A 72,089-nucleotide genomic window follows, 5' to 3' on the forward strand; every position below is an offset into this window, starting at 1 on the left:
GTTGAGTTTGAAACATTGTTCCGAAGCAATGGTGGTGATGCTGACACGGCGGTTGTGATGAGTTTTGGTGTTTGGAGTTGGATTGAGTAGTGGTCAGCCATGGTTGTTTGATTTTTTGAAATTAGGTGAAAATATTGAAGTTGAGTTCAAGATAGGAACAGAACACAAGAGCTGAATCTAGGAGAATCATAATTTAAGGGACAAGTGTGACATGCAGCGTACACGTGGAGATGGAATGGTGTTTTGGTCATCATCAACTTAAGGAAAAAATTCATCCACGTTTTATTTTGTTTATTTTTTTTACAAAATTTCAATTTAGAATTAAGTCTCACTCAACTAAGAAATTGGGCTAAATTATTCAGAAAAGTTTGAGTTTGATTTTTAGCATGACACCCGTGCTCAAACGGGAGTCGCGGCGTTGCCGCTCCTCACTTAGTAACATGAAATAATAATTTATTGGAAAGAAAATCAAAAGATAAAAAAAAAACAGAAAGGATATAATATTTTGTAAAAAAAAAATAGAAAAAAAATGGTAAAACCATCACCAAAAAACCTTAGGTATCTGTATTAATATAATATAAATTTTGTTCAAAAAAAAATATAAATATAGATAATGTAGAAATTATGATAAAATAGGCTACCTTATTAATATATTAGTAAAAACATAGGTCTTGTAAAAATCACCAAAAACATATGTCCATGTATTCAATATATGAGTATAAATTTAGTCCCGTAAAAATTATTAGAAAATAGGCAACCTTATTAATATGTTAGTGAAAATATAGTTCTCACAAAAATCATCAAAATAATTAGGTAATCGTATTAAATATTAAATATGAGTATAACTTGTAAAATTATTAAAAAAATAGACAACATAAAAAATAGGTTTCCATGTTAATATATGAGTATAAATATAGGTTCCGCATATATTATAAAAGAACGTGCAAGCTTATTAATATGAGTAAAAAACATAGGTCCCACAGAAATTACACAAAACATTAGGTCATTATATTAACATATGAGTATAAATATAGGTCTCACAAAAAATAGTAAAAAATTGGAAACTTTATTAATAAGAGTAAAAGCATATAGCCCTGCAGAAATCATACAAAAGATTAGATCATTGTATTAATATATGAGTATAAATATATGTCATGTAGAAATTATGAATGAATTGTCAACCTTACTAATATATTTTATAAAAAACACAGGTCTCGTAAAAATCAACAAAATAATTAGGTCCATGTATTAATATATGATCTACTATAACCCGTAAAATTATAAATAAAAAAAATTAAACAACTTTATTAAAATATGATTAAAAATATAAATCTTGTAGAAATTAAAAATAAAAAGGTTCTCGTATTAATATATGAGTATAAATATAGGTCCTACATAAATTATTAAAGAATAGGAAACCTTATTAATAAGAAGAAAAACATACGCCTCTCAGAATTCACACAAAAGATTATGCCACGTATTAATATATGAGTATAACTCGTAAAATTAATAAAAATATATACAACTTTATTAATATATGTGTAAAAATATAAGACCCGTAGATATAACCAAAAAAATTAGGTTCTCATATTAATATGAATATAACCCGTAAATTATTAAAAAAAAATAGACAACATAATATATTAGTAAAACATAAGTTTTGTGAGACTAAATATAGATTCTGCATAATGTATTGATGATCTATTCCAAAAGAATGACCAATGTATTGATGACAACTGAATTTTTTATTCCGGTAAAATAAAAGGGAATTTATTTCTCAAAAAATTAATTAGTCCTTATATCAACAACAAAACATCTTCCAAAAAAAATCTTCTAAAAAAATATCATTTATTTTTCAACTTTGTATTTAATTCTTTTTTTTTTAAACTAAAAGTATCATCCGCGCAACCCTACAAAGACCAATCCCCTCGAGATGACTGAGAATTCTTATTGTTTTAGTCTCATCATTTTTTCGGGAGTTTTTTAGTTTTTCTCTCACCATATTCTCATATTAAATTAATTAAATATATGACAAAACTTAGAAACAGTTTCGTTTTTCTCCCACCATATTCTCATATTAAATTAATTAAATATAGGACAAAACTTAGAAACAATTTCATAGGTACTGTTGATACTGTTCACCAATTAATATGTGACACCTGAATTAATTTATTCGTCATTAATAATTTATTAAACTCTGTCAGTTCACCGTTATCTAAAAATCTGAAAGTGAAACTGAGTTTTAAATTTCCACCGTTGTTATCAACATTTATTGTATCATTGATGAGGCTATGATGAAAGGCCAACGAACTGAAATCGTTTGAGTCCTCCCCTTGATGAAAAGATATACTACCTTCGTCCCTAATTAACACCAACATGTTTTTAGTTGGTTTTAAATTACACTATATTCTTCTCTTATATATATTAAAATATATACACTTTTTTTTTGTACAAAATTAAAATATATACATTCTCACCCCTCTTATACAAAATAAAAATCGAACATTTTTATATGAAAATAAATTAGTCTCTGTATGTCCCGTGAGTTTGGCTCAGTTGGCAGAGACATTGCATTATATATGCGGGGGCCGAGATTCGAATCTCGGTAATCAATTATCTACATTAAGAATGAAATTTCTAGCAACTAAACTACTTGACAAAAAAAAAATAATCTCTGTATTAACTTCATAAAAGGATTAACATGTCTCATATATGAAAAATATTGCGGAATTAATTGGGTCGTAGGTAAAATGTGAGAGAAATTGAGTTATAGTCTTTAATTTAAGTGTATGTTTAATACTAGTTAAAAAAATCAAAAGAGGTAAATTTTATTCTTGGACCACTAATTTTATATTAGTCTCCTTAATTAGTATTCTTGGACCACTAATTAACATTTTCCTTAATTTAATTATAGATAAATGTTTTTGTCAAAAACAAATTACAGATAAATGTCTTGTAACTACACTTAACTTTTTTTTGGAAAAAACAAATTCATCTCATCATTTCATGATTAATCAAAGATGCAATACAAGGAGGAACAATCTCAATTAATAGGTGACTAGCTCAAGAAATGGTCGTCCTCGCAAGAGTGTGAGCAACCATATTCACTTATCATCTTACAAATTTAACCTCAAAGTTGAACAAACTAGATAAACTACCTCTAATACCAGAAATAAGAGAACAAAATTCAGAATTTCCAACATTATTAGAAACAATAGAACTAATTAGTGTTTGGGAATCACTATAAAAAAATTGCTCCGAATGGGCAGAATGAATAATTCCAATGGTAGAAACGGAGGTTGATATGATGGTCTTAACTTGTATATGAGGGAAAACTATAAAAAAAATTACTCTGAATGGGCAGAACGAATAACTCCAATGATAGAAACAGATGATTGATATGGTGATCTTAGCTTGTATATGAGGGAAAATGTACCTGCAAAAATGTTCATATGTTCATCATCATTTTCACATGTTCATCATCTTCAACCTTAATCCAAAATCAATTTCTTCTAAAATACACCTCTAAATAGTATTAATCTCTATGTTATATTCTCCTCAAACTTCTTTTAAACTCAAATATTAACACCCCAAATTCACATTGAGATTTCTAGAGGAAAAGATTTGTGACATATAACCACAACAAAGGAATGCTCTTAGAACCCACAACAACAACTATGCTACAAAATGTTCTCCATAAGAGAGCACTTCTCCACCAACTTGGCACCTCTTCAAGAGAAAACAGCGAACGCCACCGAAGAAGTTATTTATTTAGATAAAATTGTAGTTATTTATTTACTTGGTTTTTTTTGGACTAAAATTAGAGTGAAATGTATCACGTGATGGATATGACATCCCAATTATGTTGACACCTCATAACCACCACATATCATTTACATCAAACTAATAAATATTATTAATTAAATCTGTTCAATTACTAATTTTGCAGAAATCTGTCCAATTACTAATTTTGCAGAAATCTACTTATGACCTTCAAATTCAACATCGTCTACCAAACACATCGTAACTCCAAATTTGACGAAGTTTAAATGACAACAAAGGTAATTTCGTTAGCTTTCCGGACATGTAAATATTATTGAAAAATGAGCTACAAGGTGAGAGACATGACAAAAATATCAGTAGTAGTTTCATACGATAATTGATTTAGACAGACTTTCACTAAAATGATAATTAATCTCTCTCTGTAACTCCAAATTTAGTAGAATTTGATTCTGTGGAAAAATAACTCGATTACGGTCACTTCGATACCAGTTTGGTGAATTATGGATCCAAATAGAATTCTGTGCGAAGCTTTGAAGTGGTGACTCGAAAACAGATTTTGTGCAGAATTTTGGGGGACATACCTTCACTAAAACGGTAATTAATCTCTTTTTGTAACTCCAAATTTAGTGAGGTTTGATTCTGTGAAAAGATAACTCGATTACGGTCATTTCGGTATACGTTTGGTGAATTATTGATCCAAATTGAGTTGTGTGCGACGCTTTGAAGTTGTGACTCGAAAGCAAAATTTTAGGGAGGGCAAAATCCAAAAAATTATAAAACAGAGGGAGTAAAAGTCCGCGTTTTAAAATAGGGGGGTAAAATTCCGATTTTATCAAAACATGGGGCAAAACTGCATTTAAGCCAATGTAAACAGCTACTCAATAAGCATTAATCATGTAAAAAAATTGATGTACAAGTTATTTCTACAATTGATGATAGAGCGGAGGTTAAAAAAAATTCTTAATGGCTATCATTGTTTAAATGAAGTACATGTTAATAAATATCCCAGTACAGTCAACTAATATTCATTTAGAACCTAAAAATGATAAATTCTACTATTAACTATCTTTGTAGACTATAGTGTATAGGACAACTTCATCTTACTACCTTGACATGATCTAATTGAATATTGTCATTTTCTTTGTTTGTGATAACTTCCTAACTAGTAGTATTAGAATCAATGACATGCCTTAAGGTATCGTTTCCTTGCTTTGCTTCATCGACTCCAAATAGTTGAGCTTTACACAGATTGCACCATATGGACTCTTCTGTATCATTTGGATTTTGAGCAACATCTAACAGAAACTGGTCAGCTCCTTCCATGTTGCATGTTTTGGTCTAGCAACATCTAAGAAATGTGTACATAATATTCAAAATTCAAAATCAAACCTTTGCACATAAGAAGACTTGCAAGTTGATCAATGGTTTTGTATTTACTATCAGTCATCCCAACAAGGCAGAGACAAAAAGATATTCAAATGCAAATCCAAATCCACATACATAAAAGTAAAACCAAGGTGACATGCTACAACCATAAGCATCCAACAAGTAGACATGCTCTTTTGCTTACTCTATCGTCTATATGTAACTCTCCAAATAAGCATGATGCAATTCTCTAATAGTTCAATAATCAAGGTGCATATTGCATAATTATAACGGTACATGGTTTTTTTAAATGCTACAACCATTTAAGGAATGCTATAAAATCAGAACAGTAGAGAGTAGAGACTCATAAAACAAGCATCAGACAGTGCAAACCAAATCAACGATTAATTGAATATTGAGCACACCTTTTTCAGGATCTCCACCATCATTAAACATGTTATATGCTCCCCTCTGTGTTGCCCGGGTGCGGGTATGGTAGAGCTGTCAAAACGGGCGGCCCGGTCGGGCTTCATCGGGCCGGGCTAAAAAGCTCGGATAAAAAACGGACTACCAAAAATAGGGCCCGAGTCCGGCCCGGTATGGCTAGTCGGGCTTTCAGGTCGGCCCGGTTTTTTTAAAAAAAAAATTATTTTTTTTACTTCTAGTGCTCAAACTCAACCATGTAAATAGCATTAATAATTCTCGGAGTCCTATTTTTTACTCATCCGCTATATATATATATATATATATATATATATATATATAATAATTCTCGCGCGCCGTATTTTTACTCATCCCCTATCAACGAGTTTCTCGCGCGCCCTATTTTTACTCATCCACTCCCTACAAGTTTCTCGCGCGTCATATTTTTACTCATCCGCTACCTACGACTTTCTCGCGCGCCCTATTTTTACTCATCCGCTACGTACGAGTTTCTCGCGCGCCCTATTTTTATTCATCTACTACCTACGAGTTTCTCGCGCCCTATTTTTACGCATCCGCTACTTACAAGTTTCTCGTGCGTCATATTTTTACTCATCCGCTACCTGCGACTTTCTTGCGCGTCCTATTTTTACTCATCCGCTACGTACGAGTTTCTCGCGCGCCCTATTTTTATTCATCCACTACATATGAGTTTCTCGCGCATCCTAGTTTTACTCATCCGCTACCTACGAGTTTCTTGGGTGTCCTGTTTTTACTCATCTGCTACTTAAGTAGCGGACGGTGTTTTATAATTTATATTACAAACTAATTTCAAATCATCCAAAACAAATTATTTATATTTATATTTTATTTTATCTTTTTAATTTTCATTTTTTCGGGCCCGCGGCCCATTCGGGCTAGCCCATATTTTAATCAGCCTTTGTCGGACCGGGCTAAAAAGCCCGGAAATAATTCGGGCTTGGATTTTCAAAGCCGAGTCCGGGAAAAAATCGGGCTTGACGGGCCGGCCCATTTGGGCTAGCCCATTTTGACAGCTCTAGGGTATGGTACCCGGTAACAGTACGGGGTACGTCTTTTTTAGAAAAACTATGGTACGGGTACGTCCCTATAATTTTTTTTTTTTTAAATATAATTATATATATCAAATAATAGAGTTATATTGTTAAAACAAATAATTAAACATAAAAAATATCACACCACACTTTAAATGTAATTTAAATTGTTCAGAACATCAAAATATGAAATTAAAAACATATTAGCTTAAAAAGAGTCAATTATTTCCCTCTTCATCATCACTAAAAAGAGTGACCTCTAGTTAGGTTCACCGCGAGAAAGACTAGCAATTTCAAGAATATCAACTATATATTAAATAAATCTCATTCATCTCTACGAATATCCCACATTTTTGTTGAACTTTCATTATAAGTATTAATATTTCTCTTTCTTGAGAGAAGACAAAGATTGGTATGAATAAAAACTAGATTTTCATCTCTTTGAATTGAGTCTATTCCTTTTCAATGAATGAGTGAATAATTCAGACGACTACTTTGTTATTGTTTTTTAGCAATAGTTGCTACTTTATATTATAAACAAATAAAAAACGTAAATCTTCCTATAAAAAAAACTAATAATAAAAAATAAAAATAAAAAACGTGTTTTTTTGGATTGGTGTACCACGCGTGATGGATAATTTTCGCAAGTGAACGAATTACCACGTAGTAATAAAAATATCGATCCACAGGGATTGTGTGATTAAACGAGTCTAATAGTGTTCATAAACATTATGCAAGAAATACACATAAATTGGGGGTTTGTTGAGTGATGAATTGTTAGAAAACGTGCTTTGATATAATGGACAAGTGAGGTAGAATCATCGGAATCACCTAGTCTATAGCTAAACCACATGCAATCTACTAAATCATAGGAAGTTACTCAAGTGTTCACAACTAGATCAACAAATTAGTGAATCGCAATCTCTTGTCAAAATCCACTCTATTCGTTGTCGATACTCCCCCGATCTCTCGGGCGGAAGCTACCTACAACGAATGATATGAACGCGCGTCGATCGTTCGCTACACTCTATGCCTCAATCTCTCGACCGGAGACACTCGAGTGTTCAATGCAATTCAGTTCAGAAATTAAATCAATACTCTCGCACGTGACTTAACTCAAAATCATTACAACACTAATGAAGGATCATAAAGCATTAAGAGACGAATTGCATTAAGTAAACACTATTAACAGAGTAAATTCTTACAATCAAGCAGATTACATGAGATTCATCTACATCCTAAGCTATCCTAGATCCTACCTCCAAAGAAGCTTAGCTCCTCATCTCCATTCGTTCGTATCCTAGCTTCAACGTCATGGCTTGTGAATCCATGCTATCGATGTGCTTGGAGCTATCCTCTGGAGTCTTGAATCCCAATCTTGAAGTTTCCAAACCCAGAATGTAGATCAAAATTGCAGAATTTTCCAACCACCAAACAGAATTATGCAAAAACCTTATATACTGAACGCAACCACGCCGCGCGCCAGATCTATCACGCCGCGCGTGGTTGCAGATCCATCAGCTACGCCGCGCGTGATAACGGTATCACGCGGCGCGTGATCAAGTTAGAGAGCAATCTTCTTCTTGAACAAGGCTTCACGCCGCGCGTGGTCAGGTATCACGCCGCGCGTGATCAGAGTGAAAATCTTGGCTCCCTGTGAGCTCCATCACGCGGCGCGTGATGGGCTACGCCCCCAGCGTAGTGAAAATCATCCATTTCCTGCAATTTTTCCTGTTTTCTTGCAAAACAAGTAATCAAGCTTATGATTAGATTTCTCTTATATTTATTGCTAAAAACCTACTAAAATGCATCCAATGTTGCTAAAATAGGCCTGGATTAGAGAGTGTGACGATTCGTCATCACAACCCCAAACTTAAACCTTTCCTTGTCCTCAAGCTTTTGTGTCAAGACCTTGGCATTTTCCTTAAATTCACTCGAATCATACATACGTGAGAATCACCTGATGATCAATGATCCACCTGTAAACAATGCTCAATTGCACAATCGTTCCCGCAAGACATTTTCAAGTAGTTCACACTTTTCGACCAAGGCTCTATGATTTCATCACACTACTCACATGCACTCTTCAGTTTTTGGTAATTCACTCAAATCAACACATCAATGCAAGTCAACAATAATTTTGCAAGTAATCTAAGAATTCATTCGGTTCACTTTGTGCACACACATTAGAGGTCTTTTAGGGTTATAACGTGGCTTGGCTAGGGTGGATGGTGACATTTTGGATAAGTAGTAGAAAAACTTGGAGTTAGATCCCCCTATTAGTCAAAGAACATTTCCATAAACCAAACCCTTTTGAAATATAGTGGACTAGAGAAATTTTTCAAATCATCGAACAAAGTTTTGCAATTCTTTTGAATTCAAGGCTATCACTTCTTTTCCATTTTTTTTTTTCACATTCATTCATCTTGTTTTTTTTTTTTTTTTTTTTTTTTCATTTTCTTCTTTGCCTTGCAATTTTTGAAATTTTTCAATCAAAACTTTTATAAGTTCTCTAGTACCCTCACCCCAAACTTTATTTGTTGCTAATCCCAAAGAGCAACCCCAAACTTAGCGGTGAGCAATGCGCATCAACCACTAATTAGGTGCCTAACCTCCAAGAAAGTCATTCTTTTTTTTTTTTATTCAAAATGTTCTTAAGGTTGTGCAAAATAACATTTTCTTTTTCAGCTCAAATTGGTTAAGCAAAGGATAATTATATGTAAGGGTGGATAGAAAGGCTCAAAGGTACCAAGGAACATGCCTCGTGTGTGCTACAAAAGTACCAATCAAATAAAAAGACGACAAGCAAAATCGAGAGACAATACATGAGTGGATATCACACATAGAAGAAAAAGGAGTGTTTGGCTCAATACCTCTCGGTGGGGTCGAATCAAAGAACCGGTCAAAAAGTGTGCGTTCCCTTCCTTTGCCTCTTGATCACATGAGTGCAACAAGCTATTGCACTGCAGGTTTCACAAATCACACACGGAGAAAATCATGCAATTAATACTCAAGTAACTAGAAGGAACATGCCAAAGTATTGAAACAAACTCTAAAAGTAAACGCCCTTCCACAATAAAACAAGACAAAATTCAAATTCAAAGGCTAAAATAATACAATCCAGCCAAATCCAAGCAACATCAAATATTATTACAAACTAACGAAAGTAAAATAGACGAAAGTAAAAAGTAGAGATAGAGTAGTAGTGTAGTAGCAGCAGAAGATCATAACCAAAGACGTCAAACGGTGTCATCCGGCTGGCCAGTGAAGTAGTTTGTGAACGGGCTATTCAAGTTCAGATTCAGCCCATCCACATCCAGCATCTCCCTCTCCATAGCAGCTGCCTCATCCTGCTCAACCCGGCGTCGCCTTTCGATCTCCGCCAACTCAGAAGCTCTCAAACCAGAATTGTAAGCTTGTCTGGCCTGGAATGATGTCAGCTCCCTCGCCTGATGTGCCTCCCAATCAGTATCAACGGGATACAAAGTCCCAAAAGTATGAGGAGGGAAAGTAGACCGGTATGTCATCGCCTCGGTGTACATGGAAGAGGCGGTATCAAAGTAGTGATTCGGCAGCCCGGAATATTGAGAAATCTCCATCTGATGCAACATAGAAGCAAGCTGATTCATATCATGAGAGTAACGAGGAGGGTCCTGAGCTGGTATATCGTGATACTCATGTACCGGATCCCCTTGTTGATCCGGATGATTACCTTCTTCAAACCGATTAATCTCTTCTTCTTCCCTCAAAGCTTCCTCCCTTGCAGCATTCCCCTCACCTCGGGGCACAATAGGTCCTCTCTCAAACTTTTTGATGAAGTAAGATAATGACAAAGGACGAACAGGATGAAGATCACCTTCTTGCACATTCATTGGAACATTATTCGCCCTACACAAGGCAGCGACGAGATTACAATGTCCCAAAGTAAAAGTAGGATTCGGATGATTGGCTATTTCATGAAGATCTTTTTGTAACCAATACCCCAGATTAATATACTTCCCTTCAACCAACAACCGAACCGCGTAAGCATTATCAAGCTGAATCTCTGAATTGTTACCAACAACCCTCACATTCTTCAACCAAAATTCACCCCAAGCTCGGTGAACGGGGTTAAAACTTGTTAAGCTCAACCTTCTAGGGAGAGAAGCTGGTGAGTGGGCTAGCCACATTGCTCCCGGTCGACACACTATACTCTTCAGTTCCTCCCTAACTTCGATCCCACTCTTGTCGATCCTCTCTCTATCACGCAAGAGTTCACACACGCCTCCCGCAGCACAACCAAGCAGATTGTTTATAGTTTCAAAAGAATAACTCACCTTAACACCCCTAACCACAGAAGTATATTCCGGAAACATTGGTTGATCCGGTAAATAGGCATTTGCAAAGAACTCCCTAGCCCACATCTGATTGCCAGGATTAACTTCATCTTTAATCATCAACTTATTAAATTTCTCCCATCCCCTAGACTTGATCTCATTTCCTATCTCAGCTACACCATTCAGCAAATCCTCACCAAAACCCTTCTCTTGATTAATAGTAAAGGTTCGAATTTGTGTGTACCTTTTCTCATGAACTTCACTGATGAAGTGAGGATGAACTTGTGGCCGGGTAACACTGCTCCGGCGAGGAGGAGATGCTTGAGCGGACCGCGAAGATTGGCCTTTGCTTGCACTCATCTTAGTTCTTGCTTTCTTTGGTGGCTCTTGTGTTGGATTAGCATCACTCTTCTTCTTTCCCTTTCCGGTTAGCCGTGTCAACATGGTGATAGTAGGGAGGTTGAAATGGGTCAATTTGGGAAAGTGGTGAAATGAGGAATTTGGAGTGAATTTGAAATGATTGAAATCGGTTGTATGTGAATGTGAAGGAATGAGATGATTAGAAGTGATTAAAGATGAAATTGGAGAGGTTTGGAGAATGAAAATGGGTTAACAATGGAGTTTACCGTGTGAGAGGGCGTGTGGATTGATGATGGGATTGATGGATTGGTTGGGAAGATGAAGAAATTCAAATTTTACACGCTTTCCTGTGTAACCACGCCGCGCGTGATCCCTGCTACGCCGCGCGTAGTACCAATTGTAACGGTCAAGAACTTCTTTCAAACAGGCCACGCCGCGCGTAATAACCATCACGCGGCGCGTATTCACTAGTCAGAGACTCCATATTTCTCCAGGCTTCACGCAGCGCGTGATGCATCCCCACGCCGCGCGTGATACATTCTGAAAACTCCTTCCTCTGTGTTGAAGGATCACGCCGCGCGTGATTGTATTGCGCCCCCGGCGTAGTAGAGCTGTGTTTTGCCCTGTTTTGCTTCCTGTCCTTGCTTCTGCTGCACACCTACCTACATACTTCAAAAACAAACACACTAAAACATTAGAAACCGTTGGGTTGCCTCCCAACCAGCGCTTGTTTAACATCCCGACGCTTGACGTTCCATGCCCCTAAGGGTCATGGAAAAGTAGTGCCACCATGTGGCAAGTAGTGTGCATTCCAAGGTAACTTAAGAGCATCTTTAATAATATGATCATAAACCTGGATTTTAAAACATTGTGGGTCTCCATCATCACACTCCATCTTGTCAAAGACATTGAATGTGACCTGCTGATCATCGGTCCTTAGCATGAGCTCACCCATTTCCACATCAATTAGGGCACGACTAGTTGCTAAGAAGGGTCTACCAAGGAGCAAGGGCTCCCAATCCCGAGTTTCTTCTATGTCTAAAACCACAAAATCTGCGGGAAAAACAAACCCAGCAACCTTAACCAATACATCATGGAGAATCCCTTCTGGATGCACAATCGATCTATCCGCCAAAGAGAGACTCATCTTTGTCGGCTTTGCTACCGCTCCCGGTATTTTCTTCATCATTGATAACGGCATCAAATTTATGCTAGCACCCAAATCACATAAAGCCTTTTCAATAGTGAGATTTCCAATAGAGCATGGAATTGTAAAGCTCCCCGGATCTTTCTTTTTCTGAGGTAGCTTCCGTTGAATGAGGGCGCTGCACTCCTCCGTCATACTTACCATTTCATCATCTAATGGTTTTCTTTTCTTTGTAAGCAGCTCCTTCAAAAACTTTGCATAACTCGGCATTTGCTCCAATGCCTCAACCAATGGTATAGCCATCTCAAGCTTGTTCAACACCTTCATGAACTTCTTGAACTCCTTCTCCCGCTCAAGATTCCTGACTTTCTTTCTCCTAGGAAAAGGCATCCTAGCATATGGCGATTCGCCAAAAACTTGATGGATAATTTTCGCAAGTGAACGAATTACCACGTAGTAATAAAAATATCGATCCACAGGGATTGTGTGATTAAACGAGTCTAATAGTGTTCATAAACATTATGCAAGAAATACACATAAATTGGGGGTTTGTTGAGTGATGAATTGTTAGAAAACGTGCTTTGATATAATGGACAAGTGAGGTAGAATCATCGGAATCACCTAGTCTATAGCTAAACCACATGCAATCTACTAAATCATAGGAAGTTACTCAAGTGTTCACAACTAGATCAACAAATTAGTGAATCGCAATCTCTTGTCAAAATCCACTCTATTCGTTGTCGATACTCCCCCGATCTCTCGGGCGGAAGCTACCTACAACGAATGATATGAACGCGCGTCGATCGTTCGCTACACTCTATGCCTCAATCTCTCGACCGGAGACACTCGAGTGTTCAATGCAATTCAGTTCAGAAATTAAATCAATACTCTCGCACGTGACTTAACTCAAAATCATTACAACACTAATGAAGGATCATAAAGCATTAAGAGACGAATTGCATTAAGTAAACACTATTAACAGAGTAAATTCTTACAATCAAGCAGATTACATGAGATTCATCTACATCCTAAGCTATCCTAGATCCTACCTCCAAAGAAGCTTAGCTCCTCATCTCCATTCGTTCGCATCCTAGCTTCAACGTCATGGCTTGTGAATCCATGCTATCGATGTGCTTGGAGCTATCCTCTGGAGTCTTGAATCCCAATCTTGAAGTTTCCAAACCCAGAATGTAGATCAAAATTGCAGAATTTTCCAACCACCAAACAGAATTATGCAGAAACCATATATACTGAACGCAACCACGCCGCGCGCCAGATCTATCACGCCGCGCGTGGTTGCAGATCCATCAGCTACGCCGCGCGTGATAACGGTATCACGCGGCGCGTGATCAAGTCAGAGAGCAATCTTCTTCTTGAACAAGGCTTCACGCCGCGCGTGATCAGAGTGAAAATCTTGGCTCCCTGTGAGCTCCATCACGCGGCGCGTGATGGGCTACGCCCCCAGCGTAGTGAAAATCATCCATTTCCTGCAATTTTTCCTGTTTTCTTGCAAAACAAGTAATCAAGCTTATGATTAGATTTCTCTTATATTTATTGCTAAAAACCTACTAAAATGCATCCAATGTTGCTAAAATAGGCCTGGATTAGAGAGTGTGACGATTCGTCATCAACGCGCGTACCACAGGTGTACCACGCGTGTACCCATTGCAAAAAAAAAAAAAAAAAGTACGGCGTCGGTGTGTACCGGGAGAGTACCATACGCGTACCGGGACCCGGTACCGGTACTCGGTCTAAAATGGAGTACCCATGCAAAAGGGTACGTATTAGAATCAATTAATTGAGGAAAAAGGGTACGTGTTAGTTATAAAAATCATTCATACACATTGTGTTGGCTAGTTCCAATTCAGTTTCTTTTAGCTATAATATATTCATATGTGGAACATTGTAATTTCCCTATAATATATTCAATTGACAGTTGGTAAGGGTTGGCTTTGGTTGAAAAAAATAATTGATGGGACTATGCACAATATCATTGATTAACTATACCAAATTGTCATCACAATTTTCTGCATAAAATTCAAGGGCATATATTATCGTGTCTAAGCTTACTAGAACAATAAAGATTAAGCAACTAAATTATTAATTCAACAATTTCTTACCCAACTACCAAAATATCCATAAGATCCATATTTTTATCCAGGTAATTAGATTGGATCAACTTAAGACTGGACCAATAGCCTTTGTAAATTTGCAACAGCTTGAGTGGCATCTTTACAACTCTCAATATGTGACAACTCATGATTAACTACACGTTTCTTTTTTATTAAAACAAAACGAGAACATACAAAAAGTTAATCATGTGAACTGAATGGTGATAATACTAAGACGCGGTACGAAAAATTAAAGAACGGAGAATACACATGAGAATGAGAGTGGCGAACAACTTGAGGAAGAGAGGGGGAGTGAAAGACTTACCAACTGTTTGTGTTGCGAACCACTTGAGAAAGAGAGGGTGGCCGAATGAGAATTTGGTTCTACTTGATTGCAAATGGCCAAACTGTGCAATAAAGTTTCAAATGCACCCTAACAACCATACAAAATCAGAAGGCTTTAAACAAAAGATTCCAGAAAATAGAAACATGAATAGAAGTCAAAAAGTTGTTCCATAAATATGATAACATATCTGCATTTTACATTGACAACAATTGCAAATGATTCACATACCTTCTTGAACATAACTGTATAATTGATCCAAACGCATCCAACTGCATCCTCCATGCATCTCCTACACAGGTTGCAAATGAGATGCATAGTCATTATATCTCTACAACTACACAAGTGTAAATCAACTATTAGCAAAAAAAAACAGGTGTCAACCTCTAAGGTTGTCCACATAGGATCTGAGCTTTCATGTTTAGACAAAAATTTATCCTAATTTAGGCAATGTTTTCAAAATTGTTGATGGAGGGAAAAAAGTGTGAAGAAATGATCAAAGGGCCACAAAATTGGGTCGAAAATGCAAGGCCCGTTGCATTTAGGCCCAAAACGAATGAAAAAAACAAAATGAACTAGCAAGTAGTGTCACTTTCATTTCTCTTCCCACTTTGCTTTCTCTGTCTCTTTTCTTTTTCCTTCTTCACTAACCCATTTTGGTGAAAAAACCAAAAGCATGTTTTCAAATTTCAAATTCAAAAACCTCAATACAATCTTTATCTTTGTGACTCCTCCTTTCTTTCTTCCATTGCATATACAAGATTCTCTCTCTTTTTTTTTTTCATCCCCCATCTCTCTCATAACAACAACTCACGCACAACAACAAAGCTGGTAATCTTCCTCCGTATCAAATCGGCACACCACCATCTCATCCTTTAATATGAAACCAAAAAAGCCGACAACGATTGTTTTTCCGGTAACACTCTTAATCTCAGGTTCTTTCATTTTTTAAATCCCTAATTTTCTTCAATTGTATTTCTAACCCTCTTTATCGTTTTTTTCAATTCTGAATTAGAGGCAAAAAAATTGGTCTGAAACCCTAATAAATTAATCACGTCAATCAGGTGAGAGATATCTAAATGTTTTTTTTTTGTTTCTCTAATTGTTGTTTCAAATGAATTTTGATTCTATTTTTCTGTTTTCACTTAGATACATGGAGTAACTTTGATTTTGATTTCAAGCAAAATATCAATTGAAGCGGCGATGTATTGAAGTAACTTTGGTGATCTTTGGATTTTCATGAAGGAATGTTCAAAGGGCTTCTCAAAAAACAAGGTAGGTCTTTTGATTTTCTAAATCTAATGTTTAAATATTTTACTATAATAATGATTGTTTTTCTAACTCTATTGATTTCAATATTTGCTTTAATTGGTGTTCCTAATTTGTTTTCTAATTTCATTCAATATTTGCTTTATTGTTTTCTAATTTCCTAATTTGGATTTTTGTGTCAAAAAAAAAAAAAAATTTCCTTGGATTTCATGAGTTTTGATTATTTGTTTTTTTGTTGAAATTATTATTATTATTATTATTATTATTATTATTATTATTATTATTATTATTATTATTATTATTATTATTATTATTATTATTATTATTATTATTTTGGCTTTGGATTTCATGACTAATTAAATGCATGTTCAAATTGAGATTTCTTCCTTTCATGTATCTAAAGACACAGATTTATGCAATTTTCACTTTGACCTTGCAGCAAAGTTTGTAGTTACTGGGTTTTTTTTTTTTTTGTAAATAAGTTTTGATTGTTGGATAACCTCAGTTCCTAATTTTTCTCAATTGATAACAACCTCTTTTTAATTTGATTTCAAATTAACAACTAATATAAAATATCCTATCAATTAGTTGTTACTTATTTTACTTAAGTGACAACCACTTTAATTAGTTGTTCCTGATGGCAACCACTTTATTATATATCAATGCATACAAAATAAAATCAATTAGCCATTTACCAATCCCTAATTTTATTCCATTCTCTTTTTTCGGCAAAAGACAAGTAACAGTGATTTTGAATACAAGGAAAATCAATTGAAGCTGCAATGGAAGGAACCGCCATCAAGAAGGAAACACCGTCGGATATGCTATTAGCAAGGACACATAGCAGGAATCAGTTCAAGTGATATTATTATTGTTAATGATTTTTTTTTATGGTGTTTTGGTTTGATGGTGTGCTTTGTGACAGTTTTAGTTGATGTTAGTTTTATTGTTCTGATATTTATAAGCCTAAGAAAAATTAAGAACTCTCAATCTCTCATATTTACATGAAAAAAAAAACTGGTATAAAAAAATGTCAACCAGCTTTGGATTATGAAAAAAGATGTTTCTCATTATTGTGTTTCATTCATTTTCGTATTTCATATCATTATATTTTATTCCTTCAATTTGTAATGATGTTGCTTCCTGATGACGAATCGTCACACTCTCTAATCCAGGCCTATTTTAGCAACATTGGATGCATTTTAGTAGGCTTTTAGCAATAAATATAAGAGAAATCTAACCATAAGCTTGATTACTTGTTTTGCAAGAAAACAGGAAAAATTGCAGGAAATGGATGTTTTTCACTACGCTGGGGGCGTAGCCCATCACGCGCCGCGTGATGGAGCTCACAGGGAGCCAAGATTTTCACACTGATCACGCGCGGCGGGATACTTGACCACGCGCGGCGTGAAGCCTTGTTCAAGAAGAAGATTGCTCTCTGACTTGACCACGCGCCGCGTGATACCGTTATCACGCGCGGCGTAGCTGATGGATATGCAACCACGCGCGGCGTGATAGATCTGACGCGCGGCGTGGTTGCGTTCAGTATATATGGTTTCTGCATAATTCTGTTTTGGGGTTGGAAAATTCTGCAAATTTGATCTACATTCTGGGTTTGGAACTTCAAGATTGGGATTCAAGACTCCAGAGGATAGCTCCAAGCACATCGATAGCATGGATTCACAAGCCATGACGTTGAAGCTAGGACGCGAACGAAGGGAGATGAGGAGCTGAGCTTCTTTGGAGGTAGGATCTAGGATAGTCTAGGATGTAGATGGATCAGTTGTAATCTGCTATATGTGTAAGAATCTACTCTGTTCATAGTGTTGATTTAATGCAATTCGATGCGTAATGCTTTATAATCCTTCATTAGTGTTGTAATGATTTCGAGTTAAGTCACGTGCGAGAGTATTGATTTAATTTCTGAACTGAATTGCATTGAGCACTCGAGTGTCTCTGGTCGAGAGATTGAGGCATAGAGTGTAGCGAACGATCGACGCGCGTTAATATCATTCGTTGTAGGTAGCTTCCGCCCGAGAGATCGGGGGCGTATCGACAACGAATAGAGTGGATTTTGACAAGAGATTGCGATTCACTAATTTGTCGATCTAGTTGTGAACACTTGAGTAGATTCCTATGTGGTTTAGCTATAGCCTAGGCGATTCCGATGATTCTACCTCGCCTTTCCATTATATCAAAGCACATTTTCTAACAATTCATCACTCAACATACCCCCAATTTATGTGTATTTCTTGCATAATGTCTATGAGCACTATTCGACTAGTTTAATCACACAATCCCTGTGGATCGATATTTTTATTACTACGTGGTAATTCGTTCACTTGTGAAAATTATCCATCAAGTTTTTGGCGCCGTTGCCGGGGATTGTGATTGATTCGACAAGGCAATAGTGTTCATATTTTCTGTGTTTTCTTTATTTTTCTGTTTGATATTTTTTCTACCGGAGCGTTCTACTTGTGTGTTTCCTTGTGCATGCGGAGGACAGGTCCCGTTAAGCTACAGTTCGATCCCGAAATTGAAAAGATAGCTCGCGCAATTCGGAAGGCAACAAGGGAAGCTCAAGCTTCAAGGGGAACAGCTTTGCTAAGGGATACACCGGACTGTCAAGGACAGATTTCAGCCACAATGGAAGAAGAGCAGGTTCCACCAGTTCCGCAACCGCAAAGGCGTACCCTTGGTGATTATGGGAGGAGAGACAATGACACGTTGGCAAATCAAGGGTTTCAGCCGGCGAATCCTGTCTCATTCGACATCAAGAACACGGTCCTCTCCGCCCTAAAAGAGAACCCTTATTCAGGATCGGAAGCTCAATGCCCGAACTTACACTTGTCTCACTTCTATGAAGCCTGCGATTATACCGATCCACCGGGGGTGAGCGAATCGGACAAAAGACTGAGGTTATTCAAGCATTCTCTCACCGGCCGTGCTAAAGATTGGTTGGACACGATACCCGCCGGAACGATTGAGACTTGGAGACAGCTGGAGCGGAAGTTCTTAGATCGTTACTTTCCCATTCACAAGTTTCTAGAAAGAAGGGCTGAAATTAGCAACTTCGAGCAAGCGGATGGGGAAACGTTGTATGATGCTTGGGAGAGGTTCAAAGTTTGTCTTAAAAGGTGTCCGAATCACGGTTTCGATGGCCACAATCAGATGCAAATGTTTACCCAAGGTTTGAGGGCTCAAACGCGAATGATACTTGACGCATCAGCTGGTGGTTCGTTGAAGAATCGTGACGAAACTGAAGCAAGAGAATTGGTGGAAAGCATGGCTCAAAACGAGTATAGAGCTACTAATGATAGAGGAGCCAAGAAGAAAGGCGGAGTGTTGGAATTGGATACTCAAACAGCACTATTGGCACAGCAAAAGCTAATGACTAGCCAAATGGAAGCAATGATGAAGCTGCTGTCCAATCCACAAGTTCAATCTTCTCCAATAGGTAAAATTGACAATGTACGCTGTGATTTTTGTTTGCAGGACCACCCAAATGGCGGATGCTTCCCGGAGGGTTCAGAGGAGGCTCGCTACTTAGCCAATTTCCGGAAGCCGTACAACAACAATAACAACGGTTCCGGGTGGGGGAACGGTATGCAAGGTCAAGGTGCACCGCAACAGCAGCAAAGGCCTCCATCAAGGATGGAAGAGACTCTAAATCAGTTCATGCTCATGACCCAAAGCAACTTTGAAGCGATGAAATCAAGTCAAGCAACCTCTAACAAGAATCATGAAGCTTCTATAAAGAATCTTGAGGTGCAAATGGGTCAGCTGTCAAGACAGTTTTCTATGTTGCAAAATCAAGGAGGTTTCGGTGGAAACACTCATGATAATCCTAAAAATGAAACTTGCAATGGAATCACTTTGAGGAGTAGAGAGATACCGGAACGGCCAGCTGTGGAGAAGCCCTTGAAAAAGAAGGTCAATGAGGGAGAGGTTGAAAATAAGCAAGAGGTTGTAGTTGAAAATGAGAGACATGAGGGAGAAGTAGAAAATGAAAATATGTCTAAGGAAGTGGAGATTAGTGAGGATGAGGAAGAAGAAGTTGAAAAACAGAGGGAGATAAAAGAAAAAGAGAGTAAGAAGGTTGAGAAAGGTAAAGGAGTTGATGAATCGCCATATGCTAGGATGCCTTTTCCTAGAAGAAAGAAAGTTAAGAATCTTGAGCGAGAGAAGGAGTTCAAGAAGTTCATGAAGGTGTTGAACAAGCTTGAGATGGCTATACCATTGGTTGAGGCATTGGAGCAAATGCCGAGTTATGCAAAGTTTTTGAAGGAGCTGCTTACAAAGAAAAGAAAACCATTAGATGATGAAATGGTTAGTATGACGGAAGAGTGCAGCGCCCTCATTCAACGGAAGCTACCTCAGAAAAAGAAAGATCCGGGGAGCTTTACAATTCCTTGTTCCATTGGGGATCTTACTATTGGAAAGGCTTTGTGTGACTTGGGTGCAAGTGTAAATTTGATGCCGTTATCAATGATGAAGAAGATACCGGGAGCCGTAGCAAAGCCGACAAAGATGAGTCTCTCTTTGGCGGATAGATCCATCGTGTATCCGGAAGGCATCTTACATGATGTGCTGGTTCGAGTCGGCGGATTTGTGTTCCCAGCTGACTTTGTTGTCTTAGACATGGAAGAAGATAAGAATTGGGAACCCCTGCTGCTAGGAAGACCATTCTTAGCTACCGGACGCGCCCTTATCGATGTGGAGTTGGGAGAACTAATGCTCCGAACTGATGGCGAACAAATCCTCTTTAATGTGTTTGAAGCTATGAAACAACATGACGATGACACTCAATGTTTCAGAATTGAATTGGTTGACGAGGTCATTGAAGATATTTTTAAGGTTCAACATTCCTCTTCTACTCTGGAAAAAGTGTTAGTTAACTCCATGGATAATTTGGAAGACGAATGGGAGCGAGAAATTGAGTTATGTCTTAGCAATTTGAATGCTAATCGGATAGATGAAAATCCTAAGTTTGAAAACCTCCTTGAAGTGAATGATAAGGATCAAATGGAAGACGAAAGGAAAGCTCCCGAACTGAAGCAACTCCCTTCACACCTAAAGTATGTGTTCTTAAGTGATGATGCTTCGTTTCCAGCCATCATTAGCAGCAAACTCACTCATTTGGAAGAGGAAAAACTGTTGAGGGTCTTGAAGTCCAACAAAGCCGCAATGGGGTGGACTATCTCCGATCTAAAAGGAATAAGTCCCACTTTTTGCATGCATAAAATCAAGTTGGAAGCTGAGTTTAAACCAGTTGTGCAACCTCAACGAAGACTCAATCCTACCATGAAGGAAGTTGTGAAGAAAGAGGTGCTGAAACTCTTGGAGGCCGGCATGATATACCCTATTTCCGATAGTGCTTGGGTATCCCCGGTCCATGTGGTGCCAAAAAAGGGGGGGATGACTGTGGTGAAAAACGATAAGAATGAGTTTATTCCATCTAGGACTGTTACGGGATGGCGTATGTGCATCGACTATCGCCGACTCAACACCGCTACTAGGAAGGATCACTTTCCCTTGCCATTCATGGATCAGATGTTGGAACGGTTAGCGGGGCAGGAGTTTTACTGTTTCCTTGATGGTTACTCAGGTTACAATCAGATCACCGTCGATCCGGAAGATCAAGAAAAAACTACATTTACTTGTCCCTTTGGGGTGTTCGCATATCGAAGAATGCCTTTTGGATTATGTAATGCCCCAGCAACATTTCAAAGATGTATGCTTGCCATCTTCTCCGATATGATGGAGGACACTATGGAGGTATTTATGGATGACTTTTCGGTTTTCGGTAAGTCCTTCGATTTTTGTCTTTCTAATTTGAATGATGTGCTGAAAAGATGTATAAGTACCAATTTGGTTTTAAATTGGGAAAAATGTCACTTCATGGTAAGAGAAGGAATTGTTCTCGGCCACAAAATCTCCTCAAAGGGGATTGAAGTAGACCAAGCCAAAATTGAGGTAATCAAAGAGCTACCTCCACCGTTAAATGTAAAGGGGGTAAGGAGTTTTCTCGGACATGCCGGGTTCTACCGGCGGTTCATTAAGGATTTTTCAAAAATTGCAAAACCCTTATCATCTTTACTAGTCAAGGACACGGTGTTTCTTTTTGATGAGGCTTGTGTGACTGCGTTTAATTGTCTTAAAGCTAAGTTGGTCACTGCTCCCGTGATCGTTGCGCCACAATGGGATCTCCCTTTTGAATTGATGTGCGATGCAAGTGATTACGCGGTTGGAGCGGTCCTAGGCCAACACCATAACAAACTTTTCCATGTGATATACTACTCTAGCAAGGTCCTTAATGAGAATCAAATTAACTACACCACAACGGAGAAGGAATTGCTAGCAGTGGTATTCGCTTTGGAAAAGTTTCGTTCCTATCTAATTGGGTCAAAAGTGATTGTTTTTATAGATCATTCAGCTTTGAAGTATTTGTTGACAAAGGGCGATTCCAAGCCGCGATTGTTGCGATGGATGTTGCTCTTACAGGAGTTTGATTTGGAAATTCGAGACAAGAAGGGGGTAGAGAATGTGGTGGCTGATCACCTCTCAAGGCTAAGCAACCCGGATGTTACTAATAAGGAAGAAGCTATTAAGTGTGAATTCCCGGATGAAAAATTACTTGCAATATCTGAGTTTCCATGGTTCGGTGACATTGCCAACCTCAAAGCTAGTGGATTTATTCCGGAAGAAATGACGGCACAACAGAAGAAGAAGCTCTTCGCGGACTCGCGACATTATTTCTGGGATGACCCATTTTTGTTCAAGATGAGCAATGATGGCATGATTCGTCGATGTGTGGCTGACAGTGAGATCCGAGGTATTATGTGGCATTGCCATAACTCACCTTGTGGAGGGCATCATAGTGGCTCAAGAACAGCCGCGAAGGTTTTACAATGTGGATTCTTTTGGCCAACGATCTTTCAAGATTGTATGGAGTTTGTAAAAGCTTGTGATGCGTGTCAAAGATCGGGGAGTGTTTCTAAAAGAGATGAGATGCCTCAGCATGACCTAACTGAAGTCGAACCATTTGATGTATAGGGGATCGATTTCATGGGACCATTTCCTTCGTCCCAATCTAATGTGCACATTTTGGTTTGTGTGGATTATGTTACAAAGTGGGTCGAAGCTACAGCCTGCCAAGCCAATGATTCAGCCACTGTGGTGCGGTTTCTCAAAAAGAACGTATTTACAAGGTTCGGGGTGCCAAGGATCTTAATCAGCGATGGGGGAAAGCACTTCATAAATCAGCATCTTGAAAACTTGTTGAGGAAGTATAATGTTAAGCACAAGGTTGCTACTCCTTATCATCCTCAAACTTCCGGACAAGTTGAAGTGTCCAATCGCCAGTTGAAACAGATTCTTGAGAAGACGGTTTCCTCATCAAGGAAGGATTGGTCACTCAAACTCGATGATGCGTTATGGGCATACCGTACTGCATTTAAAACCCACCTCGGGTTTTCCCCGTATCAGTTGGTTTATGGAAAAGCATGTCATTTACCCGTAGAGCTTGAGCATAAAGCATACTGGGCTGTTAAGCAACTGAACATGGATGCCACACTCGCCGGTAGAGCTCGGTTGTTGAAGCTCAATGAGTTAGAGGAATGGCGCGAAAGGGCATATGAGAATGCAGTACTGTACAAGGCAAGGACTAAACGCTATCATGATGCGAAATTAGTTCCAAAAGAGTTTCACGAAGGACAGTTGGTGTTACTGTTTAACTCCCGATTCAAGTTATTCCCCGGTAAACTCAAGTCCAAGTGGTCTGGTCCTTTTATAGTTAAGGAAGTGTTTCCACATGGGGCTGTGGAAATCTTCAAATCAGGGGAGGAGAATCAGAGTTTTAAGGTGAATGGTCAAAGGTTGAAAGTTTATCGTGGTGGAGAGCTCGTTCGGCATAATGTGGCTCTTTTCTTCCAAGACCCTTAGGGGCATGGAACGTCAAGCATCGGGACGTTAAACAAGCGCTGGTTGGGAGGCAACCCAACGGTTTCTAATGATTGTTGTTTTGTTTTGCAATATGTAGGTAGGTGCGCAGCATTCAGCAGCAAACAGAGCAAAAATAGAGGACTGTTGAAGTGAACTACGCTGGGGGCGTAGTGCAATCACGCGCGGCGTAGTATAAGTTGAGGAAAGGGGTGCCACTGGAGTATCGATCACGCGCGGCGTAAAGGCTTTCTACGCGCGGCGTGATGATGGAAATGGATAAGATAGCTCTCTGTCTAGTGATCACGCGCGGCATGGTATCTTTCACGCGCTGCGTGAACAAGGCAGAGAGGAAAGTGGTTTTGTTAAGGTGATCACGCGCGGCGTGAGCAAGACTACGCGCGGCGTCGTCAAGTCAACCTGACCGTTTGAATTTGGTCAACATGACCGTTGGAGTTTGGGCAAAAGAGGAATTTGAAATAGATCACGCGCGGCGTGGAGTAAGTCACGCGCAGCGTCATCAGGTGACTCTGTTCTGATTATTTAAACTCTCAATTTCTAGCTAAAGACGCACCATTCATCAGGGTTCAAATTCATCTGCGTGGTTTTAGGCTTCAGATCTATCAATTTCCCTAAGTTCTTAAGTGCGATGTGAAGCCTAAAATCAGTGCAAGTGAATTCAGTAAACCTTCATTTCATTAATTCAAGCTATGAGGGTTTTTCGCAGGTATTAAGGTATACAGTCTGGTGTTTGGTTTTAGGCCTCAGATCCATCCATCTAATCTTCTGCTGCTACTACACTACTACTCTATCTCTACTTTTTACTTTCGTTTATTTTACTTTCGTTGGTTTGTAATAATATTTTGATGTTGCTTGGATATTGGCTGGATGTTTTATTTGTGTACTCTGAATTTGAATCTTCTTTGGTATAATTGTGGAATGGTTTTTACTTCTAGAGTTTGTTTCAATATTTTGGCATGTTCCTTCTAGTTACTGGAGTATCAATTGCATGATTTTCTCCGGGTGTGATTTGTGAAACCTGCAGTGCAATAGCTTGTTGCACTCATGTGATCAAGAGGCAAAGGAAGGGAACGCACACTTTTTGACCGGTTCTTTGATTCGACCCAACCGAGAGGTATTGAGCCAAACACTCCTTTTTCCTTCTATGTGTCATATCCACTCATGTATTGTCTCTCGATTTTGCCTGTCGTCTTTTTATTTGATTGGTACTTTTGTAGCACACACGAGGCATGTTCCTTGGTACCTTTGAGCCTTTCTATCCACCCTTACATATAATTATCCTTTGCTTAACCAATTTGAGCTGAAAAAGAAAATGTTATTTTGCACAACCTTAAGAACATTTTGAAAAAAAAGGAATGACTTTCTTGGAGGTTAGGCACCTAATTAGTGGTTAATGCGCATTGCTCACCGCTAAGTTTGGGGTTGCTCTTTGGAATTAGCAAACAAATAAAGTTTGGGGTGAGGGTACTAGAGATCTTATAAAAGTTTTGATTGAAAAATTTCAAAAATTGCAAGGCTAAGAAGAAAAAAAAAAAAAAAAACAAAAACAAAAACCAAACAAGATGAATGAATGTGAAAAAAGAAGAATATGGAAAAGAAGTGATAGCCTTGAATTCAAAAGAATTGCAAAACTTTGTTTGATGATTTGAAAAAGTTCTCTAGTCCACTATATTTCAAAAGGGTTTGGTTTATGGAAATGTTCTTTGACTAATAGGGGGATCTAACTCCAAGTTTTTCTACTACTTATCCAAAATGTCACCATCCACCCTAGCCAAGCCACGTTATAACCCTAAAAGACCTCTAATGTGTGTGCACAAAGTGAACCGAATGAATTCTTAGATTACTTGCAAAATTATTGATTGACTTGCATTGATGTGTTGATTTGAGTGAATTACCAAAAACTGAAGAGTGCATGTGAGTAGTGTGATGAAATCATAGAGCCTTGGTCGAAAAGTGTGAACTACTTGAAAATGTCTTGCGGGAACGATTGTGCAATTGAGCATTGCTTGCAGGTGGATCATTGATCATCAGGTGATTCTCACGTATGTATGATTCGAGTGAATTTAAGGAAAATGCCAAGGTCTTGACACAAAAGCTTGAGGTAAAAGTTGTTTCCTTGAGGACAAGGAAAGGTTTAAGTTTGGGGTTGTGATGACGAATCGTCACACTCTCTAATCCAGGCCTATTTTAGCAACATTGGATGCATTTTAGTAGGCTTTTAGCAATAAATATAAGAGAAATCTAACCATAAGCTTGATTACTTGTTTTGCAAGAAAACAGGAAAAATTGCAGGAAATGGATGTTTTTCACTACGCTGGGGGCGTAGCCCATCACGCGCCGCGTGATGGAGCTCACAAGGAGCCAAGATTTTCACTCTGATCACGCGCGGCGGGATACTTGACCACGCGCGGCGTGAAGCCTTGTTCAAGAAGAAGATTGCTCTCTGACTTGACCACGCGCCGCGTGATACCGTTATCACGCGCGGCGTAGCTGATGGATCTGCAACCACGCGCGGCGTGATAGATCTGACGCGCGGCGTGGTTGCGTTCAGTATATATGGTTTCTGCATAATTCTGTTTTGGGGTTGGAAAATTCTGCAAATTTGATCTACATTCTGGGTTTGGAACTTCAAGATTGGGATTCAAGACTCCAGAGGATAGCTCCAAGCACATCGATAGCATGGATTCACAAGCCATGACGTTGAAGCTAGGACGCGAACGAAGGGAGATGAGGAGCTGAGCTTCTTTGGAGGTAGGATCTAGGATAGTCTAGGATGTAGATGGATCAGTTGTAATCTGCTATATGTGTAAGAATCTACTCTGTTCATAGTGTTGATTTAATGCAATTCGATGCGTAATGCTTTATAATCCTTCATTAGTGTTGTAATGATTTCGAGTTAAGTCACGTGCGAGAGTATTGATTTAATTTCTGAACTGAATTGCATTGAGCACTCGAGTGTCTCCGGTCGAGAGATTGAGGCATAGAGTGTAGCGAACGATCGACGCGCGTTAATATCATTCGTTGTAGGTAGCTTCCGCCCGAGAGATCGGGGGAGTATCGACAACGAATAGAGTGGATTTTGACAAGAGATTGCGATTCACTAATTTGTCGATCTAGTTGTGAACACTTGAGTAGATTCCTATGATATAGTAGATTGCATGTGGTTTAGCTATAGCCTAGGCGATTCCGATGATTCTACCTCGCCTTTCCATTATATCAAAGCACGTTTTCTAACAATTCATCACTCAACATACCCCCAATTTATGTGTATTTCTTGCATAATGTCTATGAGCACTATTCGACTAGTTTAATCACACAATCCCTGTGGATCGATATTTTTATTACTACGTGGTAATTCGTTCACTTGCGAAAATTATCCATCACTTCCTGCTCTACTTAGTTCCCATATCCAAAAGGGTTTGGTTTATGGAAATGTTCTTTGACTAATAGGGGGATCTAACTCCAAGTTTTTCTACTACTTATCCAAAATGTCACCATCCACCCTAGCCAAGCCACGTTATAACCCTAAAAGACCTCTAATGTGTGTGCACAAAGTGAACCGAATGAATTCTTAGATTACTTGCAAAATTATTGATTGACTTGCATTGATGTGTTGATTTGAGTGAATTACCAAAAACTGAAGAGTGCATGTGAGTAGTGTGATGAAATCATAGAGCCTTGGTCGAAAAGTGTGAACTACTTGAAAATGTCTTGCGGGAACGATTGTGCAATTGAGCATTGCTTGCAGGTGGATCATTGATCATCAGGTGATTCTCACGTATGTATGATTCGAGTGAATTTAAGGAAAATGCCAAGGTCTTGACACAAAAGCTTGAGGTAAAAGTTGTTTCCTTGAGGACAAGGAAAGGTTTAAGTTTGGGGTTGTGATGACGAATCGTCACACTCTCTAATCCAGGCCTATTTTAGCAACATTGGATGCATTTTAGTAGGCTTTTAGCAATAAATATAAGAGAAATCTAACCATAAGCTTGATTACTTGTTTTGCAAGAAAACAGGAAAAATTGCAGGAAATGGATGTTTTTCACTACGCTGGGGGCGTAGCCCATCACGCGCCGCGTGATGGAGCTCACAAGGAGCCAAGATTTTCACTCTGATCACGCGCGGCGGGATACTTGACCACGCGCGGCGTGAAGCCTTGTTCAAGAAGAAGATTGCTCTCTGACTTGACCACGCGCCGCGTGATACCGTTATCACGCGCGGCGTAGCTGATGGATCTGCAACCACGCGCGGCGTGATAGATCTGACGCGCGGCGTGGTTGCGTTCAGTATATATGGTTTCTGCATAATTCTGTTTTGGGGTTGGAAAATTCTGCAAATTTGATCTACATTCTGGGTTTGGAACTTCAAGATTGGGATTCAAGACTCCAGAGGATAGCTCCAAGCACATCGATAGCATGGATTCACAAGCCATGACGTTGAAGCTAGGACGCGAACGAAGGGAGATGAGGAGCTGAGCTTCTTTGGAGGTAGGATCTAGGATAGTCTAGGATGTAGATGGATCAGTTGTAATCTGCTATATGTGTAAGAATCTACTCTGTTCATAGTGTTGATTTAATGCAATTCGATGCGTAATGCTTTATAATCCTTCATTAGTGTTGTAATGATTTCGAGTTAAGTCACGTGCGAGAGTATTGATTTAATTTCTGAACTGAATTGCATTGAGCACTCGAGTGTCTCCGGTCGAGAGATTGAGGCATAGAGTGTAGCGAACGATCGACGCGCGTTAATATCATTCGTTGTAGGTAGCTTCCGCCCGAGAGATCGGGGGAGTATCGACAACGAATAGAGTGGATTTTGACAAGAGATTGCGATTCACTAATTTGTCGATCTAGTTGTGAACACTTGAGTAGATTCCTATGATATAGTAGATTGCATGTGGTTTAGCTATAGCCTAGGCGATTCCGATGATTCTACCTCGCCTTTCCATTATATCAAAGCACGTTTTCTAACAATTCATCACTCAACATACCCCCAATTTATGTGTATTTCTTGCATAATGTCTATGAGCACTATTCGACTAGTTTAATCACACAATCCCTGTGGATCGATATTTTTATTACTACGTGGTAATTCGTTCACTTGCGAAAATTATCCATCACTTCCTGCTCTACTTAGTTCCCATATCCAAAAGGGTTTGGTTTATGGAAATGTTCTTTGACTAATAGGGGGATCTAACTCCAAGTTTTTCTACTACTTATCCAAAATGTCACCATCCACCCTAGCCAAGCCACGTTATAACCCTAAAAGACCTCTAATGTGTGTGCACAAAGTGAACCGAATGAATTCTTAGATTACTTGCAAAATTATTGATTGACTTGCATTGATGTGTTGATTTGAGTGAATTACCAAAAACTGAAGAGTGCATGTGAGTAGTGTGATGAAATCATAGAGCCTTGGTCGAAAAGTGTGAACTACTTGAAAATGTCTTGCGGGAACGATTGTGCAATTGAGCATTGCTTGCAGGTGGATCATTGATCATCAGGTGATTCTCACGTATGTATGATTCGAGTGAATTTAAGGAAAATGCCAAGGTCTTGACACAAAAGCTTGAGGTAAAAGTTGTTTCCTTGAGGACAAGGAAAGGTTTAAGTTTGGGGTTGTGATGACGAATCGTCACACTCTCTAATCCAGGCCTATTTTAGCAACATTGGATGCATTTTAGTAGGCTTTTAGCAATAAATATAAGAGAAATCTAACCATAAGCTTGATTACTTGTTTTGCAAGAAAACAGGAAAAATTGCAGGAAATGGATGTTTTTCACTACGCTGGGGGCGTAGCCCATCACGCGCCGCGTGATGGAGCTCACAGGGAGCCAAGATTTTCACTCTGATCACGCGCGGCGGGATACTTGACCACGCGCGGCGTGAAGCCTTGTTCAAGAAGAAGATTGCTCTCTGACTTGACCACGCGCCGCGTGATACCGTTATCACGCGCGGCGTAGCTGATGGATCTGCAACCACGCGCGGCGTGATAGATCTGACGCGCGGCGTGGTTGCGTTCAGTATATATGGTTTCTGCATAATTCTGTTTTGGGGTTGGAAAATTCTGCAAATTTGATCTACATTCTGGGTTTGGAACTTCAAGATTGGGATTCAAGACTCCAGAGGATAGCTCCAAGCACATCGATAGCATGGATTCACAAGCCATGACGTTGAAGCTAGGACGCGAACGAAGGGAGATGAGGAGCTGAGCTTCTTTGGAGGTAGGATCTAGGATAGTCTAGGATGTAGATGGATCAGTTGTAATCTGCTATATGTGTAAGAATCTACTCTGTTCATTGTGTTGATTTAATGCAATTCGATGCGTAATGCTTTATAATCCTTCATTAGTGTTGTAATGATTTCGAGTTAAGTCACGTGCGAGAGTATTGATTTAATTTCTGAACTGAATTGCATTGAGCACTCGAGTGTCTCCGGTCGAGAGATTGAGGCATAGAGTGTAGCGAACGATCGACGCGCGTTAATATCATTCGTTGTAGGTAGCTTCCGCCCGAGAGATCGGGGGAGTATCGACAACGAATAGAGTGGATTTTGACAAGAGATTGCGATTCACTAATTTGTCGATCTAGTTGTGAACACTTGAGTAGATTCCTATGATATAGTAGATTGCATGTGGTTTAGCTATAGCCTAGGCGATTCCGATGATTCTACCTCGCCTTTCCATTATATCAAAGCACGTTTTCTAACAATTCATCACTCAACATACCCCCAATTTATGTGTATTTCTTGCATAATGTCTATGAGCACTATTCGACTAGTTTAATCACACAATCCCTGTGGATCGATATTTTTATTACTACGTGGTAATTCGTTCACTTGCGAAAATTATCCATCACTTCTTGCCCTACTTAGATCTTTGCTTTATTTTTTTGTTTTCATGTGCAATCAGAGGTTCTTGCTGCTCATCAAATTGAGGATAAATAAAGGTATGCCATGTTAACAATCAAAACAACTATCCATTTTCTTTCTAACGTGATGAGAATTTGCTTCATCTTTTCTCAAGGTTTTTTCATTCCTTCCTGTTTATTTCGAAATATCTTATTTGAATTGAGGGGATGAAGACTATCAAATTGAGGGGTCAAGTTTATGAATTTCCATGGATTAGTTTTTTATGAAACTATATTTATATGAATTAGATTTGCTTGAATTAGTGTAATGAATATGAAAAAATATGATTATTTTTGGAATTTTTTTATTTTTTCCTGGTCAATTTTACAATTTTACTTTAGTTGCATACTTTTTTTTTTACTTTATGATTAATTATAGGATAAAGATTTATGAAAACTTTAATCCTTAGATTTCTAGGAATTTTGATTATGATGATGCAAAGTTTATTTCTATCACATGTAAAAGAAGTTGCATAACATATTTTTCATCAATACTTTCATTGGTTGATTGGTTAGAACAATACTTGAATGAGTTAATTGGTTTGTGTGTTGAAACATAATGCTTTTAATAACACTAAGTAGTGTTGTGCTAATTTGAAGCTCTAATTTTTAACGACCAAAACACCTGTTTTAATGATATTGAATGAAAGGATGCATTTTTTTGGCAGACTTCACGTTTTGACCTTGAACTCCTACTTTTGGTAATTCTTTCACAGTCAAACAAAAAAATTTGGCAAGGCTGAACACACAGTGTTGTGTCACTTTCAACTCTGCTTTTCTTCTTTTCTTTGTGCATCTTGACCATCCCATTTTGGTGAAAAACCAAAAGCTGTTACTTTGCAATCCTATTCTACAAGCTGTGACAAATGTTTTCAAATTTCAAAAATCCCTCCGAAGTTTAAAAAACAATGCTTACCTTTGTGACTCCTCTTTTTCTTCCTTTGTGATTCCTCTTTTGGACAATTTTTTGAATTGACCATTGAGAAACAATTGTTATCGTGTAATGTTGTAATGGGCCATATTTTTCGTAAGCCCAGTTTAATTCCCAACACAAACAAAAAAAATTGGCAAGGTCAGATCATTTTAATTTGCATATATTATAAGGATTCTCCCTCTTCTCTGTTTTTTTGCCTCCTCCATCTCCAATAATAGGTGAGATGGGGTGCATTTCCATCCTCACTTTGGTTGATTAATGTCTTGAACACAATCAGGTGAGATCTATATAAATTTTTTTCCCTGTTCTTGCTTTTATTGTTGAACACAATCAGTTTTATTTCTTTTTTTTTATTTTGTATTTAAATGACAACACTGAATGTATTTTTATCTGATTATCTGTGTAAATTCAATTAATCACTCCATGTTTACATTCATTTTTACTTGAATTATGGTTTTTCCTTCAGGTGTCTGCGAAATGTACAAATGTGCCTGGATTGAAGCATTATTTTGGAAGAAGACCTGCTGGTTTACGAGCAAGGAGGCCTTTCATGCCTTCACCATTCTATCCACCACATGCTTACTGGTAAGCTATCATTAGAAGCTAAATAAACTACTTACCTAGAATTTGTTGTTACTTTTGTTTGTCTCTATCATCCATTTTGTAAGTTTTATGTCTTAAAAAGTAAATATGTTACTTTTTGTTTACATGGTGCTTCACATTGTGACTGTGATATTTGAAATTAGTGGATGGATTTGCTTCACATGTGTCTTTGTTGTGCCATAGAAAAAAGGAAAATAACAAAGTCAACAATTCAATTGTTTTGTAGTGATTAATATTAGTATGTTTGCTTGCATCCAGATTCACAACATATGTTGAATTTAGGTCCTTTGAGATATAATTGCAAGTAGCTTCAATTACATTTTAGGTCCTTTGATTGATATTTTAGTTGTTAGTTTCATTGTTGGGTATATGGCTTGATTGAAGGTTTATGAAAGAATCCTACATCCATATGATATGACAAGATGATCAAGAGAATAGTTGAATGGTTGTTCCAGATGCTCATAAGTAAGTAAGATGCATCTTATTTTTTAGTTTACTTTATTGATAGAATAGAGGTTCACCCAATTTATGGTATTTAAGCTTAATGTTATAGAATAATTCATTTTTTAGTATATAATGCTTGATTGAAGGTTTATAGGCTTCAACTGCAATGTAAGATTATAAGATAAATTTTGTGGAATGTTGTAAGGTTGCAAAGAATCTGCCATTTATTTGATGTAAGGCTTATTTTTTTATTTTTTTTGAAGAAGCTAAATCATGTAAGGCTTATTGAAAAGGAATCAAATGTGCTTCTATTTGATCGGGAGTAGTATAATCTCTCATATACCTTACTTTGAAGGGTGTTTGGTAGTCTAAGGTTTTGCTTTTAGTTTTATCATCACCAGCCCATTGTCTTCTGTTATAATTTTGTCATCGACTATTTTTGACATGAGTGTGGAATGGTTGCAGGAAAGAGGTAAGATGAAGGGAGGTTACAAAGGGAGATAGCGCCAACACAAATTGTTACAGAACAATGAGATAATTTTGAGGATTATATTTAGTTTTATTATAGTGTGTAGTATTTCTTTGATTTTCCTTTCCATTACTTAATTTCATTTTATTATTACTACTACGTGCAAGAATTATAACTATAGAGGACATTAAGAGCATACCACTAGCCTATTGTTACTCCTACTGTCATGATAGAGATTGTATGGGAACTAGGCATTGAATCTTTTCTAGGCATGTGATCTATTTGTAATCTTTTTAGATATGATTTGTAGCATAACTAAAGTAGTTAATGATTATGTAAATCCAAATATTTTTCAATGATAAAGAAGTTTTTTTTCTTCCATACTTCTCTTTTTATATGTTGCTTTCCCTACAATGTTTTTGGGGATACTTTTAGTGAAAAAAATGAAAGCAAAGTGCTTGCACATTGAAAAACTTATGTAAATTATGGCATAGTTTTTTAAATAGGTGAAGTAGTGTAAAACAAATGAATTAAAACAAGAGACATATTAGTTTTGTGTTGTATATATAATTTTTTCAAAAAATTGGTATAAAAAGATGTGAAAAAGCTTTGATTTTTGAAAAAAAACATTAGTTTCTCATTATTATCATACAAATGTTATTTTATGACAATATAAATTTGAAGGTAATCGGAAATCTCCTAATATTGGGTTCCATTCATTAAGTTTTTCTTGGTTCAAGAGATTTCATTTTGCTAACAACTTATATTTATCACATAACATTTACTCTTCACACAAACTTGCAACATATATCCACATGAGCTTATGAACAATGTTGATAGTTATCTAACAAAATTTTAAGGGTAACTACAAAATACGTCATCTAAATGGAGAGGAAAAACAAAATGGACCAAACATAAATTTACCAATAATATTAGAGCATGAATTTCATATCACAAGGAAATGGAGTAATATTTCTCACTTAATTAGACTAACTACAATTTAGTAATTCTAACTTCTATGTATTAACGATTCACGACTTAAGAATTCCAATTTTAATGATAAAATAGTTCAATCTCATCTAACTCACGGGGACTGTATGATTTTATGTAGACTTTATCATACGCTCTACGTTTTGTGTATCCATTCAAGATTACATTAATTTTTTATGAAATTTATAATTTCATAATGTAACTGTGTAATATGATATATGTTTTACCATAAATAAATTTGAAATTTCGTATCTCTCAAAAATGCACGGGGACTGTATGATTTTACGTAGACTTTATCATACGCTCTATGATTTGTGTATCCATTTTGTCTATCCATTCAAGATTACATTAAATTTTTAATTGAATTTATAATTTCATAATGTAATAGTGTAATATGATATATCTTTTACCATAAATAAATTTCAAATTTCGTATCTCTCAAAAATGCACGGGGACTGGATGATTTTATGTAGACTTTATCATACGCTCTATGTTTTGCGTATCCATTTTGTCTATCCATTCAAGATTACATTAATTTTTTAATTGAATTTATAATTTCATAATGTAACCGTGTAAACATAGATATATTTTTTACCATAAATAAATTTCAAATTTCGTATCTCTAAAAAATGCACGGGGACTGTATGATTTTATGTAGACATTATTATACACTCTATGTTTTGTGTATCCATTTTTGTCTATCCATTCAAGATTACATTAATTTTTTAATTGAATTTATAATTTCATAATGTAACCGTGTAATATGATATATGTTTTACCATAAATAAATTTCAAATTTAGTATCTCTCAAAAATGCACGGGGACTGTATGATTTTTTGTAGACTTTATCATACGCTCTATGTTTTGTGTATCCATTTGTCTATCCATTCAAGATTACATTAATTTTTTAATTGAATTTATAATTTCATAATGTAACCGTGTAAACATAGATATATGTTTTACCATAAATAAATTTCAAATTTCGTATCTCTCAAAAATGCACGGGGACTGTTTGATTTTATGTAGACATTATTATACGCTCTATGTTTTGTGTATCCATTTTTGTCTATCCATTCAAGATTACATTAATTTTTTAATTGAATTTATAATTTCATAATGTAACCGTGTAATATGATATATGTTTTACCATAAATAAATTTCAAATTTAGTATCTCTCAAAAATGCACGGGGACTGTATGATTTTATGTAGACTTTATCATACGCTCTATGTTTTGTGTATCCATTTGTCTATCCATTCAAGATTACATTAATTTTTTAATTGAATTTATAATTTCATAATGTAACCGTGTAAACATAAATATATGTTTTACCATAAATAAATTTCAAATTTCGTATCTCTCAAAAATGCACGGGGACTGTATGATTTTATGTAGACATTATTATACGCTCTATGTTTTGTGTATCCATTTTTGTCTATCCATTCAAGATTACATTAATTTTTTAATTGAATTTATAATTTCATAATGTAACCGTGTAATATGATATATGTTTTACCATAAATAAATTTCAAATTTAGTATCTCTCAAAAATGCACGGGGACTGTATGATTTTATGTAGACTTTATCATACGCTCTATGTTTTGTGTATCCATTTGTCTATCTATTCAAGATTACATTAATTTTTTAATTGAATTTATAATTTCATAATGTAACCATGTAATATGATATATGTTTTACCATAAATAAATTTCAAATTTCGTATCTCTCAAAAATGCACGGGGACTGTAAGATTTTATGTAGTCTTTATTATACGCTCTATGATTTGTGTATCCATTTTGTTTATCCATTAAATTTAATATTAATTTTCAAATTCTATATCTCTACAAACCGCACAGGGACTGTAAGATTTTATGCAGCATTTATTATACGCTCTATGTTTTGTGTATCCATTTTGCGTATCCATTAAATTTAATATTAATTTTCAAATTTTATATATCTAAAAAATGCACTGGAGCTGTATGATTTTATGTAGCCTTTCTTATATTTTCCTTATTATATGGTTGTATTATGTTAATAATTAACATTTGTCTAATTGGTTATATTTAAAAAATCTTATGTCATTATTTAATCATATAATCTTGAGTGCTGTATTTAATCAGATAAATATTATCCCTCTAATCTAATGACAATGTCATATTATATTTAGTTTAATTTATAATGATATCGGGATATTATATGAAATTATTTATGTTTTAAGAACCATGTGATTTTTATTATGGTGTGAACCATGTGTTGTTTTATTATATTTGGATTAGTATGAGTTTCAAGTTCTACTTTAAAAATCATGTGTTGTATTATTGATTGACCTATGTCATTATTATTGTACTATTTCATATTATTCGATTATTTTTAGGTCAATGTTTGATATCTTAATATTATGCTTAATTATTTATCATGGTACTAACAATTAAAATATATAACAAATGCTTGCCCGTGCGTTGCACGGGTCGGATATCTAGTAATTATACATACATAAATCCTTATAGTTAATCTATGAAATAAAAACATAAAACAATGATTTGCAAACTTTGTTAAAGAAGTTACAAACAGGCCTCAAATTCCTGGAATTAACAGCATCAAATCAAGAACAAAAGTTACAAAACGATCCCAAGAACAACCCAACACCTGAAAACCAAACTGAACAGAAAATAAATCCAACTACTAAGAACCATATAGCAATTAAAGAATACTCAGGCACCACAATCCCACTTTTTTCCTGACAAATTCATAAGAGCCTAAAACTGAAGCTTAAATCAAAGACCGCAAAATCACCACCATAATCTATTAACTCCTTGTGTTGTGACAATAAAACGAATACTCCACTTTAGCTTTATACATAAACTGATATCTATATTTCTTGATAGCCAATCATCAATTCCTTCGGGAACCAGCCAACCGCTGAAAAACTAATGTTTCAGAAAACCAGAATCAAATAAACACCAGACTTAAATAAAAATGTTGTAAACTTAACCTGTGAGAGACTGAATTTAAGAAATAAATCTCAAAAATATTAGAAAAAATGAAATCCAAGAGAATTGACAAACTATCAAAACCCTAAAAATCAAACTCTAGAAGAATCCAAGAAATTAAACCACTAAACTCAAAAACCCTAAAATCAAACTGTAGAAGAATCCAAGAAAGTCAGTTCTGCAATTTCTCACCCTCCCCCCACTCCCACCCCGTCATTTCTATCTTCTCTTCTCTGCTACTGCTAATTTCTCACTCTCTACCATTTCCATCTTCTTCATTATTTATCTCTACACATTAAATTCCTTGTTTTGTGTCACCACAAATTAAAAAGGGTTTGATGGGTCTTCCTAATTTATAGCAAAATTTGTAATGGGGCCTTTTGATCAAAGAGGACAACGATAACAACAATGTTGTCATAGTAAGAACAATCGAAATTGAGGTCTTTAGCCTTGTGTTGCTGTTATGACTAGAACTTTATGGTAGTGACACATGTGTTTGTTCTTGAAGTTTCATTGACAAAAGTTGGACGAGTAATGAAAATGAGAGTTTCTAGTCGTGTAATAGGAAAGGAGAAAGGTTACGGTGTAATGAAAATGAAGGAAATTTTGTCAAAAGAGAAAGAATAAAAAAAAAAAGTGTAAAAATGGAAGAAACGAGGACAAAATTGTGGGTGAAAATACATGTTCTTATTATTATTTCAAGAAATCTGAACCATCCATTAAATCCAATGGTATTTTTTAAATGTCTCACCGGTGAGGGACTTGATAGAGCCCTCACCTTAGACGCCACCCTAAAGGTTACTAATAAAAAAGATAAAAAATTACGTCAAATTTACCTCATATCGTGGGAGTAATTTTTTTGGTAGATAAAAGGGCGTAAAAAGAAAGAACTAACTACAAATAAATTACTCTAGTGAATTTTTAATGTTCCGTCGCACTACCTTCTCTTCCCGACCGTATGGCTTGCACTACCACAACAGAATATCCATATGAACCTCAAGTTTTCTCATTCTATGTCGTCTAGCTAAATATAAGGGTTGCGTTTTGACATGACTTTTTTTTCTACTAGTATGTTTCCCCACGTGCAATGCACCAACGCATTCACGAGAAATTTCAAATTTATTAATCGATTTTCATACAACCAAACGAATCTTAAGGGTGTATTTGGTTCGGGGTAAATGGAGTGAATGAAAGGTGAGAGAATATTTTTAATCATATGTATTTGGTTCAATTTTTAGGAAGAAGAGCATGGGAGCAAAATCTCTCTTAACCACTTTTTATTTCCCCCCAAATCGGAGAGATTTTGAGGGAATGAGAGATGAGCTCTTTTAATATTTATTAGATTCACCAAATTATCCTCAATATAATTTTAAAATTCTAAAATTGTCCTTATTATAATTTTTTTAGATTTTATTAGTAAATTCATTTTCCTTTTGCTCATACCCCTCCTACGTAAGATTACATTACCTCCAGTTTTTTTTTTTTTGTTCCTGTAGTTCACTTGTTCAATTATTATTGTTATTATATTTTATGTTCACTTGATTTTTCTTGCTTGTAATTTATTGATTCATCACTTAATTTGTTCTCGTTCCTGTACATTCTATACATTACTAGTATCCGGACTCGTGTCAAACACGGGTAAAAATAAGCATAAAAATAAACATTTTAATATTAAAATTTTCATAATTATCAAATAAATAAATGCTTAATAAATCACACCAACAAATAAGTTTGTCTTTAAAAATGTCATTTTTTAATTTGCGTACAAAATATAATGCTATAAATAAATAATAACTCAAAATTAACAATTAAAATTTAATTTGAGACCAAACTATCAATTTTAGAACGGAGAATGTAAAGTTTACTTTGATGAAAATATAGAGATCAAATATATATTTAAATTTTGTCAACTTAACACATTTTAAATAATAATTGTTAGTATGAAACTTCACCTACATCTAAAAAATATATATTATAGTGAATTTATAATACTCAACTAATTATTATGATATTACTTGTACTGTTGTTTGATAGATATAATTTCAAAACAAAAATCATCAGAATATTAATACCAAAGAAAATATGTACCGCTGAATAATTCATGGATCTTTGTTATATATTTCAATGGTCTTATTTAAATTTTTTTAATTTCATCTTCCTAATTTTTTTACCCATAATTTCATCTTTCTATCATTTTATCTTCATTATCATATACAATTTCTTATGAAAATCTTAATTTCATGTGAACAAAAATTTCGTTTAAAAAATATTGACTTCAAAACCATGGACAAATGAAAGTTTTTTTATTAAAAATTCACATTCACAAATTTTTAATGGCTCACTTGTCAATGCCCTTTATTTGACATAGTTGAAAATTATGAACTCTCTAAAATGTTAACTTTGTATCTGAGTGTTAATTGTTGTTTGTCTCAAACCAAATGATTAAAATCTAGTATATTATTCAATTGAAGTGAGACATGAGCCTTATTCAAATAGGGTAGTGACATCAATCAACTACTTAATAATACCACAAATATTTTATAGACATATACTAACATATATAAACAATGCTAGACCAAAAATGAATTCCTCGTCAGGCTTGAATGTATTTGTAAATAACATGGGTGAACCCTTTGCATTGAACTTGAGAAACAATAATAGTAAAATCTCAAATGCCATTAAAATCTAAAATTTAGTCATGGATAGAATATGAGTAAATCCTTGAAAATTGAAAAAGGGAGGGTCATCTCATCTCATATATAAATTAAAGATATAGCACTATCATTTGAACAAAAACAAAAAGCATTATCATTTGACAATATACTTTTGAATCTTTCATATAGGGGTGAGCATGAACCCGAGACCCGACTCGAAACAGATATAACCGACAACATATTGAAGCATTCGGTCGAGTGCGGGTCGAGTTTCGGGTCAACAAATTGCGAAAAAACCGGGCATGAACGGTTGCATAAGGACGGGTGCGGGTCTCTAAAATTCTATCGCTCCATAACCGAAACCGACCGAACAACCATTAGATGCAAATTAATTTTTTTCCTTCTCTCCCTCTCAATCTCATATACTCTTCTCTTTGTTATTTTTATCCATCTTTGATATAAGATAAAAATGTTATATTTTACAAAGCTTATAATTAATAATATGGTGATGAAGAAGGTGAGAAAAATATTCTAATATATATATATATTCTAGATCTATTTTAATTTCTACGTCTCTTATACTTGATATTTTATTGTCCTTAGATCTACATATTGAAAGAAAGTAATTGCATCTAACCCTCTTTGTTTTTTAATTTAATTCGTCTATCTTTTGTTGCATTGTGTACGAGGTATTAAACTATTCGAAAATTAGAAATTTTTGGAGAATGGATGAGTTTTAGATGTAAACAAAGTTTCGATATAACCCGTAATAACCAACCCACTCAACCCGCCACCCGTATGACCCGAACCCGAACAAACCGAAGATATAGATGGTCGGAATTGGGTCCAAATTAAATGGTTGCGGTTTTTATAGATTTAGTGATTTTCGGCCCGAACCCGACCGAAACCGACCGATGCTCAGGCCTACTTTCATATTACTTGATAGCTTTGAAGAGTAATTCCTGCAAGAATTGATATCTACTCGCAGAGCAAAAGTGTACCATGTGGAACAAAGCTACATATTTCAAAAAGAATTAAGTTAGCACGAAATTATTATTGCATATCTCTAAAAAAAAATAGTCAATGTTGCACAAATAGAGAACTAAAAATCATGTTTTAAAACAGAAAAGAAAACACAATAATACATCTAAATGGTAGTAGCATGATATGAAATCATCCGATGTATAGCCCATCATTACTGAGAATTGGTTCTATTATCAATTCAAAGACAGTGAAAAAATTAAAAAAGCACAATATACATTATCAAAGGATGAGGTGCAACAAAGGTAGATGAAGACTCAAGCTCAACTACCAGGATATACATATTATACTGGTATTTGAGCAACAATTTTAGCAATTTAAAAGTTAGTGGCTCTCTACCATTGCACATTAACATATTCAGGTTCATCTTACTTTCAACTGTACTTAATTGGTTCAAAGTTAGCCAGTTAGTGGCTCTCTACCATTGCACATTATAGCGGCCTTGTTAGAAGCTTTTTTTTTAAAACAGCAAAATGTTATTATAAGCTCTTACATAGCACATGAGTACTAAGAGGAGAGCAAAATGGTAGTACAAATGAATGCACAAAGCAGTTAAGTAGAAAAAAGCCAAACAAAACAATACTCATACACTGATACACACCCACACACCACGCCACTCCAAAACAACTAACAGACCTCGATAGAGAAACAATAAACCAAGTACTAAATGAATTACAACACAACAAACAACACCACATGACAGTAAAACTTCTGCACAATGTAGCAGACCGCAAGCAAAAACACTGAGATCGGAAAAACAAAAACACAGACGCTTTAAATTTCGAAAAATAATAAGACCTTGAAGATTCTGCTATGCTGCTGAATATCCCAAATTTTATATATAAGCATTGTGATCTCTATAACAAAAGCACCTTTAACAATTGTTTCTTTGAAACATGCATCTTAATTTGACATGTTTTAAACTAATTATTTAAAATATATATCTAAAACATACATGTTCTAGATGAACAATATAAGCATATCTTATGATCAAACCAAATAAGGTTAACAATTGTGCCATAAAAAAGATCAAAAGAAATAAAGTGTCTATTGGTAAAACAACTACAAAGTATAGTTACATATGTGCGGAATTTATACCTAACAGCCACGATGCCAAATCCAACTCGAAAACTCAATACCAATTTTGTGAAACGGTGCTAAAAATATAAAAGCAGAAAACTGAAACTTTAATATGAATGAAATTAATCAAAAAAAGAACCCCAAAAATGGGCCAAATGTGAATTTAGAACATGATGAATTTCAATTGCCACAATAGAAATCACTGTAGTCAAACTGATAAGATTTAGATGAAATAGATTTAAGACATTCAACAAAAGGGCTCATAGTCAAGCCAATATATTTAGTCTAAATGTTTATACACTAATAATTTATTGTTGTAGAAATTATGAGAGCAATTATGAGAAAAAAATGAAAACAAAATCATCGATAATCACTCAGCTGTACCGTTTGACAGAGAAAGGACAACAAAGACCCTAACTTAGGATCATGAAGGTTTGATGAAGAAATCAACGCAAGGAAACAACAGCAAGAAGGGAGAGGATGCAAGTAGGATGATAGTACCTGGGTCGGCGGCACTTTGATTCAATGACGATAGTGCTAAGAGGGAGATGATGATATGCTTAGGGTTTTAAAAAAGCAGTCACCAATGCCGACGAACTATTGGGTGAGATTAGGCATTTGAAAAACGTCTTAGTGTATTTTTTTTCTTTTAAAAATTGGCCTAATTATGGCATTGAAGGCTAAATCATTGTGAGGGCATGGTTACCTTGAGTACACCACGTGGCAAGAGAGATTCAAATCGGTGTGGCTTATTAATATTTATAGATGACTTTGGAGTTGGAGCAGCGACGCGAGATCCTAATGAACATAAAGCACAGATCAATAAAAAACTAACTCCCACTACTGATAGTAGTTGAACTGTCAGTTCTTTCAACAGCTTAAGATAAGCCATATATCATGTAACCATCAAAGACAAATGTATAATGTGTAAGAAGAATATATATCTAAACATAAAATTAAGTTTAAATAAAACAAAATGACATACAGTATTATTCAAATCATTCATTGTGAAATGCTGCCAATGCTACATATGATGATACACAAACCACTTGAGCAACAAACTTGTCGAGCACCGATCTACAAATACTGTGAGGACATCATTATTCATAACTATATTGGTTTTCCTACCAAGTTCCCCCTAACAGCAAGTTCCAATATAGGTGAGAAAGCAATTACTTAATGGCATTTGCCTCGCATAATTCTCAAAGCATGTTGTTGCCAAACAAGGTGTAGCTCAACCTATTACAATAAGGTCTTACCACAAACAACCACTTGTTTAAAATGGTTTGATTAATGAATCTAAACTGACAAAAATACATGTAATAATGCAACTAATAAATAGATAAAGTGGTTATTCTCTTGTGAGCTTCCATTGCTATGGCCAACCGGTTTAAAAAGAGGCATGAGTATTCAAGTTGAAGTGTGTTAAATCAATAAATCACAACATAGAGAATAGATACTGAACTTGAAATTAAAAGGGCAAAATGCTATTTCATTTTGGAGTAGCAGCATTTTGTGTATGATCTTTTGCTAGTTAGTGATTATATAGATATATAGATTATAGATACCATATTCATAAAGGAAGTAAGAATACATGGGAATCTAAAAGTATTGAAGGAATGATCTAAATCAAGTGATTGGACTCAACTCAAGTGGTTAATAACATTGGCCATTTCAAAAAAAATCAAGCTGCAAGCAACGTTCCTATTAAATACAGCCATTAAAGCATTTATGATACGAAGCATGTGCCACTGTTTGACAAATTGCTGCTTGCACGGTAGACTAAACCTTTTGCAAACCAAAAACAAAGTAAAGATCAATGTTTTTGTGATAAATTTCACAGGATGCAAACCCTAGGGAATAAAATGATTCAACTTGAAATAAATAAATAGAATAAAATGATGTAGAAATACAAAACTTATATCAACATCTGTAGGTCAATGATCCTATGAGAAAACATTCCATCATTCCTCAAAAACAAAAGATACTGTGGTACATCCTCATCAAGCATAGTACCAATAACACAAAATAAAGCATCAAATTATATATATCAGAAATGTAACACAATAAGTAATTACTAATAGCATTACATATGAGGAACTGGTGGTCTATTTGTTTATTAAAGCTACTCATTCAAAATCATCCTAAATATGTTATTAAGACGACAAATCAAGAAATTAGCAAAGCAATTTGAAAAAAGTGAGAACACTAATGTAATCACACTAATCACCTGAAGCCATATGTCATTCTATCAATTACTTTGGAATCCACTTTTATATGAAAAAGATCCCAAATATAATTCCTGCAATTTCCCTTGAATTCACTTTCTCCATCCTCGTCATTTGATTCAAGAAGCCAAGGAATATGAAATATTTGATTATAGCTTAATCATTTGAATCACGTTCCTTTTTCACTAAAACATCATTGTTGCATTTGTTAGAGAAAAAGCACTGAGGATAGGAACATGATGATTTTTAGCCTCATATCCCTCTCCTAAAATTGAAATACTTTGTGAAATTTGTCCAGTGGCGGCAGGTAACCAAGGATTTAAGTTGAAGAGAATAGTTTAGGGTTACTGAGAGGAGAATTAGAGAGAAAAATTTATTTGACACGTTGTGTGGGTGTTGGATTGTCAATGATTAATTAATTAATAAATTAAAGCACAAATTAAGGGTATGATGGAAGACGATTTGAAACGGTGATGCGGAAGATATGATCAGTGTAGTAATGGCATTTATGGTCAAATGAAGGAGAGGCAAGAGTGAATGAGAGGCGTGCATTGAGAGGAGAGAGAATTACAAATTCGTCTGGCTTTTTCATATTTTAGGGGGTGTATTCAATTAGGATTTTAATGGATTTTCAAAGACTTTTTTATGATGATAAAATCCTGTAGTATTTAATTAAGATTTTAAAAGACTTTAAAAAAGTCTAGTGGTATTCAATTAGGATTTTAAAAGACTTTAAAAAAGTCTAGTGGTATTCAATCAAGACTCTTTACAACTTACAAAAAGTCTTGTGGTATTCAAAAGTATTCTAATTTCGATGGATTGTTTAAAAAATAGGATTTTAATGGATTTTGATAGACTTTTTAGTGAATTTTGAGCTACAAAAAGTCTTTCCTCATATCATGAGATTTTGATGGATTTTCATTTTTTTATTTCTTTCACCTTTCCTCATGTTTCTATGTTTCCTGATTATCTCATGTTTTTTATAATCGCTTATATTTTCTCCCTACCTCTCTATCACGTTTCCTCTTCATGGTTGTCCTGCTACCATAAATAGTGTCACGATTCATTATAGGATATAGACATTGAAAATATATACAACAACAACATGTTTCAACAACAATTCATTTTTTTTTTTGACCATTTCTATCAATTTGGTTCAAGCTAGCTAGTTTACAATGAGCTATACTTATGGGCGGTGATATATGCATTGGACAAGACTTGAAGCTGTGTAGTGATAAATTGTTTTTTTTGTTTATTCATTGATTTTTTTTTTGTAGAATTTTATTCATTGATTTTTTTATTATATTAATGATTGTTGATTTTTTTAATGAATGATTAATTTTCATTGATTGATTCATTATTATTTTAGAAGGAATTTATATCGAATTTATTGACTCATTTAAATCTTAAAAGTCTATAAAGTACTTCAAAATCTCAAAAGTCTGTGTCATAAAGTCTCACAAATTCTTGTGTTAAGAATCTTGATTGAAAAAGTCATTCAAAAAAGTCTTCTAAAATCTCATAAAATCAATACAATCTCACAAAGTCTTTTAAAATTTTCAAGATTTTTTTTGCTAAAATTGTCTTGTGAAATCTTAATCCAATACACCCCCCTTAGATTTAGATTATGGGTGTGTTTGGTAAGTCCAATAAGCTAGCTTATAGCTTATTGGACAAGCTTATAAGCTTGTTTGAAAAAAATAAAAGTGTTTGGTAAAAAGCTTTTCTTACGAGCTTATAGCTTTTTTTGAGATGCTATTTCAAGTAGCGTTTGAGCTTATAGCTTATAGCTTTTTACAGTTTTTCCATTTTTAACCTTTAATTTAATTTTATTTTTTTTTATAAAATAAAAAACTACCCACTAAAACAAAAACTACCCACTACATATAAATATCCTTTTATGTCTTTTTATATTTATCAATCATTTAAAAAACTAATTTTACCAAACACTTTAATTTCAATCAGCTAGCTTTTCAGCTATCAGCTATAAGCTAGCTTAATTTTACAAAAAAGAGCCTATAAATTATTATTTAATGTATTATATTGTATGATATATATTGCTTCAAAAAATAATTGTATGATTATATATTTGTCTTAATAAATTATTTGATATATTTTTGTAGACTTTTTTTTGGTAGATTGTAAAATTTTATTTTATAAATGTCTTATTAGATTACATGGATTATCAACACAGAAAAATTACTATTAACAATTATTTTGATTTGTATCGAAGAGATATAATTCAACTCACGTGGTGAAACTACGAGTGCTTTGTGTTGTAAAGTGGAAAAGGTTCATTTCCTTTATCTGAGTCTACCAATTGGGGGGTGTAACACTCAAACCCGTTATTTAAGTATTTATACCTTTGGAAAATCTTTTTCAAAATATGCAACGGAAAATCAAAGTTTGATACTATAAAATAATGGTTCAAGTATTACATTCTTCTTCAAAAAATAATACTAATTTAATTAATTAGCAAGACTCGTTTATACAAAATAAATCCTCTTATAAAAGATACATTTTTCAATTTAAATACATAAGTTACGAACGACTCTATATACTAAATACAACATTTTCTCGTGTCCTAATCAGAGCGGAGCTTCATCATACACTCGAACAGCGATACACACATATCCTGTAAATCTGGACCCCAAAAGATCCAGCACATAACACAAAGTAGAGAATTAGAAAACATAATCATCAACATACTAGTTTGAGAAAATATACTCATACTTCATCATTATTATCATGCATATTCTAACTCGCAAATGAATTATTGAATAGAAGAAGCAAAAAAATCAAGGGAAGAAGAAAATGTTTAAGAAATAGAAGAGTGGTGAGAAAATTGTAATTAAATTATTAATGTATTTCATTCCATCGGATACACTCCAAATTGGGAGGGATGAAAAATTGAAAGGATAAGTGGTATTAGATGGAATTAGTTCTATCATACTCAGTTCCATTCATTTTTTACAAAAATAATGGAATATGTTTATATAATATCTCACTCCATTCCATTTCGTTCCACCACTTTCCATGTGCGTTTGATTAGTAAAACAGCAAGGACTTGACAGAACAGTACATGACAGAATAAAGATAATACAGGACATGACAAAACTGTACCGGAAAGATATAAGACGATAATATTTTTATATTCGAAAATAAAATGGTATTTTCGTATTTTTTATAATTGTATTGTGGACAAAAAGTTGTCCCGTAGTTAGTGAGGGACAAAAAAAAATTATTTTTGTTCTGTTTCTTGCTACCGAATTTATCCAGTCGCATAACCAGTTTCAAGTTAAACAGGATACAATAAAAGTTGTCATGTCTGGTCCCTATTTTTTAGTAGATCAAACGCAGGTGGTCACAAAAGTTTTTTTTTTTGAAAGAAAAATTTAGACTCACTCTTTAGTAACTCACTGTTTACGCTGAAATTTGGTAAACAACCGCTAGTTTAAGTATTTAAACTCGAGAGATCAACTAGTAAATCTCAGGACAATTTTGTGTTTTGTTTGCTTAAGAAATTGTTCGAATGTTCGTCGGAAAGTTCAACAAACACTTAATAATTAAATCTTGTGCAAATAATAAAGGAAAATGCTAGTTCGAATCGCCTCGAAGCAGCAGTTTCATGGAAAAATATCAAGTAAAGCTAAATAACATTGCTGGAAAGTAAATTGCATTGAATTAAAAGCAATTACACAGTAAATGGTTCACAAAACATGCATCTTCTCTTCTGAATTCCGTTCGTTCGATCACTGAGTACTTCGAATTTTCAGAGAAAGTTTTGTATAATATTTTGTGACCCCGATTCCTAGTGAAAAACTACTATAAATACTATGGCAAAATGATAACTGCTCCTTGATCATCTGAACGCTCCTCGCTTTGCCACGTACACCCACGTTCTCCACGTTCGAATCTCCTTTCTTCAGCGCGCGCCAATTCTCTATTGGGCCGTTGTTGGTTCTTTTGGGCCTGAATCAACTGGCCATTCGATCTGTTTCGCCTTTTCGACGCGCCTCTTGGCGCATTGCCACTCAAGAACCATGCTTCGACGCCTTCGAAACTCCTTTCCGCTTCGACACGCTTGAAGCTTCGAAAAATATTTAAAGGCTTGTTTTGACAATATAACCTCAAATAAATATTGGACCCACCAATTATATTTAACTGATAAATACCAAATTTATGCCCAACAAATTGCCCCCCAAAAATGTCATTTTCGATTGTGTCTTTCGAAAGAGAAAGTGGCATTTTTGAAAGTGCAAAGAGGTATCTTCTCTTTGTCGTTTCTTTTCTCCTATCTCTTAGGCTGATATCGGAAATTTTGAGATTGGCTCCAATATTCACTCTCTTTTCCACTTTTAAAGGGAACTGGACACTTGTCAACGTATGAAGTTGAAAGAGTAGTTATTTTTCCTTTTTGGATTATTTTAATTCCAAAAACAGCGCGCCTCTATATATAGACACTCTCCTTCTTCATTGTTCTTTTATTGTTTCTTTTTATTTTACTCGAACGTATTACATTTCCGTATTTAACTCTTTTCATTCGAACAATTTAGGCGTACACATTTAACGTATACCTTCTTTTTTGGTTTTAATGCTGCACACTCTTTTTGCCCAAGTTATTTTATTCTTGGGACCCACGAACGTTTGTTTTTCCTGATTTTGGCCAATATTCAAAGTTCGTTTAATAACTTCTCCAAAAGGATAAAACAAACAAGTTTCCAATGCAGTCAAATCTAACTGATTGTACCCACTTAAGCATTTATTGAGGCAACGCTTTCCAACGCAAAATTTGTTATGGTTAGTTGTAACCATCCATGCATTCAAAACGCATTGTTTCAACCCTTGCGAGTCCGTCTATAAATACCTCATTCAGAGTCTTTCCACTCTATTCTCACAGCAAACAACCAAAGAAACAATCTTTGAACATCTTTGAACATGAATGGGGAGAAAGATCAATCTCTCACCACCAAAGAGTCCAAGACTCAACGTCCCCTTGGGAGGACAAAGAAGTCAGCCTTCAAGCCTGCACGCACTAGAATTCTTTGCCCCAGGAAGGCAAAAGGTAGTGAGGTAGAAACCATCGTCCTCTCCTCTGATTCCTCTGGCTCTGACGACACTGACTCAGGTTATGCTGAGTTCCTCAGTACTCTTGAGCCTGACGAGCCTTACCCAGGATCCCCTTCTTCTGAGAAGGAAGAATCTCAAGCATCTGTGAACCCTAATTCTGAGTCGAAAGAGGAAGAAGCTGAGGACCAGGGTAAACCCTGAGTGGTGGCCCTGTAACATTCAACCATATTTGTATTTCCTTGAATCATTCTTGAACAATTTGGTTGTAATGTTTTATTTTTAATAAATAAATTTTTTTTTATTGGCAGTTTTATTCACCATTTTGCATCTTTCAATTATGAATTACTCGTTTCTTATGTGTACTTCTTGTAACGTTGGCTTCTATTTCTTTAAATATTTGCCATTCATATTTATTGAACGTCGTTCTGGAGTTAATTCTTCAATTTCATAAGCTCCATTGGATAATATCTGAGAAATCTTGAATGGCCCTTCCCAATTAGGTGATCATTTTCCAAAGACCCTTTCTCTTCTATCCATGGGAAGAATAACTTTCCAAACCATATCTCCTAAGTTAAAGGTTTTAGGTTTAACCTTTTTATTGTAAGCTTTGGCAATTCTTTCTTTTTGTCGAACTAATACATCCAACGCTTGCAATCTTTTCCTCATCTACATCAATCAACTCATCTAACATTAAGTTCCAATAATGGTCAGTGGGTAGTTCCAACTGCATTTGCACTCGAATTGACTGCATCATGACTTCCACAGGCAACACAACATCATGGCCATAGGTCAGTCGAAAAGGAGTTGAACCAGTTGATTCTTTAGGAGAGTTTCTACAAGCCCATAAAACTTGATCTAAAGTTATGTGCCAATTCTTTGGCTTTTGAGCAATATGTTTTTTAATTAAACCAATTATGACCTTGTTAGCTGCTTCGACTTGACCATTTGCTTGAGCATAGTAAGGCGTCGAAGTTATCAGCTTAAAACCTGTTTGGTCAGCAAAGTCTTGCATTTTTCGCCCAATAAACACTGTCCCTTGGTCTGTAGTAATAGTTTCAGGGAGCCCAAACCTATAAATAATGTGGCTTTGGATGAAATTAATCACAGCCTCCTGATCCACATTTGTTAAAGCAACAGCCTCAATCCACTTTGTGAAATAATCAATTCCAACCAGTATATAGCGCTGATTTTTTGATGAGGCTGGCCTGATTTCACCAATCAAGTCTAAGGCCCAACCCCTGAACGACCAAGGCTTAACAATCGAATGTAATTCACTTGCGGGAACATGTTGTATACCTGCATGTTTTTTACATTCTTGGCACCCTTTTGCATAATCCATGCAATCTTTAAGCATAGAAGGCCAATACAACCCTTGTCTAAACAAAAGCCATTTCATCTTATGGCCTGCTTGATGGACGCCACATGCCCCACTATGCACATTGGAAATGGCTACATACGCCTCATTTTCATTAAGACATTTCAACAAAACCCCTTCAGGTGTTTTCTTAAATAATTCATTTTCAATAATTGTGTAACTTAAGGCTCTATACTTAACTTTTCTTTCAGTTACTCCTACTGGATTCTCTAAGTAGTTAACAATGGGTTTCCTCCAATCATCATCAACTAAATCATCAATGGCAAAGATTTCTGCCATCACCTTATCAAAGTGCAAGTCAACCCCTTCAAAGTTGTCCTTGACACCTTGCTCACTTGCCCCCAGCTGTTCAGACGTTGTCGACACATTTGGCATTGGCTCATATGCAATTAGTTTCTCTTTAATCTCAACCAATTCCTCTAGCTTTTCTTTTGTCATCTTATAACCAGAAGCAATTTGAGCCAAATCATTTGCTTCTTGATTCTCAATTCGAGGTATATGCTGAATATCATATGAATTGAAATGTTTCAGCAAAGAAAACGCAATAACAAAGTACTTCATTAAATGCTCTTGAATGCATTTATACTCCTTTATTAACTGCTTTATTACTAATTCGGAGTCACCTCTTATTTTAATATGTTTTGCCCACAGGTCTAAAAGAATTTATAGGCCTGCAATTAAAGCCTCATATTCAGCCTCATTGTTGGAGCAAGCACCATTGATCTTATACTTAAACTTTGTTGGAATTCTCAATGGAGAAATGATCAAGATTCCAATTCCTGTACCATGTTTATGTCTTAAGCCATCGAAGTATAAAACCCAAGGCTCAAAATCCACATAAGTCACTGGAACTTCAACTACTGAATGATCAGCAAGAAAATCAGCAACTATTTGGCCTTTGACAGCCCTCAAGGGTTGATAAGTTAGTGAGTACTCTGTTAAAGCCAAAGCTCACTTTCCAATTCTACTATGCAAAATTGGTTTCAGCAACATATGCTTAATAATATCAAAGTGAGAATAGATATAAACATCAACTTGCTTAATATATTGCTTAAGTTTGGTACAAGAAAAATACAAACATAGACAAAGCTTTTCAATTGAACTATATCTAGTCTCAGCATCATTTAAAATTCTACTTAGATAATAAATAGTTTTTTCTACACCATTTTCATCCTCTTGGGCGAGCATACTTCCAATAGTTGAATTTGATGCTGAGATATACAACTTCATTGCTTTATTTCGAATGAGAGACATTAAGGTAGGAGGCTTCGACAAATATGTCTTAATCTCATCAAATGCCTTTTGTTGTTCCATCCCCCATTTGAATATATCATCTTTCTTGAGTTTTAGCAGTGGAGAGAATGGTTGAGCCTTACCACTTAGGTTCGAAATAAACCTCCTCAAAAAATTGATTTTACCCAGCAAGGACTGAAGCTGTTTCTTTGTCCCTTGAGGCTTTGTCTCCATGATAGCTTTTGTCTTGTTTTGATTGATTTCTATGCCCTTTTTATGCACAACAAAGCCAAGGAAATCTCCTGCACGTACACAAAAAGCACATTTCAGTGGATTCATTTTTAATCCACATTTCCTCATCCTTTCGAATGATTTTCTAAGATGACCTATATGTTCATCACTAGATGAGGATTTCACAACAATGTCATCAATGTAGACTTGCATAAACACTTCAATGAAATCGTGAAAAATTGAATTCATTGCTCTTTTATACGTTGCCCCACCATTTTTCAAACCAAAGGGCATTACTACCCATTCATAAGTGCCTAAGGCACCAGGGCAACGAAATTCAGTTTTTGACACATCATCTTCATCAATAAAAATTTGATTATAGCCAGAATAGCCATCTAACACAGGGCCGGCTCCGAGAATTCAGAGGTCCTGGGCGAATAATAAAAATGGGCCCTTATAAAAAAAACATAATTTTTTTTTTAAAAAAAAAAAGAAAGAAAGAATATAATATATTTAAATTGTAAACAATTTTCAATAACATTAAAATTAATCATTCATTCTTGTGACTAATAAAAAAAATGTCATATTGTAGCATTTTTTAAAATAAATTCATCAACCAAATTTTCATATTGTATATTCTCCAACAAGTCATCCTCAATTGCTATCAATACTAACTCATTATAATGTAAATAACATCAATAACATAAAAAATAATTATGTAACAAAAAAAAAACATAAAAAATAATTACATTCTTTCTCTTTTTTTTGGTAATAAAATACACTTTCAAGTAAATATCATTAAAAATTGATAGTATTTTTAATAAAAGTTATAACATAATTCTACAAATATAGTTTTTTTTCTTGATAAATATAGTATAGATATTATGATTAAAATTTGATCATTAATCATTAATTGAGTTTATGTTTAGTTGTGTTCAACATAATTGATTATGAATAGTTCTCTTAAAATAAAATAAAAAATGTCTCAAGTGAGACTTGAACCTGCCACCCCAGCATCCTGAAATGGTAGGAGCAATGCACCAACCACTAAACCAATCAACATTTCGTGAAATATGTTGTCCGAAACACTACTTATCCAATACTATAAATGATGGGCTTAAAAAAAATTTTGAGGCCCCAATATTTTTGAGGCCCTAGGCTGGGGGCCTGGTTGCCCTGGCCCAAAACCGGCCCTGATCTAACATACTTAAATATTCATATCCTGCTGCTGAATCAACTAGCATTTCTGCTACAGGCATAGAATATTCATCTTTTGGTGTCGCATTATTCAAATCCCTGAAGTCTATACAAACTCTAAGTGATCCATTTTTCTTAATAATAGGAACAATGTTTGCTAACCATTCTACATACCTGGCTGTTCGAACGAACTTGCACTTGAGCAACCTTTCAATTTCCGCCTTGATCTTTGTCATGATTTCTGGTGCAAACCTCCTTAGAAGCTGCTTCACAGGTTTCTTATCTGGCCGAAGAGGCAATCTATGTTCTACCAAGTTTCTGCTTAGCCCAGGCATCTCACTATAATCCCATGCAAAGCAATCCTTGTACCTTTTAAGCAATTCGACCACCTTATCTCTTAAGCTTGGGTCAATATCGGCACTGATATAAGTTGGCCTTTTAATAGAGTCATCTCCAATATCGATCTCTTGCAAAGGATCTTGAGCCTGCATTTTTTGACTCAAACTGTGTGGATCTTTTTCAAAACCCAAAGGTTCATCATCATAAATGCAATCTAGCCTTTGCTTCTCGCCATTATTCGAATCATTAGCCTCTAGGGCCAATTCATTACCTGAATCAACATTGGCTTCGACAACCACATTTTCTTGTAATTTAATGGCTTCTAGAGCCATCTTAATTCTATTTTCGGCTGCATAAGCCGTAATTCAATCCCATGCTGGAGACTTAATCATCATATTCGTTTAAATTAACCCATCCAGAAACTGGTGGGAAAGCATCCTCAGACAAGGGCTTCTCAATGTCTTCCCTCTCCCAACAAAAACCATGGGTTGGATGCAATTTGACAAAGTGGTATACATTTCCTGACACCACTTCATTTGGATCAAAGGCAGCATCTTGCTCCCCACAAGGAGCAATTGAAGCCAAATTCTTATCAAAATTTTGGAGAGTCACATTGCTCGTTTCTGAAACGTATGCACTTTGGTCTTCCTCTACATTTTCGACCAAACCATCCTCTCTCCAAATTATTAACCTTTGATGCATGGTTGAGGGAACAACCCAAATGCCATGAATCCACTCTCTTCCTAATAACAAATTGTAATTAGGCCTAACAGCAATGACCATAAAGAGGGTTTTTCGAACTGTGCTTCCAACACAAACCTCTAACTGTACTGCTCCTAGAGAGTGACCAGTCTTTCCTTCATAATTTGCTAACACCACATTGTGAGAATGAAGGTCTGTATCATAAAGACCTAATTTCTTTAGCTTGAAATGAGGCATAATATTAACCACAGCCCCACAATCAACCAAGACTTTATTTACCCCCACATCATTCACTTTTGCTCTAATAAATAAAGCTTTTAAGTGGTTTTGCATTCCCAAGTATGGATTTTCGAAAATAGCTTGTTGTTCCTCAACACAGCCATTTTGCATAACATAATAACACATTGGCTTATGATCAGCCAAATTGAGAGCATTAAAGTCTTCTTCTACCTCATTGACTTCTGTAGGAATGTCATATTCTAGAGGCAAGATGGAGACAACGTTAACCATCACATCAAAATCTGATTCCTCATCCAAGAGGTCATCATCATCCATGTCATCTTCGCCTTCTACCAACTCTTTGGTATCTTCAGCTTTTGGCTCTTCCACAATTATGGAAAGCCTTTCTTTCATTGGGCTCTTGGCCAATTCAATCTGCTGGACCACAGTGGGGTTGCCCCCAGCCTCAGCATCCTTGCTTGCCAATTTCTTTTTCCTCTGGAACCTTCGCCACTGAGTGCGAGTCATGAGATTTTTCTCCTTATAATTGTTCCTATAAGAGTACTTATTGGCTTTTGTGGCAGCATTCACATTTTCTTTCCCAGCTACCACTTTCGAACCCTTAGGCTCAGACACAATGTTAACATTGACATTGCTTGAACTTCCATTCTCCATCATCCTCCTATTGAAATTCACATACTGACCACTTACCCACTGGTTAATAGGAGCTTTCCTAGATGGCTTGAAAGTGTTTTGAGGGCCTAGCCTCTGATGAATCGAAAGGCCTTTGGTAATAGGCCTACCCCAGTTAGCCCCTTTGTATGGCCAAGCCTTTTGGTTAGGCTTCGTCTTTGGCCACTTTCTCTTGCTTTCAGTATATGGAACAACACTTTGAAGGCCTACAATAGCCTCCCTATCACACACTGCGCTGCACCTGGGGCAAAGCATAACTTCAGAGTTCTTGATCTTGCACCTATTCAGGAAGTCTACCAACTCTTCCTCAGCATTGGGGTACACTTCATGAACCCTCTTCTCGTACTCCTCTTCAGGGATAGCCTCAATTGGAGCAACAACATCTACAACCTCTACCATGTTGCAGTCATAAACTTCAACAACGGTGGCATCAGCAGTTACTAAAGGATCTGTGTCCACCTTCATTGGAGGCTTCGCTTTATCAGCATATTTCAGCCTTCCTTCGTTTAGCGCTTTCTGCACCAAGTCCTTGAAAACAACACATTGATAAGTCTTATGTCCCAAATAATTATGAAACTTACAATAACCTCTTTTCTTTCTTTGTTCTATTGGTGGTATTTTCATATCTTTTGGCACAACTATTTTGCCGTCAGTCACCAATAAATCGAAAATCTCATCACATTTTGTTATATCAAAAGTATAGGTTTTTGTAACAAACTTATCATTTTTTGGTTCGACTGGATTTTTTCCATTCGAATGCCTCAACAACTTACATGTGTAAGGAGGCCCAGACTTCAATTCAGCCACATTGACATCACTGTCCTCAAATTCTGAGTATTCATCATCAACTTCATAATCAATTTCATTGCCATAAGAGTCAATAAAAGTAATTTCTTTCTTTTTCTGAAACTTAGAATTTCTAACTTTTTCAGCTTTTAACCTTTCGATATGTCTAACCCTGTCAGCTAATTGTGACATGTCTCGAAGGTATTGCGTATCTAGTTTCTTCCTAATCGAATAGTCTAGGCCACCACCAGCCATTTCGACTAGCTCATGCTCAGGCACTTGGGTAAAACACTTGGCCTTCAGCAAACGAAACCTATTTAAATAATCATCAACTGACTCTTGGTTTTTTCGCTTGACACTAGCTAATTCTTTAAGACTTATCTTGGTTTGGCCCATATAAAACTGCTCATGAAAAACTCTTTCTAATTGGGCCCAACTATGAATCGAATTAGGAGGCAGCGTTGTAAACCAAGTAAAAGCATTCTTGGTGAGCGAATTAGGAAAATACTTCATTCGCAAATTCTCATTATTTGCCAAATTGCCAGATTCAGCTAAGTACCTAGCAATGTGCTCAACAGTTGACTCACTAGTATCCCCAGCAAACTTAGTATACTTTGGGACTTTCCAACCCCTTGGTAATTCTGTTTGTAACACATACTCAGTTAATGCAGAGACAAAATTAGGCATTCGTCATCCTATGTTCAGGCCATTTTGGGCCAGAATCGTTTCAACTAAATTAGTCAAGTTATTTTGGCCAAGTAGATTATTATTTTGAACCTCTCTAACCACCTCATCAGCATCTTGGTTTCTCCTAACCATGACTACTGGAGGATTGTGATTAACCATTGGAGGATTTTGGTTAACTATTGGAGGATTTTGATTGACCTCATATGGGTAATGAGTTTCTTCTTGCACAATTGGTGCTGGGTTTGGTACTGTTTCATTGGCCACATAAGTTGGCCTCTGTTGCACCGGAGTTGTAGACATTGCAGGCAATATTACTTGCGGAGTAAACTGATTTACTCTTTGTGGTGGGGGAGGTGTACCAAAAAAATCAGCAATCCGACTCATTTGAAATGCTAACATTTGGTAACTTTCATTTGTATTTTGAATTAATGGATTAAACACAGTATCAATTTGCTGCGTCAAAAGGTTAACCATTTCATGATTACTCTCATCCATTTGTTGTCTTAATGACAACATAGACGCAATAGTTAATGGCTGGGAAGCTACTCTAGGAGAAGTATACCTATCAGGCTCGAACACTGGCATACCTTGAAAACCAGGTGTAGGGGGAGGCCCATACATAGGATTGAACTCTGAAGATACTTTTGGACGTCCATAACCGGCAGTTACAGACGAGAATGCCATAGTTGTTATTGGCATAGTTGGAATGACATTGTGAACATTCGAGACTGCAGGACTAGAAACCACCGAAGCAGAAATTGAACTAGTCGTGCTCGAACTCTGTGCGGATGGATCGAATCCTCCACTTGAACTTGCTTCACTACTCATTGCGCTAGAACTTTGGTTCTTATTAGAATTATATATTTGAGTAGTTCTAACCATAACCTAACGACAATTACGAAAAGAAAACAAGTCTCTCATGAAGTAGCAATAAATGTCACAAGAAAGGGGGGGGTTGAATTGTGACCCTTTTTAAAAATCTTTTAAGTTAGTTTAATATAACTCAAGACAATATTTCTCTTAATTGGTTAGTTTAACAATTAACAATATAAAGAAAAATATAGTTAGCAACAATAAAATATAACTGAACAATATAAATACTGAGTTAGTTGCTGAATAGATAAATGTTTAAGGCCCAGAGCACTCTGGTATTACTCAGTTAGTTAGGTTAGTATGTTTTAAGGATTTTAGAGTCCAAGAGAAAAACACACAAAAGTTATCCTGGTTCACCCAACTTGGGCTAGTCCAGTCCTCACAGTCCTTGTGAGATTGTCCACTAAAAATGCTAAGATCAGAACCTTCTGCTTCGCATCAAAAACTTGATCACAACTGGATCAATACAATCTGCTTTTCTTCACTCGAAAAGACTTTTACACAAATGCTTTTCTTCACTCGAAAAGACTTTCACTCAAAATGCTTTTCTTCACTCGAAAAGACTTTTTCACAAACACTCAATCTAACATGAAAGAAAGACTTGAGAGGGTTACAATATTTGTGGGGAATATGGTTTAAATCAACTCAAGTGAGAGATTGATAATAGCAAGCTTTGTCTATTTGTTTTTCACAAATTTATGATTGATATCTTTGATGCTTTGCTTTGCTTTTGAAGAGTTTATGACTTGTTGATTTTTGCTTCAACTAAGTATATGATTTGATTCTTTTTGCAAACTCTTAATCTTCTCTTCATGTAGCTCCATTGTATTTATAGGCAAATATAACCTTGGAGGAGCGTATGAGAGAGGGATTTGAATTTCAAATCCAACTTGACATGTCACAATGTTGTGCTGTTAATTTGCTGTGAATAGTGCGTTATCGTTGCTTCAGTAACATTACCGTTATGGCAATCTGCACTACACTTTTAATCCAATGACAACCACTGCATTTACGTGGCCCATATATGTCCATAAGAAGGAATATTTCCTAATTTAGGGTTGGACAACTTGTATGCAAGTGGGAAAAAATATCATGTAATAATTGTACTTGTTGTGGTGACTCATTGTCCTTTGTTGTTTCCTTGTCCCCTCTATGTTCCCTTGAAGAGAATGAGGCATGCTACAACTTGGCTTATGGTGTGACTTCACCTTGTTGGCCAATTTTCGTCCAAGCCATCATTGTATGATGTGGCTTTCATTTGAATTTCAAATCTTCTTCAATCATTGATGGAAGCTTCCTTTGTTTGTCCAAAGGGGCTTTTATTCACTTTAGTCCAAAAAGGCTTTATGGCCCATGATTCAATTTATGCCATGTTTGGCATATTCCTTACATAAGTGTTTCCTTAAAATACTACCACTTTTGATGAGGCAAAGGAATAATATCTTTGTGAAGCAGTTCATCATTTATGCCAAGACTTTAAGATGCTTCTTTTGTTTCTACTCATTGCTTATATGTTTTGCTTGTCCATTGGTTGCTCATCCATAACGTTACCGTTGACAGATGATATCATTATCGTTGAAACATTTCTCACAAAACACATTAGTAGATAACAAGATAATCATAATTAAAATTAATTAATATGTTTGTTATCTTTAAAACATCAAATAAGGATTTTGTCCTCAACATCTCATTCCACAATACAAAAATTATTAAGCAAACACAAAACCAGTCCCACTGGGCGTGCCAATTTGTTTACGCTGAAATTTGGTAAACAACCGCTAGTTTAAGTATTTAAACTCGAGAGATCAAGTAGTAAATCTCAGGACAATTTTGTGTTTTGTTTGCTTAAGAAAATGTTCGAATGTTCGTCGGAAAGTTCGACAAACACTTAATAATTAAATCTTGTGCAAATAATAAAGGAAAATGCTAGTTCGAATCGCCTCGAAGCAGCAGTTTCATGGAAAAATATCAAGTAAAGCTAAATAACATTGCTGCAAAGTAAATTGCATTGAATTAAAAGCAATTACGCAGTAAATGGTTCACAAAACATACATCTTCTCTTCTGAATTCCGTTTGTTCGATCGCTGAGTACTTAGAATTTTCAGAGAAAGTTTTGTATAATATTTTATGACCCCGATTTCTAGTGAAAAACTACTATAAATACTATGGCAAAATGATAACTGCTCCTTGATCATCTGAACGCTCCTCGCTTTGCCACGTACTGTTGGAGTAAGCCCTAAAAGCCAATCTATTTTGATAGAATCGTCTTTTGTATGATGACTTTGATTTATATATTTAATATATATAACAAGACATTTATTTATTATGTTTGTTTCAAACTAATAAAGTCCCTAGAATAACTAGTCTAATTAATAGAACATTAAGTGTGACTTAATAGTGAGACTCCATTAAACATAATGACACTATTCTTAAAGTATCCATACTCAAGTTTTACTGTCATGTGGGATAACAGTAAAACATAGAGACTATTATGTGAGTAGATTGATGACTTCATCTCATGAGTCATGGATATGAGATATCAAGTCTTCACATAGATATATTGGATTGACCCGCCATGAGAATGCTACATAGTATGTTATGAAAAGTGTCATAAGTTATTCTCATAGTGATAATGGTGTATACCACCCTTCGACCTGAAACCACTATGGACCCTAGATGTGGAGTAGAGTACTTAGTTGCCGTTCAAACATTGTCCGTAACAGGATGACTATAAAGTCGGTTGATGGGTACTCTATAAATCATGCTGAGGGACATGAGTGACCTAGATGGAATTTGCCCCTCCTACATAACAGGAGCAATATCTGTAGGCCTCTTGATGGAATATGACTGATAAAATGCGTGGCCACGCCGAACTAAGTCAATATGAGATATTGAGCTTATTCGTTGCTCAGTATATTCTGGGATCAAGAAATAAGATATTGAACCATACAAGGGTGACACGATCTATGTCTTATGTTCAATATAGATATAAGGGCAAAGGGGTAATTATACACACGATCGTTATCACATAAAGGTTTCGTCAGATCACATGACATTCTCGTCACTTGGGTAGCAATGATGTGTTGCTAGATACCGCTCACTGTTTATAATATTAAATATGTGATTTAATATTATTGCCAACGTTACGAGAACCTATAGGGTCACACACAAAGGACATATAGATGAGAGAAATAAATAAGTAAGACTTATTTATAAAATAATAAGCAGGACTTATTAGTAATTAAATAATTAAGTATGACTTATTATTTAATTTATGAAAAATAGAGAAATGCGGTCCACCGTAAGGTACGGTGCAGTGCTTGGCTTGATGACCACACAAGTGGTTCTATAAATAGAACCCTTGTGATGAAGTTTTAAAAAGTTTTAACCTAATTCACAAAGTGAAACCTAGTCGCCGCTCTCTAAACCCTATTCTCTCTGAATCTCTGGTGGAATTGGCTAGCACCGGTCATCGGAGAAGTTCTGTTCGTGTGGACTGAGTAGATGCATCGCTACTTTGCTTTGCTCGTGATCAGAAACAGTTTCTACCTCAAAGGTTCTGCACTTCAAGAGGTAAACACATAAACTTGTGGTTTTGTGTTCTTTGATTTGTGATTAATGGTTTAATCAAGATCCGTTCATCGGGATTGTTCCGCTAAGAGGATTAATTATTTTGAAAAACCCCTCTTAAATCCCTTCAGTGGTATCAGAGCATCGGTTGTGATTAAATCATTTAATCCAATTACCTCTAATGCATATCAATAATTATATGGTGATATAATTATTGTCGGAATGCGTTTACATGATTCAAGCATGTTTATATGGTTTATATGTTTGTTTTGTCCGTCATATATAATTGATATAAGTATGTATATGATACATAATTGATTTCTTTTAATTTGGTACACTAATCGAGTATATATGATATACTTATTAATTCGATCATTCAGCCTAGAATGAGTAATTATTGTTCATTCGAATGATTAGTGTTTATGCTTCGGAACCGTCTTTTCTGGTGAAGTGTAAGTCACTACGGTCAGTCAGATTGAACAAGTAATTGCTTACCTATGAATGGAACGATAATTATTGTATAAACGCATCAAGTGTTGATGCAGCAATTAGTTAGTAATTGAAAGAGATCATGACAAATATAATTTAATTTTGAAATCGTTTTAAAATTCAAGAAATATCTTTTGAAATTGTTTTAAAAATAATATTACCAATTTTGGGAAATAATTTGATTCAAAAGAGTTTTGATCAAATAAATCTATATATTTAATAATTGGAGAATTGTTATTTAAAAGAAACATTATGCGGATCATTATCACATGAGATGTGATTTTTGATTAAATATAATTGATTGATAATATATTAACTTTCCAAGAAAGAATAGTTCATATTTGGAACTGCCATTTTTCTTTCCTTTTTGAAAAATTTGGAACTGCCATATATATCAATAAATTATATTAGGCATGTTTTGAAACAGCAAATCAAATTCAAAATTAACTGGTTTCATTGTTTTAATGACCGGAATCCTATTTTGGTCTTGGAAACCAATTATTATCAATTATAGTAATTTCTTTGAATTAATACTTAATTCAAATAATTAAAGTGTTATTTAATAATTATTGTTAAATAATTTTGTGATGCGCTAATTAATTACTCCCTCCGGTCCTTTTTATAAGGAACACTTAGGGCAAAAAATTTGGTCCTTTTTATAAGAAACTTTGACCAATTTTCAAATGTTTTAAATGTTCAATTTCACTTATGCCCTTATTTATTATGAGAGAGAATTTAAAAATAAGTAAGTTAGTTGAATAAAGAGTAATTAAATAAGGGTATACATGGAATAAATTAAAATTTATAAGAGTATTAAATGAAAATAACAATGTTAAATGTGCTTCATTGGTCTGTGTGATTTTTTCAAAGTGTTCCTTATAATAAGGACCGGAGGTAGTATTTAATTTTAATTAGTTATTAGAGATGTATAGTTATGGTCATAGCGTGTTTGATTTTATTTTGTTTAGTTTAAATACGACCTGTGTGTCGTGGTTATTATTTTTAAATACGACCTGCGTGTCGTGACAATTTATTTACTTTATTTATTTTAAATAATTGTAATTGCTCGTGATGACGGGAGACAAAGCCAAACAAAGGATGTCGATGGAGAAACTTGAGAAGTTTGCTCGAGGGTCAAAGAATTGTAATAAATTAGTTTATTTAATTCTTTCGATTTAGGAGGCCATAACTATACTACCTTAGTTTATTTATGTATGTGATGCATGAGATGAATGTTTTAATTATATATGTCTTGAATATTTTATATAATTGTTAAACGTATATTTACATGAGTGTCATGTAAATTGAAACACGTTTTGTATGAGATATAAAATACGGTGAGATTAAATTTAATTAAAATCCCTTAAAAGAAATATTAAGTTGAAAGCTTTCCAACATTTAGCACCCTTCAAGATCAATATCGATCAATGTAGGTTTTGCCAACGTAAAGTGCATTGTCTATATTGATAAGTTGCGGTGAGGTAACCAGTTTACCCGATTGCTATTCATTGGGTCTAACTTAACTAAAAGAAATATAATATGATTATATGATTTTAGAAGCAAGTGTTGGGTTACTCCATATGATGGATTAGAATAAGTGTTATTCACCCAACGGAAAGGATATGAGAGTTGTATGAGATACAATTGGAAAGGAGTTTCCTACCTAAAATAACTATGTTTTGTATAATCAGTCCAACGCTGACTTAGAACATAGTAAAATATGGATCTCGTTCCCACTAGAAAATCTTCCAACGGGATTTTCCGAATCAAATGTCGAGGGTCATTTGGGTTGAGTAAAATAGTGGGAGCATATTTAATTAAAGACCTAGTTAAATATGTTTTAATCATGATACAAATATTCTTATTTTCGTAGTTAGATATATTTGGCATATATTTTATATTTTACTGTAAAATGTCCTTACGAAGGATAAGTAGTTCAGAAAGGAGTTTCTGAATTGGTACATGTATTGAGAATTGTTCTCTCAAATACGAGAAAAACTACTAATGATTTTGAAAGAGTTAAAGTTGAAGAAAGAAGTAAGACTTCTTCATAGACCTTGTTATAGAAAGTTAAATTATCCACTTTTTATCTTAGGTATATGATACCAGTTGTTAATTTCATATTTGTTGAAATATGAAGTTGTTTTAAAGAAGTGAAAATTTGACCATAGATAAAGTCAACCTACGTTTAGAATGAAATAGTTTCATTGATCGTAGAAGTTGAGTTTGACATGGAACCAAATCATTGTTATTATGTTTCATTTAATAATAGAAACATTGGACCTAAACCTTGTATTGACAAGAAAAAGGACTACTTGTTTGAATAATAGACAAGTGTTGTTTCATTATCCAAATAATGTTTTTTATTCTAGTGTTCTAATCAAGTAATGGAATTGAGTTCCATCAACTTGATAACCTTATATATAACAATCATGAAAATGAATCAAATAAGATTTGAACCTTATACATATTAGTAGCAATATTGTTTAGTATTAATAAGTGAGTCACACATTTCTAGATTCCATAGATAGGAATTTTGGACTCATTTGATTTATATCATTTGAAGGATGTGAGTTCCACTTTTGAAAATAGTTCGGTATGTCAATTACCAACTAAGGTAAAGTGACATTTGATCTATTTGAAATATATACATATGAGATGTATATAAACCACTAAACTAATTATTTGCTAGATATAATTTTATTTCTTTTACTTCATTTACGTTACTAATTAGCTTAGTAGATGTGAATATGTGTGGTTGACACAAAGTATGATTCTTTGAATTTGTTCAAAGAATTTATGAAGTAAATGAATAATTTTGAAAAAGTATTAAGACCATACAAACAAGTCGTAATGGTAAATACTTAGATAAGGAGTATAGTAATAACTATTTATATTACATCATGTTTGACATGATTACAAATAAGATAGTTCATTTATCTCCGACGACTCTTTTGAAAAAAAATTATTTTAATTAGAGTTATTCTTTACCCACAAAAGTTCCAATAAAAGAAATCATAAAGACACCATATTTGATATGGAGGTAAAAGTACCTAGTTTGACTTTATGGTAGTTTGGGATTGTAAGGTTTATAACATAAACATAATTCCAACTTGGATTAATGTGTATTTGTGGAGGGATCCTAAAGAAACTTAGAAATACTAATTCTACAACACTCTCTAGGACAAAAGTTGTTTTGTTACTAGAATTAAAATATTCCTTTAGAAGGAATGTGTCTCTAGAAGAAATAGTGGGAGTGATGTAGAATTTGAGTAAATTCGAGTACCACAAAACACATATTTTTGAGAATGGAACATGAATCGGTTCAACAAGAGTTGTTGGATCAACAGTTCGAGTAGCACAAGACCTATATAAGTCGGATATGTCATATCACACAGTTGAGAGTCACGGTTTTACCATGACTCGACAAGGTGGTATATGATGCTCATGGAAGATGCGAATGTGACTTATAAAGAGTCCATGTACACAAAACATATATGGATATTGTTTTGTCATCCAATTGAGTAAGACTCATAGGATAAATATGAGTCTTGTTGTAAAGACTCACATGAATGGTATTGTGAATACATTTAAGGTGTGATTGAATGTGAAAGGTTTCATACAAATCATGATGCAATTATGATGAAACCTTTATTTCAATCATAGTGCTTAAACTCATTTGATTCCACTTGCAATTATTGTATGTTTTACTACGAGTTCTGGCAGATGGATAACGAGGTTGCATTCCTTAATTGGAATGACCTTACATATGTATTTGACATATGGATAGGGTTTCGTTAATCTAAAGGATGCTAGAAAAGTATATAAATTACAAAATTCATTTATGAATTTGTTCAAATTTCTCAAAGTTGAATTATCAGTTTTATTGATCAAGTTTTATGAAAACTAAGATTAATAAAGGAACCGTTGTGCACACAAGAAAGTCAGTGAGAGTATTTAAATTAATCTGGTATTGTATGTGGATGACATACTGATCATCAAGACAATTTTCATACACTACACATGTAAGACATGATTAGGTAATTGTTTCTTGATGAAATACTTAGGCGAGACTTCCTAAAAGTTAGGAATCAAGATCTATAGAGATAGATTGTTGACATATCTCAACCTTAACCTATGTACAAATTTGATGAAGTGTACAGACACCTCATGTGCTTAATTTTATTGAAATTATTGCATACGTCACATTATGTATTTTTTGTCTCAAAGACAATATCCAACCTCATTGGATGAGAAAGGGATGCATGAGAAGTATCCAAATGCTTTGGCAATTGGGTTGATCATGTATGTCATGATATGTACTAGACCAGATGTACTATATGCTATTAGCATAAACAATATGTACCAATTATTTCTAGTGATTGTCATTAGATCACCATCAAGAATATCCATGGATATCTTAAAATCACTAAGGATGGCTTCTTGATCGGATCTGGAAATGATCATTGTAAATGAGTTACAATGATACTGATTGTCCAAAACCGAAGAACAGTATACCCAGATTGTAGTCTGGAATAAACTTTATGCTCGGATGTCAAATCTGTAAGCTTACAAGCTTCAGAAGATTGATATCTCTATTACAAAGGTCAAATATATGATTTGAATAGTTTGTGTAACACCCTAACCCATACTACCCTTAAAAACGTAATTTTAAAAACTTTTCAACAAGTGTAAAGGCAGAGTGCCACGCGGTAATTAAAACACAAGCATACACACAGAGCATCATGAAATTTAACATGAAAAGCAACAGCGGATTCCAATCAAACCAAGCATGCATATATATACATATATATATACATAAGCCATATTCATCCCTAAGGATGTCACTTATACAAGAACTAGCATAACAAAAAGGTAACACCGATATACGATGAAATCCAAGCGTAATCCCCGACTCGATGTTACATTACCAGAGCATTCACTATTTACAAACTCTAGTCAAAAGCTAGTACTAAGAGGAGTAATCTATGCTAAGTCTCCTCACCAAAAGGTACTTCAACACCACGCTAGAACAGCAGTCTAAACGTCGGCACAATCCTCAGCCTGAATATCTGAACCCCCAAAGGTCCAGCAAATAACACAAAGCAGAGAGTTAGAAAACATAATCGCATATCATACGAGCATAAGAAAGACCTTACACTTTCGAACTACATCATACATATTCTAACTCACGCCAAAACATCGCACTAAACGATTATCAATTAATAAAGTTCAACACAATTCAACCAAACAATGTCACGTACCATTTATCAAATATATGCGCATTTACCCTAAGGTATCTAATGCCAATTAATTCACTGTCATGCCATCCCTAGACATAACTAAATGCATGTGGTACCAAGATGTCACACCAACGGTGGACCAAGAACAGTTTTATATCATGCTGGATATGTCGGAACTTACCGAACCATCTTATCTCCCTTGGATAAGCCAAAACAGTTTTATATCCTGTTGGATAGCAGCTCTGGACTCATGGATTCATCTAATCCGATCCTCGGCTTCATTATGGACACATAATCCATTTTCGTTATTGGAACCCAAGTTTCCAATGTTCACATACAATCATGAATGCATGTATGCATACACATATCAACCATATGATATTCTCTAGCTCGAAACTACTCTTTTATGAATGCGGGAACACAATCCTAACACATTCACTTAACATTGCAAATTAATGCCAAAACATAACATTGCTCACTTTAAGCTACAACTTATTGCATACACGTTTATCATTCATATAACGATTAACAATAAGCATTAACAGTATCAACATGTATCAACAATCATGTAAGGATACTCTTAAACCATGTTACAAGTGCCTAACCACACTTACAAACATCAACAAAAATTGCTGTCACAGAGGCCTTCGCTAAGCGAAGCCTTAGCGAGACATAGCGAACCACGTTCCCGGAAGTAACCTGCTCATGGCGAGCATTGGCGAGCTTCAACGAACCATTCGCTGAGCGAAGGCTTAGCGAGCCTACGCGAACCTCACCCGGAAGTCACCTGCTCATGGCGAGCATTGGCGAGCTTCAGCGAACCTGTTCGCTACAGCGAACTCCTGGTCGCTTAGCGAACCACACCAGAACAGAATATCTGTTCTTGAGTTATCTAAGGCGGTTTAACATTAAATCAACTCAAAAATTCATTCAAACATGTTATAAATTCATATAAACAGCCATTCCAAACATATATGGTATCAAGGAACATTAATCATCCCTTCCAAACATCCAAATACCTCTAACAATCAAAATCATGCCAATTACTTGAGTTTTAAGCAACTTTCATAAACTTTTTCAACATGATCCAAATACATGCATATTTTTCATGAAATCAAACTAGTGATTAACACATACAAAGTGATGATGAAGAACATCATACTCACATACAAAAGCTTAATCAAAATCTAAAAGAAATTGAGTGGGAGAGTTCGGGAACGGAGACATAGACAATCTCCCCTCTCCTTACCACTCAAGAATCATGAATTCTAATCTCTTACCTTAAGCAAAGATGATGATCCAAGCCTTCTCTTGCTCAAGCTTTCTCTTAGCCAAAACCCTAGCTCTTGCTCTATCTTGCTTCTACTCACTCAAACTCAAAGAAATGAATTTATGATACTATTCATATGTTTGACTTGCTACTTATACTACTTCTCATGTCATGAACCAAGCCCAAATGGCTTAGGCCCATGCCTCTCACGCCCCTTTAAGCCCAAAACAAGGTTCTCGCGCCTAATAACTTACGATCGGCTAAACAATTATTCGTCGCTCACTAAAATAATAAAAGCCAATTAATAAATAAAATAACATTTAATAAAATATACGAATACGAAAAATGGGTCGTTACAATCCTACCCCCCTTAAAAGAATTTCGCCCTCGAAATTACCTAGAAACAGATCGGGATAAGAATCTCTCATCTTGCTTTCCAACTCCCACGTCGCATTCTCACCAGCCGGTCCTCCCCACACGACTTTCACGGATGCAATCTCTTTGTTTCTCAACCTCTTCACTTCTCTTCCTTCGATTCTCAAAGGCACAGTCTCGATGGTCAAGTCATCCCTCACTTGAACATCGTCCGATTCAATTACGTGTGTCGGATCAGACACATACTTGCGCAACTGTGATACATGAAAAACATCGTGCAAATTCGCCAATGATGGCGGTAATGCAATCCTATACGCAACTTTCCCAACTCGCTTCAAAATCTCAAACGGCCCAATAAACCTCGACGTCAACTTCCTTGACTTCAACGCACGTCCTACTCCAGTAGTCGATGTAACTCGTAGGAATACATGATCCCCCTCTTGGAATTCAATGTCCTTCCTCCTCTTATCATGATAACTCTTCTGTCGACTCTGAGACACTTTCATCTTCTCACGAATCATCCGAATCTTCTCTGTTGTCTCTTGTACAATCTCTGGTCCAAGAATTGCACCTTCTCCAGTTTCATACCAACACAGAGGTGTCCTACACCTTCTCCCATACAAAGCCTCAAACGGTGCCATTCCGATACTAGAATGGTAACTGTTGTTGTACGTAAACTCTACCAACGGCAAACAAGAATCCCAATTCACGTTTTGCTCCAAAACACAAGCCCTCAACAAATCCTCTAAGGATTGTATCGTCCTCTCCGACTGACCATCTGTCTGAGGATGATAAGCTGAACTCAACCTCAACTTCGTTCCTAAAGCTTCTTGCAAGCTTTCCCAAAATCTGGAAGTAAATCTCGGATCTCTATCCGAAATAATACTTGTTGGAATACCATGTAGCTTCACAATCTGCTCCACATAAATCTCGGCCAACTTAGGCACCAAAGTACCTTTCCTGATAGCAATGAAGTGAGCACACTTCGTCAGACGATCTACCACTACCCAAATCACCTCGTTACTTTTCTTGGTCTTCGGTAAACCTCCCACAAAATCCATTGCAATACTATCCCATTTCCATTCGGGTATAAACATTGGTTGTAACAAACCAAACGGCTTCTGATGCTCAATCTTCGATTTCTGACAAGTTAAGCATGAATAAACAAATTCAGAAATTTGCCTCTTCATTCCCGGCCACCAAAACAACTTCCTCAAATCCAGATACATCTTGGTTACTCCAGGATGAATACTCAAACCACTTCTGTGACCTTCTTCCATGATCATTCTCTTCAATTCGGGTACATCCGGTACACAAACTCTTCCGTGAAATCTCATGACTCCACTCTCGTCAATCTTGATATTGGTCTCCTTGCCTTCATTGATGAGTACCATCTTCTCCATCAATTTCTTATCCGATTTCTGACGTTCTTTAATATCTTCAAGAAAAGGATTCGTCAATCTCAACATCCCAAGCTTCACACTTGAAGAAGTAACCTCACACACCAGACTCAAGTCTCGGAATTCTTCAATCAACTCTAACTCTTTCACCATCAATGATGACATATGCAAAGTTTTCCTACTTAATGCATCGGCCACTACATTGGCTTTTCCGGGGTGATAACTCAATTCAAAATCGTAGTCCTTTAAGAATTCGAGCCATCTTCGTTGCCTCATATTCAACTCCTTCTGGTCGAATAAGTACTTCAAACTCTTGTGATCACTAAACACTTCAAACCTCGATCCATACAAGTAGTGTCTCCACACTTTCAAAGCAAACACCACTGCGGCTAACTCCAAATCATGCGTTGGATAGTTCCTCTCGTGAACCTTCAGTTGTCTTGAAACATATGCTACCACATTACCCCCTTGCATAAGCACTCCGCCAAGTCCTAACTTCGAAGCATCGCAATACACAACGAATGACTCTTTGGCATCAGGTAAAATCAACACGGGTGCAGTAGTCAACCTTCTCTTGAGCTCTTGGAAACTCTTCTCACAAATACCATCCCAAACAAACGCTTGATCTTTCCTCGTCAACTTGGTTAACGGTAAAGCCAACTTCGAAAAACCTTCGATGAATCTTCTATAATAACCGGCTAAACCAAGAAAACTTCTAATCTCTGAAACAGATTCCGGCGTTCCCCACTGTGACACAGCGTCAACCTTCGCAGGATCTACCGCGATTCCTCCACTTGAAATTATATGCCCTAAGAAACTCACCTCTTTCATCCAAAATTCACACTTTGACAACTTGGCATACAACTTCTTCTCCTTCAAGACTTGTAAAACAATCCTCAAGTGCTCCTCGTGCTCTTCCTCGGATTTTGAGTAAATCAAAATGTCGTCAATGAACACCACCACGAATCTATCCAAAAATGAATGGAAAATTCGGTTCATATACTCCATGAAAACTCCAGGTGCATTGGTCACACCAAACGGCATAACTGAATACTCGTAGTGCCCATACCTCGTCCTAAATGCAGTCTTAGGTATGTCTTCCGTCTTTACTCTAATCTGATGGTATCCAGATCTCAAATCTATCTTACTAAACACACAAGCTCCAACTAGTTGATCCATCAAATCATCTATCCTCGGAAGTGGATATTTATTCTTGATCGTCACTTTGTTCAACTGACGATAGTCTATACATAATCTCATGCTTCCATCTTTCTTCTTCACAAGCAATACTGGCGCTCCCCATGGCGAAACACTCGGTCGAACAAACCTCTTCTCAAGCAGCTCTTCAAGTTGCTTCTTCAACTCATTCAACTCTGACGCTGACATTCGATACGGCGCCATCGATATCGGACTAGTTCCAGGTACTAGGTCGATAGAAAACTCTACCTCTCGCTTCGGAGGCACGTCAGATATATCATCCGGAAACACATCTGGGAATTCACAAACGATCGGTAACTCTTCTATCTTAACTCCTCCTTCGAGTTTCAATGATGCAAACATCATGAACATCTCGGCATGTTCTTTCAACGCTTCCGATACTTCCTTCCCGCTCATCAAATGCAAGTTCTCCTCCGGCTTCGGAAAAACAACGGCCTTCTCACGACAGTTGATATGAATTCGGTTGAAGATTAACCAATTCATACCAAAAATCACATCCATACCACTAAGTGGAATACACACTAAATCCATACCAAAATGCCTACCAAAAATGGTTACGGGGCAGTTACGACATACTTGTCGGGTAATCACTGAACCATTAGCAGGAGTTTCTATTTCCATCCTACCC

General features: G+C 35.7%; 1 protein-coding gene and 1 long non-coding RNA gene across 4 annotated transcripts; both read right to left on the minus strand.

The window, feature by feature from the left end:
- Positions 1 to 4,703: 4,703 nt before the first annotated feature.
- LOC123917463 lies at positions 4,704 to 38,483 on the minus strand. Of its 3 annotated transcripts, none has more exons than XR_006812472.1 (4): positions 38,430 to 38,483; positions 15,153 to 15,213; positions 14,904 to 15,011; positions 4,704 to 5,131 (listed from the first exon to the last, which is right to left on the minus strand). It is a non-coding gene; the product is annotated as an uncharacterized LOC123917463 (long non-coding RNA). The 3 variants fall into 3 exon arrangements; XR_006812471.1 differs by lacking the exon at positions 38,430 to 38,483 and adding an exon at positions 37,295 to 37,630; XR_006812470.1 differs by lacking the exon at positions 38,430 to 38,483 and having other exon boundaries at positions 4,705 to 5,131; positions 15,153 to 15,244.
- A 13,116-nt stretch (positions 38,484 to 51,599) lies between these two features.
- On the minus strand, positions 51,600 to 52,403 carry LOC123914923. The gene is made up of 2 exons (XM_045966084.1): positions 52,127 to 52,403; positions 51,600 to 51,871 (listed from the first exon to the last, which is right to left on the minus strand). Exons 1-2 carry the CDS (start codon positions 52,401 to 52,403, stop codon positions 51,600 to 51,602), a joined length of 549 nt encoding a protein of 182 aa, XP_045822040.1.
- Between the last annotated feature and the right edge of the window lie 19,686 nt (positions 52,404 to 72,089).

Source organism: Trifolium pratense, linkage group LG3 (assembly GCF_020283565.1).
Source record: "Trifolium pratense cultivar HEN17-A07 linkage group LG3, ARS_RC_1.1, whole genome shotgun sequence".
Classification (NCBI taxonomy): domain Eukaryota; kingdom Viridiplantae; phylum Streptophyta; class Magnoliopsida; order Fabales; family Fabaceae; genus Trifolium; species Trifolium pratense.

Coding starts and splice junctions, on each gene's coding strand:
- LOC123914923 (XM_045966084.1), bottom strand. CDS start 52,403: ATGGAGACAAAGCCTCAAGGGACAAAGAAACAGCTTCAGTCCTTGCTG. Junction 51,872..52,126: donor ATCAAATTCAACTATTGGAA/GTATGCTCGCCC, acceptor TGGCTTTAACAG/AGTACTCACTAACTTATCAA.